This window comes from Leptonotus elevatus, chromosome 1, assembly GCF_054856555.1.
Source record: "Leptonotus elevatus isolate MCC_2025b chromosome 1, RoL_Lele_1.0, whole genome shotgun sequence".
Classification (NCBI taxonomy): Eukaryota; Metazoa; Chordata; class Actinopteri; order Syngnathiformes; family Syngnathidae; genus Leptonotus; species Leptonotus elevatus.
Window position 1 is genome coordinate 55,382,410 of NC_141239.1, and position 72,089 is coordinate 55,454,498.

The following is a 72,089-nucleotide window of genomic DNA, read 5'->3' on the forward strand; positions in this document are numbered from 1 at the left end:
AGGAGACCGGTGCACCCAGAGAAAACCCACACAGGCACAGGGAGAACATGCAAACTCCACCCAGGAAGGCCGAGGCCTAGACTCGATCTCACGCCCTCAGCACTGGGGGGCAGACATGCTAACCAGTCAGCCATCATGCCACAAATGCAATCTATCCCAATTACCAGGGTCTAAATTTATAAACGGTAAAAAAATAAGTATCCACTTACCCTTATGGACTCAGCATTCTCTTTGCTACATTCAGCTACAATCTTTACTAAACTTGACCTCCGCAATGCCTACCACCTGGTTAGGATCAGAGAGACGAAAACTGCTTTTAATACACCACTAGGACATTTCGAATATCTTGTCATGCCATTCGGGTTAACCAATGCTCCCGCTGTCTTTCAGAGCTTGATTAACGATGTCCTTTGCGACATGATTAATCTAATTGTTTTTGTTTATCCCGATGACATCCTGATCTTTTCTAGGAACCTTCAAGAACACATCCAACATGTATGTCTTGTTCTGCAGCGCCTGCTGGAAAACAAACTATACGTAAAAGCCAAAACATTTGAATTCCATGTTTCATCCATTCAGTTTCTGGGGTTCATTGTGGAGAACGGTCAGCTCTGAGCATATCCAGCCAAAATACAGGCTGTGGTCGAATGGCCACCTCCAACATAAAAAAAACCCTTGCAGAGGTTTCTGGGGTTTCCTAACTTCTACCGGCGGTTTATCCATGACTATAGTGGGAAGGCAAAGCCTCTGACAAGGCTAACATCAGCTAAAATACCCTTTGTATGGACCCCCAGAGCACAAACCGCTTTTGTTAAACTTAAGAAGCTCTTCACGAGCGCACCTATTCTCATGCATCCTAATCCTGATTCACAATATTTTTTCAAGGTGGACGCGTCGGATTCAGGAGTGGGGGCAATCTTGTCCCAGCGGTCACCAGTCGAGAGCACCCCTGCTCCTTCTTCTCGTGTTGCCTCAGTCCTGCTGAAAATAATCCGATGTTGGTAATAGGGAGCTGCTGGCGGTGCAGGAGTGGAGGCACTGGCAGGAGGGAACCAGTATTCCGTTCCAGGTTTTCACAGACCACAAAAACCTCTCTTACATCTGTTTTGCACAAAGGCTCAACCCCCGCCAAGCACGCCACAGGATACAGGATTCTCGCGCCAGTTTACTTGGGACTTGCACTTGGGGGGGACGTCTAAGAAGATGGGCCCCAAGTTCATCGGGCCCTTTGAGACTGCCGTGAGACTCAAGCTTCCATCATCGCTTAGGATCCACCCAGTTTTCCACGTCTTTCTGCTCAAGCCAGTCTCCACCTTCCTCCAAGTTTGGTCGATAGTCAGCCAGCTTTCACAGCGAGGTCCATTTTAGACTCCAGGAGGAGAGGCAGGGGTGTTCAGTACATGATAGATTGGGAGGGGTATGGTCCTGAAGAGCAATCACGTTGTCTCCCGCTCCTGGATCCGTCCATCATCCGTGAATTCCTCTCTCGCGGTCCTGATCGTCCAGGTAATCCGCCAGGGGGCGTCCTTTGAGGGGGGATACTGTCATGTTTGTGTGTCAGGCCAGTCTACTGGGTCGTGTTTTTCCTTCTCTCTCACAGCTGCTGGCATTCTTCTGGGTGGGCGGAGTCCCCAGCTGCACACCTGAGAGTCATCTCAATCAACTCAGTATTTAGGTGCAGCAGAAGCTGAAGGACGCCCTTCGGATAATTCACGTTGATGTCACGTTGATGTCGCTCACGCTCCTCGCTCCGACTGTCCTGTGACAACTATTGTCTATTAGTTTTGCCTTTTGTTAGCTCTCACTAGTATTTATGCCTTTTTACATGCAATAACATCATTCAGATAGGACTCTGTCCAGCTGTTTAGTTTAGTTTGGATTTTCTCTTGTACTTTTTTTTTCTAGACTGTTATCGCCTTTGGTGCTCCTTTTCTTCCGTTTTGGTTGTACTTTGTATCGCATTATCTTCACGTACTCAACGTGCTATTTTTGTTATTAAATTATTGCTTACAACTTAACAGCTATGCTCTCAGTCTGCTTTGGGGTCCAGTTAATTCGTTCACACCCTCAACAAAGTTATTATCTTTAATGTGTAAAGCAAAGACGGTGCGACTTGTGAGCATTTTGTGTGGCGGAAAGGACATACAGTAGATGCTGCTGCTCCATCAGGTGCTGGCGACTCTGGATGTCCTTCGTGTCTACTAAACTATAGTTCCAGATATCTATCTACCCTTTAATTGTTTCCAGACTATCTGCAGTGCCGTTTTGACTAGGCAGAATCAAATTATGGATATACTCGTTTCAGATATCCACAATTCGAATTATGACTTGGCAGAATCAAATTGTAGATATCTTAAAGTATAGCTCCAACTATGGTTCCATCATCTACAATGCTATTTCAGATATCCGTGATTGGAATTATGACTAGGCAGAATCAAATTGTGGATATCTTAAACTATGGCCTTAGATGATGTTTCAGGTATCCGAAATTGTGACTCAAGTTGTGGATATCTTTAAACTGTATTGCTACAGATCTACAATGCCGTTTCTGATATCCATAATTCCAATTTTCATGTATTCAGAATTCCAGATATCTACAATACCGTTTCAGATATCCAGAATTCCAGATGTATCCCAAAATCTACAATACTGTTCAGATATCTACAATGCTGTTTCAGATATCTGTAATTGGTGGTTCCAGATATCTACAATGCTGTTTCAGATATTCGTAATTGGATTTATGACTAGGCAGAAAATGGTGTATCTGGAACCAATTTACAGATATCTTAAACTAGTTCTAGATATCAACAATGCTGTTTCAAATATCCGTAATTGGAATTATGATTAGGCAGAATAGAATTGTGTATCTGGAACCAATTTACAGATATCTTAAAGTATAGTTCCAGATATCAACAACAATGCCGTTTCAGATATCCAGATATCTTAAACTTTAGTTCCAGATATCAACAATGCCGTTTCAGATATCCCTAATTGGTTCCACATATCTACAATGCCGTTTCGGATATACTCCATAATTGGAATTATGTCTAGGCAGAATCAAATTGTGTATCTGGAACCAATTACAGAAATCTTAAACTATAGTTTTAGATGTAAACAATGCTGTTTCAGATATCATTATTTTCAGATATCCATAATTCCAGATATCTACAATGCCGTTACAGATATCCGTAATTAATGGTTCCAGATATCTACAATGCTGTTTCAGATATCCGTAATTGGAATTATGATTAGGGAGAATAAAATTGTGTATCTGGAACCAATTTACAGATATCTTAAAGTATAGTTCCAGATATCAACAACAATGCCATTTCGGATATCCAGATATCTTAAACTATAGTTCCAGATATCAATAATGCCGTTTCAGATATCCCTAATTGGTTCCACATATCTACAATGCCGTTTCAGATATCCTCCATAATTGGAATTATGTCTAGGCATAATCAAATTGTGTATCTGGAAACAATTACAGATATCTTAAACTATAGTTCCAGATACAAACAATGCCGTTTCAGATATCATAATTTTTAGATATCCAAATTCCAGATATATACAATGCCGTTACAGATATCCGTAATTGGTGGTTCCAAATATCTACAATGCTGTTTCAGATATTCGTAATTGGTGGTTCCAGATATCTACAATGCTGTGTCAGATATTCGTAATTGGAATTATGATTAAGCAGAATAAAATTGTGTATCTGGAACAAATTTACAGATATCTTAAAGTATAGTTCCAGATATAAACAACAATGCCATTTCAGATATCCAGAATTGGTTCCACATATCTACAATGCCGTTTCAGATATCCTCCATAATTGGAATTATGACTAGGCAGAATCAAATTGTGTATCTGGAACCAATTACAGATATCTTAAACTATAGTTCCAGATATCAACAATACGGTTAAGATATCCATAATTGATTCCAGATATCAACAATGCCATTTCAGATATCCTCCATAATTGGAATTATGACTAGGCTGAATCAAATTGTGGATATCTTAAAACTATAGCTTCAGATATACTGTAATTGATTCCAGATGCCGTTTCAGACATCTGTAATTGGTTCCAGATACCTACAATGCTGTTTCAGATATCCGTAATTGTTTCCAGATATCTAAAATGTCGTTTTATGACTAGGAGAATCAAATTATGGATGTTTTAAGCTTTTAAATCAGCTCCGGTGTAAGGCATTGACTACATATATACAGGTCGTGTTGTGTGAATTCCAACAAAGTCGACTATTTGACAACAGCAGGCGACAGAAGGTAAGGGGCTGCTTTTAATCTTTCTAATCTATGCAAATATTGCGCTCTATGAGCCTCGTCCTCGACTAAATGTTCCACTTCTACCCACAGGCGAACTTAAATAACAGTCGCTAAGTCCCTTAGTCGCTCCGCGTCCCGTCCACTTCAATTCAACAGTCATTCCCTTCTGCCGTCCGTCATGAGGCAGTCACGTGATTATGTGACATCGGTGCAAAAGGACTACAGCATATGTAGGTTGCCAGGTTTGAATGCACTCCACACACACACAAAAGTCCTTTAGCCTACTTCAAAAAAAGACAAATACCACACATTGTGTTCAAATGCAGAATTTGAACATTAAACAGGCAAGACTTGTCAAGTTATGTGTTTCAACTCTCCCAAGTACTAAATTGAAAACTAGAGTCTAACACAAGTCAAATCATGTGGTCCATCTAGAGTTCTCTGTATACTTTCATCTCTACTTAAAGCAGTGCTTTAACATTTTAATATTGTATTGCCACAGTTAGGACTCCAGTTTAGTATTAGTATTTGAGAATAGACAACAGATAGCAAAATGGAGATTGTGGATTAAAGCATTTTCCAGAGTTTGGGCAAACAAGGTAAGATAATTTAAGATAATAAATACCTATTCAAGTTAACATTATTCATTACAGGACTTTTAGAAATGGAGGAAGAGAAATAATTAAAAATCACCTTTTAACCTCAGTTGCTTTCTGCCCTGTAGTCACTTCACCACCCGGACAGTTGCGTGGGTGTCATTTAATCTTCATCTTGTACCAGTCTGTTCCTGCATTCTTCCTGCCCACTTACTTTGGTCTCAGTCCTTTCATTCACTATGTGATCATTAACCGCCATCCTAGTTACACACCCACGTCACTCGTCATGACTTATACATACACCGGTGGTGAGATGAAGTTCTGTTTGCTGTCAGGCTACTCACCACCTTTTGAAGACTTCCTTTTACTGACAAATGTCAACAAAAAAGAAGATACTTAAAAAGGCAAATGATTTGCTTTAAGAAAATGCTGCCTCTTACAGACATTTGCAATGGTGCAGTTCTTTAAAAGTTTAGAATAATTATTAAACTTCCTCATAGTGTGCATAAAGCTTTTTTTTATGTAGATTGATCTGAAAAGTGATCTAATATTGTGATTACATCCATTCCTTCTGTCCCGCTGGACAAAAAGTGTTTGGTTAACCAGAAGGCCTGATGTCTGTCTTAATCACATTGCTATAACAGATCAGCAAATTCATTTGATTAGCAAACACATGGTCAAATCTACATTTAAAATCATGGCTACCCCAATGCAATTGCTAAAAATCAAAGATTTATTAGCATCCTCTCTTACAGTGCATTATACAGTATGACTCATGGACTTTTCATTGATTATTCACAATTCATAATTCACTGGAGCAAGGTTTATCTATCTATCTATCTATCTATCTATCTATCTATCTATCTATCTATCTATCTATCTATCTATCTATCTATCTATCTATCTATCTATCTATCTATCTATCTATCTATAATAATTTTGCTTTACGTGTCGTTGTAATAGACCTACATGCTATATTTTTTTTATAGAAAATGTTTTGCAAGGACGAAGCTAGAGAGCAGCAGGCCTGTTCACAGGTCCTCTTTTATTCTCTCACCCTGTCTTTGCCCTGACAGATTCGTGCTGATATCAGATTGATGGGTCGGTTTGATTGAAGTCTCTTTGTCGTGCTAATGTCACTGCGAGTGATGGATGAGGCGCGTGCGCAAATACAAGCGCGCGCACGTAAGTCCTCCCTGTTCCTCATTCTCTCTTTCACGCTCACACGCACACGCATACAGTGGGTCCCTCGCCTCGTCCAACGGACAACAAACTTGTGGGCCTTTGGTCACCCTAGGCGACGTGACGACAAGTCACGTGACGCGGGCAGAGGTAAGAAAAGAAGTGACACGAAAAACAGACGGGAGACGCAAAAAAAGGAAAGCTTAGTATGAGAAGAAAATAAATTACAGGATGAAAGAAGACGGACTGTAACCTGTATGACCACAAAAAGGTGACTCGATTATTTTCTGCCACGTTGCGTTCTTTTATATCATCACCGAACCTCAACATTCCGCGCGCAGAATTGAATTGGCCTTCATTTTGCATAAACATATAGCCTACTCATAAACGCTCTCATAAACACGCGCATCTCAAGCAGAGAGCATTATTTATGTCTGATTCAAATTGGGGGAAGCAGAGTCTCTGCTTTCATTTCCACTTTTTTATTTTGATTTTTTTTACATCTTGTATTATTTTGTTGTGTTTCTCTGCATTTTTGTCATGATTTTGGTTTAAAACGTTTTTTAATATAATAATTTTTTATTGTCAACAAATACATTTTTAAACAGTAGACCTATCTTCTGTTTTAGTTTTTTCTTCTTCAAATATTTGTTCCTTACTGAGTCTGCATGGACACATCGAATATGAACACATTTATGCAATTTTCAGTTAGTAATCGAAATTACTCTAGATCTAAATCTGGATACCATCAGCATTTGCATCACCATCCTTTGGATCAGCATCAAGGTTTCCAGCTGACCAACGACAGCATCCACTCGGGCCACTCTGCTCCCCAAGCGCCCATCACCGTGTCGAGAGGTTCCAGGCTAAGTTACAATTTGGATGAGCGCTTGCACGTGAGCGCTGACGATGGAGGACCGAATGAGACAACAGGATCGGCCCAGCATCACCAACAACCACCTCATCACGAGCATCAACAGACGCATAGTGGCTACTATCATCACCTTCACGACACCCAAAGTGGATTATTGTCTTCCTATCATAACGGAAGCATTGTCAATAGCGGTGCCTATTTGGAGCAGGCCTGCACCACAAACGCTGACTACATTACAACGACAGGCCCTGCCAACACCATCCATCCTCAATATTTCATGGACGAGCAAGTAACATCAAGCTACTATCATCAATCAACATTTTCTACCTCGGCCCCCACCGTTGGTCCAAGCTATGGATCCCTGGCAGCCCATTGTGGGCCCCAGGGAGCCCTGGTCGGTTCCCATTACCCGCCTCAGGTTAGCTTGGGTCTCGACGCAGCGGGCTACCTGGGACTTCCACACAGTGGAGGATTTGAAGAAGTGCCTGTCTCCCTGGAGCAAGAGAGGGAAGACGAGGAGAATCAGCAAGACGGACAGGGAAAAACATTTGACTGGATGAAGGTGAAGAGGAATCCACCTAAAACAGGTGAGTGCAGGTGCTTGCGCGCACATGTGTGTGTGTGTTTGTGTGTGTGTGTCCCAGCTGAATTGTAGCCTATAATTTTCATTTGTGAGCTCCTCAGTCTGTGTGTCTGCAGGAATCAAAACTCTCCCATTTCATAACTCTTTAGCTGTCCTGTCAACTAAAGGCTAAACAAAAAAAACTATCAAAGTTAAACGAACTCAAACAAATTAGCCTCGTAAAAGTCATAGGCTATGGAATACAAAGCCACGAAAATGTGACCACAATGTGATGTTTGAGTGTCTCACTATATATATAATATATATATATATAATATAATATATTAATAACTAGCAGCCAGTATCGAATAAATAAACCTAACTCCGTGATTTCTCATTATTTTAATTTCATATCAGATAAGATCGGCCTAATTATGTGGTCATTACAGTTTCACACTTAATAGTTACAGCAGGCGCATTCACCGCAACACCCCCCCCCCCCCTCACCCCGAGCACACACACACACACACACGCACGCACAAATCATGCACGAACAAATAAAAAAAACAAGAGTCAAAAGGCGAAGTAAATGGGTTTCTCTGATGTGCGTTGTGTGTGCAACACGAAACCTCCAAATTGCTCACTCATCTATCCTTTAACTTATATAATGACGCACTATGTCTTATTACACAATCTGTCAGTCTATATAAAACCGGTCAACAGTGCATAACCTATCATTTGTTTGTCATTCAGTTAAAATGTCGGACTTCGGCCTGGCTGGTGCAAACAACACTACCATGCGCACCAACTTCACCACACGGCAGCTCACAGAATTGGAGAAAGAGTTTCACTTCAGCAAGTATCTGACGCGGGCACGGCGAGTGGAAATCGCCGCCACGCTCGAGCTTAATGAGACCCAGGTGAAGATTTGGTTCCAGAACAGGCGCATGAAGCAGAAGAAGCGCGAGAAGGAAGGCACGTCCACGCCGGTGCGCCCGTCCTCTTCCGGTTCATTTCACACTGACGGCGGATTCAACAAGGAAGCGCAGGAAGAAACGGACCGTTCCTCTGCATCCACCTCACCAGACGCGTCTCCTGACTCGGAGTAGATCCAGCAAATCCACTGTCGCCCATTCAGCCTGCATGGGTGTGTTTCAAATGATGCCTTGGAGAACAAATACAGTTTGCAACCAAACAGCATATTTTTTTATTTAAATGCACAGTAAACATAATTGAATTAAAACCAAACAAAAGTCAACAATGAAAGACAAATTGACACCTATGATAAATCATATGTATCGTGTATTTATTGTCTGTGGAATTTCTTCTTAAATTAGTTTACCAATAAAGCGGAACCTCAATGCACAATGACAAGGTTAAACAATGTTTTATTGTATTGTTTTTATTTTTTTGGAGGAGGGGGGGGGGGCTGAAACACACAAGTAGGGAACCAATTGCCCTGTCTCAGGTTGTTAGATTTTTTTAAAAGTGTTTTGGTGTCTTGCTCAAGGGTTATCTTGTCAAAAATGTAGTTTGAGACAATTTATTAAAAAGCCATAGCAAACATCTCTGAATGTAATTACTATGATTGATACGTGTATTTTTTTAAACGTGTTTTTCGAAGCTGATATTTCAATAGGCTACGTCAGTTTCTCTTTAGGCCTATATGTGAATAAAATAACACTTGCAAGGCTGTTTTTCACACATTTCATGCGCCATGGCATAAAAATAAATTGAAAGCGCTCAAAAACATTTACTTTTCGCCAAATTATTTGAATTGTGACAGACTGGATGATTTACATGCATGCTTTATTTAACTTGTTATTGATAGATTCAGGGATGTATGGGTTTGCACTGATGAAATAAAACTGCTGGGGGGGGGGGGGGAAGCTGGACGTTTTGATGACCACGTTCCGTGCTTAATCTATTTTCCCTGTCGGGCATTTATCCCATCAGTCACATTTTTGTTGTAATGCATATAGTGAGTGAGGCCTCCCTCCCCGCCCCCCTACAATGATGCTGTATGAATAAAAATAATCAACAATAACAAGATCCTTATCTTGAGGCACATTACATGTGGACTTGAACACATATGGAGATTTTAAATAGCCTATGCGAGCGAACCTGCTGCTTTTGTTTTGCGGCCTTTTAGGGATTCCCTTTGCCATTTTCTATTTCAGGCTACCTCAAATAAATATGTCAAAACTAATTTTGCAATGTTTTTTATTCTTTGTTTAAATTTTATTGATTACAACGTTGGTAGCATTTTACAAAATAAGGTGTACCCGCCTACTGTCCGAAGTGTCTCTCGCCCGAAGTTAGCTGGGCCCCGGCACCTCCACGCGTACCCTTGTGAGAAATAAGCAATTCGGATAATGGATGGATGGAACCTGGGCCAGAGTGCCCAATTTAATCGTAATAATTTTTAAGACCTTGTTTGTAAAAGTTTTAGAAGACAATTAACTCTAAAGTTAATGTGGAGATTCTCTCTCTCTCTCTCTCTCTCTCTCTCTCTCTCTCTCTCTCTCTCTCTCTCTCTCTCTCTCTCTCTCTCTCTCTCTCTCTCTCTCTCTCTCTCTCTCTCTCTCGCTCGCTCGTTGCACGCACACGAATTCGCAATCATAAATACTAAATAAATATTTTTGAAATTCCAAATGTCACAAGTGACTCGATCGGCAGATAGTTGGGCAAGATCGAATTAAATTGTCATTGGCGTTTAGGAAACAAGACCTTAAAGTATACGTTTCAGTAGCTGTGAGGCCTCTTACACTGACTTGGCTGTGGCCTCTGGTTGACCCACTTCATCACACACAGCGCACACTCGCGCGCACACGCGTGTAGACACACACTGAGCTACAGTGAGGAATGTAGGTTAAATTTCCGGGTGGTTCGCTAACCTGTCAACCTTTGGAGAGCCTCTAGGATATTTAAATATGTAAACACCCTCTTTCTCACCATCTTCGTGCACCTTCTATTTTCTACTGGTTTGAAATACCAGTTGTGGAGCCTGGGTGGCAATCTCAGTCATCACGTCATCGCACACACATGCAGGCATAAAAGCCTATGTGAGAATTATGGTTTTTAAATAGTCATTTTGCAATTGTCTTTTAAAAAGTTCAAAAACGCTTTTGTTTTGGTTTTTACACTAGATGTTTCTCCTGTAAACATTCCCTTAAATGTCTGTATTTTTTGTAGTTGTTGCTTTGTGTTTTCTGTTTCTCCTATTGCTAATTATAAATTGATGCATTTAAACCTACTATTTGCAACTCTATAATATTGCTAAAATCAGGTATGTTTTGTCATTTAAAGATACTGAAAAAATATTCACACTTTTATTTCATCAAGATTAGACTATTGCAACTCATAATTGACTTGCCTGAAAAAGAATTATTTGAACAAACTGCAAATATACTTAAAAATTTAGCTGTATGATTTTGCTCACTAGAGCAAGTTTATTACCCCGATGTTGGTATCTGGCTGCTACTCCAATTCCAAATATATTAGTGTGTGTCTTGGCTGTGTAGCCTACAGTCGTGTTATTATTATTATTATTATTTATGTTACAGGCAAAAGCACTACAAAACGTTGAAAAGGAAGCATTTGCGTTGCATTGCAGGAATATCAGAAATGCCCGGATGTTTGGAATTGTCAATACCAACGTAGACTTCCCAGCAACTAAATAATGCATCACATTAGATATTACAGTGCGCTTAAAGACATCTTATTACGTTGTGTGCTGTCAGCACTAAATATCCCTAATGCGCCTGCTGGGGAAAACCACCATGCTTAGGTGCTTTGGGTCACACCGCAGCTGGTCATTTAGAACCTGCTTTCATCCCCTTGACCCCACTCAGTGAAGAAAGATCATACCTGTCTCTTCCTCACGTCCCGATGTCACTCCTCAGTCCAGACTCCCGATAAAGTGCACACAGTCTATATTAAGCACTTGACTAAGCTTAACTGTAGTGTCCCAGCAGTCAACGACACGCTACACATGTTTAAAATAGATTCAATTAAAAAACATAAACTTTTGGTTGAATGGTCCAAATCATAGCTTCCTTCGTTGGTTCCCCTAATTTTAAATACAAGTTTGGTAATCGACGACTAGCCACCCTACCCATAATGCATCCAACGCCTGAGATGCCACTTTGCCACGGAGCCCCGAAGGTGACATGGTGGGGGGGAGGAGGAATTACGTTCCCTTGCAAATAACTGCGTTCTCTTTGCATTCTTTGCTTGCCCTCTCAAAAAAATGTCTTCCCTTGCAAAGATTGCATTCCCTCGCAATATTTGCATCCCCTTGCAAAAAACGTTGCGTTCCCTTGCAAAGATTGCATTCCCTCGCAATAATTGTGAGATAACACAAAGGTATTTTTTTTTTTTTTTTTGCGAGGGGACGCAATAAAAAAAAAAAACAGAGTTGATGTACTTCCAGGTCAACTTCGGTGTGACCAAAAGTGACGAGAATGGAGCCTCTACAGCAGTGGGAAACCTTAATTGAATTTTATTTTGAAAAGGTACTGCCATAGATATCTATGCTATGGTGTTGCCGCCTCTCACCTGCGCATTCAAGGCTACAGTATCCAAACTGACCCAGAAGTACGTAAACGCATAAAAATAAAAAGGCATCCACTCACAAAAACAAACAAACTGCGTTATCTCGCATTTATTGCAAGGGAACATAAATGTTTCTGCGAGGGAGAGATCGCAATCTTTGCATGAGAACGCAACCTTTGCGAGGGGACACAAATGTTGCAAGGGAAAACAATCTTTGCAAGGGAATGCATTTTTTTTTTTTGCAAGAGACCGCAATGTTATTTGCGAGGGAACACAAAAAAAAAATCCCCTATCATATCACCTTAGGGGCTCCGTACTTTGCTTATTGAAACAATACAATAGATTTTTTTATTTTATTTGAACAAATCAAATTTTAATTTCCAAGAAAACAGGCGTCGGGGCACTTTAGCACTTTTGCGTCCTGATTGGTTCAGAGCGACTTGAGTGAGATTCATTGCATGACACATACATGTCTGTAAATTACTGGAAATTCACTTTAAAGGCGAACTTTTCAAAAAATGAAAAAAAAACCTGGAATGTGTGAGAATAACTTGGACTATGCTTGTAGCTGGCTGGCCGGTTGTTTACCAGGTAAAGGATTTATTCACCACTTTCACAGTGGCAACAACTAAACTAGTACTGGTTTTACACATTCACACTGTGGTGGCGGTAACCTACTTAAGCAGCGTGCGCCTACGGCCTCTCCGACTACCACCAAACATTCGCACCTTCCATACACCAGTGTGAGTAGCACTGGAGGCAATGTGTGTGAAGTGCCTTGCCCAAGGACACAACGACACACCCTTAAGTTTTTCTATCTACAGTATCTCTGTGGACCCACGTGTGGTGCATGCAGTGAGGCGGTGACGAGTTGGCCAATCCTGCCACCAGTCCGCCTACTGGCTTGCTAGCCCACTCACTGACACAAAGAAACACAGCAGTTAACCTAGCAACCAACGTTACTTTACACAACAAATATGAAGAAAAATAAATAAATAAATACAAATATTTATTTTCCCAGAAAGTCTGTCAGGATGTTATGCTGCTGAGGTCAGGAGAGCTCGGGGCAAAAGGTTATCAGGTCAGACATTCCTCTCTGTCCACTCAGTATTGACATAGACCAGGAGAGAAGCTAGAGTGGATAAATTTCTCATTAATGCTATTTGCAGTGATTTCTTAGCTTTAAAAATGATTAAATGAATCGTTCCTCCTAGTTGATGACAATTAGAGCAGGCAAAAAATAAAATACAGAATGAATTGGTCATAACAGAAGAAGCAGATTAACATTGAAATCACTAACTCTCTTGACTACAAAATATGGTGGACTCACTTTTACACAGTCACTCAGTGGCCTTGTGGTAGTGTCCACCCTGAGACTCGGAGGTTGTGGGTTCAATCCCTGTCCGAGTCATACCAAAGACTGTAAAAATGGGACCCCTGCTTGATACTCAGCATTACGGGTTGAAATCGCATAGTTTCCTCTCTCAGCGTATGTCAACTCACTGTTCAGGGTTTGTCTCGGTGTTTATTGAACATGCTTTGTGTTAGATCACCAAATGATTCCCAAGCAAGGACCCTGATATGACATTTGATTTCCTCATCCATTCAGTCCGCTGCGGCAAGTTTTTGCGTTAATACGCCTATAGTTTATAGCATAGTCTGCTTTTGTCATGAACACGGCATGTCCTTATGACAAAGACTGACAACTTTACAATATTGCACAGGGAATTAAATATTCGTCGCGGGATTGTTACCAGACATCGCACATAGATATGCTGGCATTTCTGGACAGTTATCTTTTTTAACTGTACCGTTTCACATTCCAAGTCCATCATCTAAATACACAACTTATTCCGTCCTTACATTTGCAACATTACCAGCCGTATATGTGCTCACATCCCAATATATATTGTGTGTTGCGCTCCTAAAAAAGTGGAAGCAGTGGGCGGCGCCGCGCTCTGCTTTCCCGTTGCCATTGTGACTCGACGAATCGGGGCTCCATTGATGTGGTCTTTCTATTGTAGTGGTAACTCCAGGTGAAACTACTCTGCGTTGACAAAACTACCTCAAATCAGCTGTCTTCAAATCATTTGTTCTTGAACACAATTCCAAGAAACCGTTGAGTAGACATGCTGTATTCCCTTACTGACAAGCTCTTTATCTTATTTACATACATAGACACATTTTAACTCTTTGAAGGACATTTTGAAATATATTTGCAATAATGAGGTAGCCTATGTTTCTCTCTATACAAAGAATGTGATTTTATATTTTTCATTATTTTCATAAGCTTTCTTAGCTGACTTTCTACTGGTTTAGGGTGTGTGCGGTGTCTATATTTACTAAATACACTTTTAAATGGCTACGAGTTGGCAATGCGACAATTCTAACTGGCGACATCAGTGTGGTGAAGACTTTTCCGTTACTGTGATACAAAAGATAGGTATAAACACCCTAAAAAGTGTGATTTGAAAAAAAAGAGTACAACTAATGATCTAATTTGGAATGGCTGATTGGGTTGGTCGAGTTAGTGTAAAGAGGACCATTTTAATCTGGCCCGTATTACTTCTTGAGGGCCAGACAATGAGGTCATGACCACAAGATTCCATCTATCAGCAACAGTTTGGCCACCCTTGAGAGGAGTATGTGGAAAAACAGAGCCATTATAAGACCTGTGGGTGTAAGGTTATAAGACCATCTCAATTTTATGTAATACAACCATGATTGAGCTCTTTCTTTTTCACTTGTTAGGTTGAGCAGTAGGGTAGCCAGATTTTGAGGCACTCAATCATTTCAGAAAAAGATGATCATATTAGTCTCTAGGGAGAAATTAAATGAATGGCTTGACATTGAGGACTAGGTTTTTCTTTTATTGTATCTATTTTTATAGTTGTCAGGTCACTTTTAAGGTTACACCTTCTGTCTCAATCACCCTCAGCATTGACAATGTAGACCTGGTGGTATACATTTATATTTCTTATTTGACGTACTACAACAGCTGGGTAACAGGTTAAGCGCCATTGTGTGACGTGGTGCCAACATCTGTACAATACCTGGTATTTCTAAAAATGCTCAGATACTACACACTGATAGCACAAGACCAGCCTGACATACTGTATATTTTCTGGGATGTAGTCATGTCAGCCATGTAGAGAAAATTTAAGGGCACAGATGACAAAACTTTTAAGTGATTGCAAATTATTCCCTGAAAAATGGTTGATTATCTTCACTATATACGTTTTTGAAATGTGGAAGTAGAATACCCAAGCAAGCACAGGGTGAACATGGGAAATCCACACAGGAATTCCAGAGATGAGCTTTGATTCCTGAATGTTAGATGGTGCAGGTAAAGCAATTGTTATTTTCTGTTCTGTTTTTTTGGAATCATTTTGGTTTTAATTCATGTGGTTACCCTCCAGAGCACATTGGTGTAGTTTTACTTCTAAGTCAACTACTTTATTTGACATTCTGCTGTTGTTTCCACACACCTGTGTTCCGTTTGTATTTGTGGTAACACACACACATACACCTGTTTTTCCATTGGTCTCTCAAGGTTATCCATCCATTCGTCAACTGCCTATGCGTGCCTTGAATGGCAATACTGTATATAAATCATATTGGAATTTTTATTATTAAAATAGTTCAGTGACCAATGTCTAACTATTTGCCTGAATAAATATTTCAAACCCTGGCTCAAATCATTGGATTCAGTCCCTCATTGTCAATCCCTGTATGTAAATTGGTGTATAAAATTAACCTTGCTCTACAAGCTGAATTCCCGCGGTATTTGTGAGTTCACAAACTCCCATCTTGCATACATACATACTTGAATACATCTCTCGCACGTTGATTTCCACCGATCCGACCGACCAATCACAGAGCGACATTGTGTTTGGGGCGTGATATGCAACTGTGACGAAACCAGAAAGCGCCGACACCGTGGAAAACAAACTAATCTAACATGGACGAATGGACGCTGTAATTAATTCTGTTCTTGCAGAATTACTCACCGTTTTCTTATTTAATGTTGAACGTGCATTTTTAACTGGTAAAGATGTCCGTGCTTTTTTTTTTTCTCCTAGGATGAGACTGTAGACGATATTCTCATCCGTTGCAATGATTGGTCAAAACAAATGTGAACAAGTTGCCGCATCGTCCAATCAGCTCAAAGTATTATACAGAATGTCCCGCCTTTCCCAAGCAAATCACGTGAAGCAGTCCCAGATTGATATTGTAGAGAACTCTCTTGAGTGAATCACAATTATCAATCTGGCTATTGCCAGGTTAGTATAAAATGGCCTAATAGTCACATTCATTTTAATAGATAAGTGGTGAAATTGCAAAGTTATTACCTCATATTTTTTTCCTCTTAGTTTACACCACACACAGGCACATTAAATACATGGCCAATCTTAAATGTTACTTCAATCGAAGCACAATTGCACAAAAAGAAAGTAATAAATACAATTAAAATTATAAAAAGAATTGGAGAAATGAAATAATCCTATAGAAGAGAATATCTTAACAAACATCTTTTGTGTGTCTTCATTAAGATGTCTTTCCTTCTTTTGTTGCAAAGGTACTGTACGATACAAGCCAGCATGTATATGGCCTGACATCCTGTCCTGACAACATTACTGCCACCCTCCAACTGGATTTGTGTGCATGTGTGAAGTAAAGTTGTGTGTTTGAGGGGGGGGGTTATAGAGATAGGATAGCTCCAGGGGTCAATTTCCTTTGACTTTGTTGACCTTAGCTGGGGTCATATTGGGGTTGGGCCAAAAGACGCTTGACAGTCCTCTTTACCACACCTGACCTAGCCTGTAACCAGAAGTGTGTATGTGTGGATGTTTGGATTGTGCAGTGTGTGTTCGTGTGCACATGCAGGTCAGAGAGTTAGGGGTTGTGGGGAGGACAGGCACAGGTGACGCCACATCTTGTCTGCAGCACGGCATGGAGGGAAATATGAGAATAGAGGAACAGAGCGAGGAGGTCAACTTGTCATCACAGACGTGTGGGTTATCCGAGATGGAAAAAAGAGGAGAGTACAATACATGGGGGTCTGTTAAGGAGGTGACTGGATAGAAAAACAATACATATGTTTGATGAGTGAGAACAGAGAGGTGGACGTGTCTGTTACAAATAGCATAAAAAAACATAAATGTATTAAATATAATCTTAGACCATAAACTAGAACATGTTTAACAGTTCATTTGTATTGAGCTGCAGGTTTAAAAGGCAAAAACCTCTTTAAAAGCATATGGGCGTGCGTGCATGTAAAATCTATGAGCATATTGGTATTTTGTTTTTATTTACTGTATGTGCTTTGTAACCCTATAGAGCATGAACCATGAAATATATGAGAGCAAATTCAGATTCAGATTCAGAAGTATTTATTGGTCCTTTTGAACAAACAACAAATTGAAAATCAACTTCCACATATTACTTTTAATTTGTGTCATAATTGATACATCCAGTCACAATGCTTTAAATTTGTACATTTGTAACTGTCAAAAATATAATAATAATAATAATAATAAACAGACATATCAAACATATATATTATTATTATATATATTATAACATATAGTATTTCCAAAAATCTGAAAGAACATTTCCCACTATTAATAAGTCGCCTATAGGTGTCTCTCATTTGTCAATTGGGGCGATCTTGCAAAGTCGCTGGAAAAGCCATCATCTGGGTGATACTGCCCTCTAATGGATCATCTGTGTGTTTTGGTTTTGTTTATTGGTCATGCTTTCCTTGCATGTCTCCCCTTGTCAATGTCTCGTCAAGTTTTATCATGTCCTCCTGTGCTTGTCATCCTGGTCCCTGGTGTTACCCAATCAGCTCCCCAAGCCACGTGTGTGTCAATCATCTCCCCAACCTCATGTCTAGGTGTCTGTCGTTGTCTCGTTACTTATGTGTATTTAGTTCCCTGCTTTCTTTCAGTCCTTGTCTAGTCATTGTCTGTGTCACACCCAGTTTCCAGCTTCTGTGTGTCCTGGCTGTTTTAGTTTGATACCCGTGAGTTTATTCCCAGCAGTATTTTGTATCTTGATTTGTACGTTGTTAGGTTTTTGTTTTTGTTTAATTAAACAACCACCTTTTTGAACACACCTGCCTCCGCGCTCTTCCTTCCTGCATTTGGGTCCACTATCACCCGCACACCCTGACCGAATGACTCGACCAAGTAAGGACCCAGCGGAAGGCACATGGCACCACGGCAACTTCATGTTCCCGTCCCTGCTCCACGGCAACTTCATGTCCCCGTCACGGCTCCACGGCAGCTTCATGTCCCCATCCAGGCTCCACGGCAGCTTCATGTCCCCGTCCAGGCTCCACGGAAGCCAGTCCCTGGTCCTCGTTGGCCAAAAGTTTGGGTGACCGCTCAGCAGCTGCAGCCCCTGTTCTCCTCGCCTGTGCCGCTGCAGGCCCTGGCCTCCTCGCCTGTGCCGCTGCAGCCCCTGGCCTCCTCGCCTGTGCCGCTGCAGCCCCTGGCGTCCTCTCTGTGCCGCTGCTGCACCAAACTTCCTCACCTCATGCCCATGTTCTTGGTCTAGTGCCGCAACCCTCGCAGCCGCCCTCTGCCCCTCGTCCGGCGCCACAACCCCTGCGGTCGCCGACTTCTGGTCATTGCCGTTACTCCTCCGCATTGAGAGGAACCAGTTGAGGTGGCTCAGGCATCAGGTTTGGATGCCTCCTGGACACCCCCTGGAGAGGTGTTCTACGATCAAAATTCACCGCACACACTCCCGGTTGATTCCAAGCTCCCGACTTCGCTGGCGCACAGACTTGCTTGGGCTGCGGACAACAGAGTCTCTGACTGCAGTAACGTTGTGTGGTGTCCTTGATGATTTCGGTCGTCCATAGTCTGATTGTCTGTTAGTGTCTTTACCATTGAGGTTATGCACAGTTCCATGGGTTCTGAACTTGTTGACCCATCTGTAGATCATTGAGTGGACAGGAAATTCACGATATCCGAACCGTTCTTTGAACTGCAATTGAGCTGCGTGGATAGACTTCAGCCGAAAATATGCCTCAACTATAAATGTTTTCCTCAGTAGTCCATGGCAACTCGAAGGTCAAATTTGGTAGACTCTTAGAACATGAATTCTTCTTGGTAAATATGAAAAATAAAAATAATTAATTATTTCTAGATTTATACAAGTTTAGGTGTAGGCGCCATAGCATATGTCACGTGGTCTGTGTGTGTGTGTGTGGTTACCGTGATGCGTGGGTGTTGGGGTCACATGACAGGTGATGTATGCCGGGAGCTTCAAATAGACGTGCTTCCGGGTAGTACGTGGGATTGAGTCTAGCTGGGTAGCCGTAGTTTTTGTTGACCGCATGACGACACAAACGCATGGCACATGAAATGTTGATCCGCATGGCATTGCTCCACCATTCAAGTTGTGTGTGATCGTGAAAGGCTGATTAAACTAAACAAAGAGCATTCAAGACTCGTGCCTCTTTTGACAAGCCAACATTGCGACAGCAAGTACAGGACCCATCGTCTCTCTCTCAGAAGCGACAAGGAAGCTTGGAGTCGCTACATTAGGTGAGGACCGTTTTTTTTGTGTCACCCTGTACTACCGCCTGGCTGTGCTTACTTGGACGCTCCGAGGACGTCGGGCCGAGGTGGAGGAATGGCGACTATTTAAAAAAACGAATTTAAATGCAAACGATGTCTATTTACCACATCGATCAAAGCTTTGAAGCCACCTTCTTTGAAGTCGGCCAAACTGTCACTGTACTGTGCTGCGTCATTTACCGACCTCCAAAATACAATAAGGATTTAAAAGACTTTGCAAATCTTCTTACCAATTCATGCTGCTTCATGTCCCCGTCGTCGGTTCACCCGAAAAGCTTCGGCCGTGCTGCCCTCCGCGTTTTGGACTTGGTGTCGATCTCCAGCTTTTGAAGGAGCTTCCTTGAGACCACCACACGGAAGGGCCATGCACCCCTGCTGCTCCCACAAGGATCGTGCCATTAAATGCGCGGTCATTGACAAACAAAACATTTATTTTGAGGGAGTTTTTCCATTCCAACAACTTGGATTTCCTCTGCCTGACGGAGACCTGGACTGTCGCTGGTGAGTCCACCGCTATGATTGAATTACAGGGTGACATAAAAAAAACGATCACCTTAAGTTGAATAACTTGAGAAATAATTAATCAATTCTTTTTATTTTTATTTTACTTTTTCTATTTAATTTTTGAATCAATAAAATGAAAAGTCACAACATCCTTCGACTATGCCATACTTTTTATTACAGACATTTTGAACCTTCGAACATATGATGGCAGTGGCGGGATTGCTGGCTGATGAAATCAACGTTCCCGACAGTGAAAGGTTGAGGACGGGGAGCTGGATTCCTGCCATGGAGGAGAGGCGTAGAGCTGTAATGGTAGTGCAGCCACCCATGGTTTTAATTTCACCAAAATACAATGTAGATTCAATGGTATATTTTAAACATAAACTAAAATGTTGACAAAATGTTGTTGAATCAACGTTTGATTAAATATCAGTCTTCAACCGCAACCAAAAATCAATCTTCTTAACCCTAATTCAACATTCATTTAACATATTTTGCTGTCTGGGAAGGCTGAGGCACATTGCTGAAAACGTGAGGATACGCCATCCTTGGGGCACGTCTGCACTAGGAGCCCAGCCCAATAATTAAACATCTTTGAAATGGATAAACATGGTATTAAACCTCCTCTGTGTACGACTACAATTTCAGTTAAAAATGACCAACCAGTGCAACGCTGGTCGTTTTCATGATGTCTTGGAGCCAGAGGCAACCCTAAACTAGAGGCTAAATTATATGCAGAATAAAACCCTGGCTCTAAGCACATGTCCACATGAAAAGTACATCAGTAAGTCGATACAAGGTTCAGCCCCCGTTGTGGTCAGACAACGAACTCATGTCACCCATGTCAATCCTTCATCACAGATGCAAAGTGTCATCCAACACCAAAATGAGACAAAAGTTTCATAGTTGTCTATCATGGAAGATTAGAAAACAAGATTAAAGATACCAGATGAGAGGTATTTTATATATATTTTAGAGATTCTAATGACCACAAGTTAAAAGATACGTATTGGCATTTTTCTACACAATTTAAAGGCCAGTAGTTGAAAATAATTGACCACTTAGTGTGACAATAAGATCATTTTCACTTGTGAAATCAACTGGATGGGTAGTCACAGTAAAAAGCAACTCAAAAAATATTTAATATTGAAATGTCTACCATCAGTTGATCAATGGTCCTACTCGAATAACAAAAAGCACTCAAACATCGATTGATCAAATTTTCTCTAATAAACCCGAGCTTTAAGGCATAGTAATGGTGATAGAACACATGGTTTCCATCGTCTTTGCACAGAGCAACCTCATTACAGATAATGAAATCAGGATGGTACTCTGTACCTTGATATTTTATCCACTTTGCACAAAACACACTGGTCGACTATACCATTCCAAATTGTGCACCAACCACTGTACGCTGATTTAACTCTTTGACTGCCATAAACGTTATAAAACGTTTAGCATAAACCTAGGGAAGGGCGCCGAGGACGTTAAAAGACGTCCCCTATGTTTTTTTTTTTTTTTTTTGAAAACGGGTGCAGGAAAGCCTTGGGCAGCTGTGCTGAAAGTATCAGGCAGATCTGATTAGTAAAAGACTCGTTTTGGCCCCTAGAGGGCAGCGATGACTCTCTTTGCACAAGGTTGGATGGGCCGCCCACCGTGGGCGTCAGTAGAAGACGTGAGGCGGAGCTAGAGTGTTGAGGAGACATGGCTGAATAAGCCACAATGGCTGACCAACCGGTTGCAAGCAGCTCACGCTTGAGCATTTTTTTCAAAGACGGAAAGCATCAATCAATACTAAAAAGCGCATTGATGTCGACGATGATGATGACTCCGAGCTTGACGCCAAAGTTGGAAGCCTTGACGCGACTATTATGATCACGTAGTAAGCCTCACCGGCTAAGCGCGGCTAGCGCGGCTAGCGCTGCTAAGGCCGGAAAACGCGCACAATAGCCGACCGGGTACTTCTACACAATCGGACATTCGATCGGGCGATGGAGAGTTGGCATCGACCAATGCAGATTGATGATGATGATGATGATGACTCCGAGCTTGACGCCAAAGTTGGAAGCCTTGACGCGACTGTTATGATCACGTAGTAAGCCTCACCGGCTAGCGCGGCTACCGCTGCTAACGCCGGAACTTTCACATGCGGACATTTTGTCGGACAATGAAGAGTACCCCGAGTCCAATGCATATTCATCGGAGGAGCGGGTACAGTCTGATCACGGAGAAGACACTGTTTCTGGACTACGATGCCACCATGAATGGAGTGGATGAAATGGATCAAAACATCTCTTACAACCCGGTGTAGCAACTGAAGGACACGAGGAAGCGAGACGTAACGAAACCGTAGCATGATCCTGATATTAGACTTGATGGCAACACACACTGCAGTATATACTTGCTATTCCCCGGAAAAAAACGGCCTGCAAGAAAGTGGAGCACGCGAAGAGGCAATCTGTTGTGCAAATGCTGTTGCGTCTTCTTGCACGCAGGAGAGTGTTACAAAAAGAAAAACTGTCGTTGAAACATCCACATATTTGTAAATAGCACCACAGTTGCACACATTTGTAAATAGTTTGCCAAATTGTTGTCAAATTGTTACACTGTTGAATGTAAATAAACGTATTTTGCTATCAAAAAACACTTTTTCATTCTTGGTGGTAGTGTTTTATAGAAGTAAAGCACTATTTAGGTGTTTGTGGCATCATTCATGGACAAAAAGAAGTGTAAAATTCACTAGAATGCATGAAATAATATCGTTTCACTAAAAGCTTGATTGATGTGAAACAAACTTTTTTTTTTCTGATGAAAGATGAAAGTCCAATCTTTAATTTGGTAGTATGTGTGTTTCCATAGTCCAAACAGAACATTTTCTGTGGACCTTGAAAGATCAGTCAAAATGCTTAAATCGGCTGGCACTGACGGCATCCCTTTTCTGAAAACGTCTGGCAGTCAAAGAGTTAACTCACTGATTGTCACCATTTTCCTTGGACCTAGTGTAAAAAGTAATCTTTCATTGATAAATGTCCTTTGGTCAGAGTCCACAATGGAAATTGCGCACTAAAAGCTTGTGGTGCTGCGGTTTGAGCAGCGTCGACTGAGGCTGGTGAGACCAATATGAGAGTGGCAGTCTCTACCGCACACCACTTGGCTCTCGTTTTGACCGTCCGTTATGGTGGTATTAATAATAATGCATCGGATTTACATAGCGCTTTTCTAGACACTCAAAGACGCTTTACAATGGAGTGGTTACATTATTCATGCGCTCACACATTCACACTGTGGTGGCTGTAAACTACTTAGGTAACCACAGCTGCCCTGGGGCAGGCTGACTGAAGCGTGGCTGCCAAACATTCGCACCTTCAATACACTAGTGTGAGTAGCACTGGAGGCAATCTGTGTGAAGTGTCTTGCCCAAAGACACAATGACACATGTCTTGGGGAGAGCGGGGATCAAACAGCCGACCTTCTGGTTACTGAAAAACCGTTTCCACACCCTGAGCCACGGCCGCACACAATGAAATGAAAAGCGTGATTATCACCAAAATTTATGGATGTGCTGATGATAGTCTGAAAATATTAGAACAAATTTTGCAGTGTTTTATTATTATTATTATTATTATTTATCGTGATGGCTCTATCCGTTTGTCTATAGCAAAAGATTACGTCACTTTATGTCCAAAAAACCACAACCGATTGTCCCCAAAATTTATGAGTACATGTTTGAACGTGATATTCTAGAAATATTACAACAAAACTCGCAATATTCAGTTTGATATTCGAAAGCGTTATTATATTTTATATATATATATATATGTATATATATATATATATATATATATATATATATATATATAATATGAATGTGCGGCAGCGCTTCCGTCTTAAATATTATCAAAAATATTGCGAGTTTCGTTGTAATATTTTTAGCCTATGATTAACATACGTCGGATCATTGTTCTTGATCTTTGTGAACATGACAAAAATAACTATCTTGTAGTTTCTGACTACTATTCAAGATTCCTGGAGATACTGCACCTGTTAACAATGGGTAGGAAAATAAGAACGACACTACCTACATAAGAGAAGAACCTGCAACCCAAATGGCCCAACAGACTGGCTGTCAGACAAAAGGATGCTAGGGAGAAGGCTAAACAAGCTTTTTACTACAATTGTCGCCATGGTGCCCCTACCTGTGCTCCACCGAGGAGACACCGTCGACACTAAATTGAACCACGAGAAGGTTTGGAAGTCGCCTGGGGTGAACCTGGAAGTAGCCGTAACTCCAAGGTCTTACCTCATCGATGTGGGAGGAGGATCAGTGCTGCGTTGGAATAGACTCCATCTTCGAGCTGGTCCAGATCCTCAACATACGGTGAACGCCCAGCTGACCACCGCTGAGTGCGAAGGAAATTATTTCCATTCCGCAAGTGCCACCACTCCGGAGACGGTGCCCGCTAAGACAAGTGAGGTCACACCCAACACCACGACAGGCTCTCACGAGATCCGGACGGGTCAGACTTTATCTGTAGGCAATGGAGTCCTCGTTTTGACCCTGTGGCGTAAAGGAACACCTGTTCATGGCCTTGGGGGGGGGGGGGGGACCTATGTGACGATCTGTGCTCCCCTTGGACAAAAATAACAAGGGCTGAACGCATAACAAAACCCGGAAATAGAAGAAAACATTACATTCCGACGTGCTGTATTACTTCCCTGCATATTTTTGGCGATATTAGATGAAAGATAATTGTAAGTGTCAAGATCAGCTCATTCAACAGAGGTTCTGCGATGCTGTTTCTAATTTTGGAACAGCGTCATCGATTGCGTGCAATAACCCGAAGAAGCTGTTGCGCTCCACGTGCCCTGACCCACAACATGCTGACAGCTGCGTGGCTCAACAGAAAGCCGTTGCATTGTTTTTATCGAAAATTATTTGCTCACTACACCCTTAAAAATGCTGGGTCGAATTTGTAACTCAACTGTTGGGTCAACGCTGTTGGGTCAGCAGTTTGGTCAGTTTAATTAATTATTGGTTTAAAATCATACTAAATAATTAAACTAACTGTTGTGATGCCCTGCCCACAACATGAAAAATAAATACATTGATTTCATAACCCATCTGTTGGTCTAAGCTGTTAGGTCATATTTGATCAACAGCATTGGTTTATAAGTACACTACTTGTTGGGTTGGAAAAGCCCCGCCTCCTCGAAAAAATTCTGTCAATATGACCCTATCTGACGGTAGTAGAAGAAATGAAGATACTACAGGGGCCCTGGGGGGTTGTGCTTGCTCTGTCCTGGCCGGGGTCGACGGCTCCCCTCTTTGGTGGAGCTTTTCATGCATGCCAGATCCACCACACCAGCATCTATCGAAATTCAAACACAGTCTGCTTCTTCCTCTGGTCGTTGAATCGGTGGAGGCTGATGTCTGTGGATCTCAATCTGCTTCATCTATCCTTCCTTCCTTTCCTCAGTCTCTCCTTTGGTCTCTTGAGGTCTCCCTAATTTTTGGAATTTAGATGTTTCTGTGGTTGGTGAAAGACTCTGGTTGGTAACCCGGTGGGTAGTAGGTAATGTCTGGTCAGTGCTGGATTTCACTTTCCTTTCTTCTCTTTGATCCTTCCTCCTTGGGTCTCCTGACAACCTCACAACTCCAGCTGGATTCTGAAGTATTCGGTTTAGGTGAAGGGTATGGGATTTTTAATAGGTTTTAGGTGAACTAATGAGTACACACTCACACGCTCGCACACATGCACACACACATACAAAATAAAAAAATAATTTAAAACAATTAAAAAAAAAAAAAGAGCAATGATGATGACATGTCGAATCGGTAAAATTACCAAATGAACAATACTGAGCTCTCAAAAAAAAAGTAAAATAGAACGTGTGGCCAGCTGCACAGGTTGGCCAGTACATGTTGCAGAATGCCATCCATAGAGCACAGTGGATCAGAGCAAATGTCCCCAAATCTGCGCGAATTTTGGCAGGCGTTCCCATCCTCTTCTCAACTTCTGATATGAAATTGAGAGAGAGAGTCCTTATAACATAAGGGGTACAATTATCTACAAAAAAATTAAAACAAGAACAAATTTTAAGCAAAGGTGTGTTTCTGTAAATGGTGTTAATTTGTGGAATAATTTTGGAACTGACCTGAAAAGATGTCAGTCACTTGCCGAATTAAAAAAATTGTCTAAAAGCAAAGTTTAAAAAAATTACTTTAATCAGACATGAGCTTTTAAATTTGTATATATGCTGTAATCTTTCTCCCTGGTTATTTCCGGCTATCCCCTGTTAGCACCGCTAGCCGCGCTTCAACACAACCACTAATTTGTATATATTACTGGGTAGCTGATAGACCAAGACTTTTGAAGGCGTGAGGCTGCCATATTACCACTCCCAAGAAATGTTTCTCGGCATACGATCCTCTACATTTACAGTATCGAAATTGGAGAACATTTGAGACAGTCCTTAGCAGAAACAGCATGATTAAAAATGTTTTAAATTTATTAAACATAAAAAAGAGGACTTCAGACATTTTACAACTTGCCTTAAATACATGTATAAATTATATGTTAAGTTTACATGAGGAAACTTGTATTTTTTTATTTATTAAAGAATTATACCTGTAATTCAACAAAAGATGCCTCTGCCAAATCTAATATTGGGGTCTAAGGAACTGAGCAATAAAAGAAAAAGGGGGTGTTCAAAGCAGCACATACCGTCCACTTAAAAAATAGTGACCACCCCGCCGGGGGGCCATATAGTAAGAGCTACGAGCTGTATATGTCTAATCTGTACGTATAGTTTTTAAACAGTAGTCTGCTCACAAGATGGGAGGGGTAAGATGGCCGCCCTGTGGCTTCAACGGCTTGCACGGGCGCGTATGGGCCATCCAGTAATATATAAAGATCAGTGAAAACAACGCTCTGCAATGTGGGTTGGCTGTTACTAGGCTACAAGTATTGTTGCATTCATTTCTAAAACCTTGCAAACCGAGATGCCTTCTGCATCTTTTGAATGCAATTCAATTCAGGCGAGCTAGACCAGAGGTTGGGCCACTCGGGAGTTGGTTATGGGCCGCATGCAGCCCGCGGGCCGCTAATTGAATAGTCCTGGCATACGAAAATACTGACACAAGCAACAACCTCCAATGTTCGCCTCAACTTTTCCGCTCCACTCTCGCTACTCACTACTTTCCCGTGAGTTGTGTGATGCATTCACATTCGTAAATAAAACAGCAGAACAGAACCAGAGCTGGGCACTTCCGTCGTTCACTTGAAGGGAGTTTGCTGACATAATGGGCAAGAAAAAGACCGTCTTCTATCCCAAATACTGCACCAATTCTGTTCAGGGTAAAATCCTCAGCACGCCAGGTTTCATGTATTTCCATGTGGGGGTGGGGCGGTGGCGGGTTGCTTCTACTAATGTGGGCTAAAGCGTGCTTTTAGCACACTACATGCAGCTGGCCTAGCAGAGTGAAAGTCACCCAGATGATTACTGTCCAGGTTAGGGACAAATTTAATTTCCAGAGTGAACAATGTCAATGGTGACTTGATTGGTAATTTTAGCCTCTGTAACACGCAACTTGTAGACAGTCCCCAACTTGCTATGAGCCGGCAGGCTGAATGAGTTCTCCTTTATACTCAGCCATCAATGTGTCTCAAGACATCTTAAGTTATGTCTGAAGACATATTTTTGAGATGTCTTGAGATGTCTTCTAAAGTCAAGACATGTCTATAAGATGTGTCTATAGACATGTATTGAGACGTCTTGATAAATCAAGATGTCTTTAAGACATGTCTATAGACTCGAGTCTTAAGATGCCTTAAGATGTCTTGGAAATATGAATGTCTTGAGACGTCTCAAGATTATCTTAAGACGTCTGAAGATGTCTTCTCACGTCTGAAGATGTCCTTTACGGTATCACTATTTTACTGTTCCTCTTTATATTTAACATTTTATTCCAGGTACTTTTGTCAGTTAAGACCGTGTGTCACTGAACAGCGAAGGCTTGCGAGGGTGCGCGCATTGCGAGTGATGGCATTTCGTCGGGTCTCTTTCAAGACTGCAAAACATTGCCAAGAGTGTTATGCCAGAACCTTATCACCCATGTTTATGCTTGCAAACCATTTTTAGTTGCAAATAAAAAAAAATACATGTTCAAAATTTGATGGCGACAAGAAAAACTGAGCATAAAAATGCTTTTGAAAGGTCTGCCGAACATCTTTGCAACGTTTTGCAGTCTTGAATGAAACCTGACGAAAACAAACTCTCGCTACGTGCGTGCACCCTCGCAAGCCTGAGTTGCTGAGTGAAACATGGGCTTAACAGACCAAAGTAATAAAATGTTAAATATATAATCCTCACACTAATGACTAATGTCAAAAAAGAATGAAAAGCCATGTTACACAGTATATACAGAATGCTAATGTTTGTTACCGCTGAACATATTTGATGAGCATACATTAATTTGCATCCTGCTACTTGTAGTTGATAGTTTTCTTGTAATTACAGTATTTTGATTGAGAAATAACCTAGAAATAAATTTAATGATCAACACATTCAAATTTAACATTTATTTAATTGCAACATTTTTAACCGTTTGAAAACGGGTATGAACATAGAGAATCCAACAAGATGTTTTTTCCCTACCTTGTAACTGGACACATTGAAAGCAAGGTGAAACTGGATCTGACCCTAAAAACTTTGATACACATTCACAATAATAAAAATAACAACGACAACAATAATAACAACAACAATAATAAATCTAACGAGAGTCAAAGCAAAACTGCTTTATGTGTGTTTTGTCAAAAATATTAGCTAGCTATGGTGCAAAAAGTTTGATCAAAAGAAAGTGAGAATAATACAAATATTAGATATTTGTAAATATAAAAATGCAACAAATAATTATTCAATACAAATGTGCAGAAAATACAAATTTGTCAAAAATAAATATTTTAGACAAAAAACATATTAGAGAGAACACATGAGAAACTAATATACAATATTATCAACTGCAAAAATATATAATATTACACAAAATAGCTTAAAATACACAGTACAAAATAATACACATATATTGCATATAAGAAACAACTATCACGTGCTGTCAACATCAGTTCAGACGATAGTTTTTTCTCTGAATATTGCTCACACTCTCCACACTTCACTGTAACATAAGAAACAATCACTCAACAACAGTTACGTGTATTGGCTTTTATAAAAAAAAAAAAAAAAAAAGAACAAATACTTACTCTTATACTGATTCTTTAAAATTCACTCTAACTTGAACCTATAAAATATATGTGTGCAGCAGAACACAAGAAAAAAAAGAATGAATCACTTTGTCAACAACAACAATTAAGAATACTGGCTTTTGCTATAACTGTATTGAGAAATATTTACTAGTACTGCATCTTCATACTTCACTGTAACTTTAAAATAACATGTATAACACAACACTAAAAAATAATCACATCAGTTCAGCCTACTGGCACAAGTTAGAGTCATCCAAGTTGACCAGATTTATGCAATGTAAGCAGCACTGCTATTTTGTGAGCACCAAAAAGTTGGACAATTACCCTGAGTACTCAACAGTACTACACAACATCTTACTTAACCTGTGTTGGAAAATCGTTCGTTGTTTTCCCGTGTTCATAATGTTGATTATCAAACTCAGACAATGAGATCGGTGAAATCAGGATTTATTTTTACATAAGCTTATGGACACATGAGATCGGCTGAACTCCGCCATTGTTCTCCCTCATGTGTGACACTCCTCTCTCAAGCACTAATACCCTTTCATGACTTTTCAAACCCCTGCTTCTCAGACAGTCACATGATACATCAATACACGTCACCAAACTTCCCCCTTTTGTTTCAAGATAAGGATTTACGTTGTTTTCAGAGCCACCAGAGATGTCCCTTCCCCCCTCTTAACCAACTGGTTTTGTAAAGACAAAGGAATCTATTTAACACATTCGCTTCAACCCCCCACATCACCTTAAATTCTAATACAGAGACATACTGAGTAAATTAAAGCAGTTATGTCCACTTCTAAATAGTAATATTATAAATCAAACCGTTATAATTAAATTAATTTACTTCAATCCTACTTTTGGACTCGAATGAGTCCAATTATAGAATTAATTCATACTTCACAGAAAAATTCCAGCGGGGATCTTTATCATCGCAAACGGCAAGCGCAACATTAAGCAATGGTTGTGTGGGGGAAGTAGTTATCATTAAAACATCCCTTTAGCAGGAGAGGAGGTAGTTTAGCAGTCATATGGCATTAAAGAACAATTTGATACATTAAAATATTTTTCAGTGGAATAAGCATAGCATATATGAGGCTTAGCACGAAATGTTGTTGTTGTTCAAGAAAGAGTGTCGTGGTGCATCGGCAGACGGAGAAATGTTCTTGCTTTGAAGTCATCTGGAGATTAAATTCGCAAATGTGACTCAATTGTTGTGGAATGAAGCCTTGGACAGGGTCAGCTGATATGATTCAGCAAACTTTGTTTTCTCGGTCTGAGGTGGTGAGATTGATGAGCCTGGGATGGATCCGGCGGCCTTGTAGACCAGATGTGGAATGATGTCTCCCTCCTGTGAACTCCGGATAACCTCTCCCTCACCTCCTGGGATCCAGACCCTCTGGGTGCAAAACATTTTCATTTAGTCACTTATAAACCTACATATTATTTATTTGGAAAAGAGCATCTGGTAGTTTTTGTTAGTTGGGATTAGTAAATGTTATTTGATTAAGATCCGTAGGTCCTGTGCTGTTGGAACAGGAAAAGGTCTATTTGTGTGACATTGAAATAGAGCCCAGCCTTTGACTGAGTTTAATGACATTCGCACATTCATTAATGCAACAGAAAGAGCTTGTAAATATTTATTTTTCAAATGGGTTCCATCGTCTGATCAAATTTTTCTAGGAAACCCATATAATAGTATGTAATGTTTTACTACGATATTTACTGTTCTAGATTTGCATGAATGTGCCTTTAGCCATCCTGAAAGGAATCATTTTACCAGCAAATCATATATAATCTCAACCCAGAACATCACGCCGGCCGGATCGTGAACACAATGGGGAGAGTCTCATATATTCATACTATTCTATCTTTTGCAAACACTGGGCTCCAAACATTACATTTTTCAATTGTTTCTGAGATAAAATATATAATATAATTACCTTCATTTGGCGATATGCTTCATTATTGTCTCCTCTTCAAACTTACTTTTTTCACAGCTTGATTCTCTTCTGTGGATTTCAATTCAGACTGTGGATTATCACATTCAGAATCACTACAGTCAGTTGGGGTATAGACCGATACCCCGCAACCTTTTAATTTTTTTAATCTACTAATTCGTCTACATTAATTAATTTCTTAAACATAAACTATCATGTGTTCACACCATCCTTTTGACAAAGATCCGCTCTGATCTTTTTCAAACAGCAAAGATAAGGTCACCAGACACACATCATGTGGCCCATAAATAAGGATCATCAGATCGGGGCTTGTCAAACAAACCTCAGGCACCACATGTGGCATTTCCTGCCAGCCACCATAAAAACCACATGAAGCCGTAAAAGACAAAAGCCTTTGAGGCAGGCGATTGTGATGTAAAACAGAGCCCTAGCCACGTCCACACAATGTAAATAAGCGTAAGCAGATGTAATTGGAGACACCGCAGTGTGAGGACTTGGGTCAAAGAAGAGAGAAAGGAAAAAAAATAGAGTTAAGACAACCTCATTAATCTATTGCAGGTTACAAATCACACAAAACTTTCAAATATCTGCCTCCTCAACGGGTAAAATAGGCGTGTTATAATCAGAGCCGAAAATTTCACAACACTCCTGCTTTGAGCAAACCATCAATTGTTCCTGAAATGCTAATCATCCCCACCTCTTCTACAGAGTAGTGGGGAACATATAGGTGGGGCGTTACAAAGATCAACATCAGTGGGATTCATGGATCACAGTGATATGGGGGAAAAATCAATAAGTAACCAGCAAAATCACTGTTGGTTGTTTCACTTCCATGGTGCCAATCCAGAAACATCTGTTTGAGGGTAACTCAAAGTAACACGACAGAAATGCTCTACTTTATATTGCAATAGCTATCGCTGTCAGCTAGCTATTAGCCAGAGGGGGTTGGTGGTAGACAACATTTTTGATTCCCTCGCTGCTGCCTCAATTCGAAAACCACGTACGTAACCGCAATAATTGACATTTATTTGTTTGTAGCCCACGGTAAAGCGATAGAAATACTCACTTTTACATTGAACTAGCATACTGTACCTAGTTAGCGAACAGCCACGGTGGTGCTTTGGCAAACTTTTTTCTACACACGGCCGCAACAGTGATGCCAGCAGTACCTTTGCACTTTGTTATCCCGGGGTATTTGAAACAGATACACAGTACGAAGAAATAATTATTGTACTCACCTTTCCATTCACCGTATAGTTGCCGTCTGGATTGTCGAACAGCATGAAAAACAAAAGAAAAAAACGCTGCCTCCTTGACGCGTCTGATAATAATCAAATGTCATCCGACGTCCACCTGTAGAAGCTCACCCCCGCCTTTTTGCTATAGGGCGTAATTCCACCTTTGATGTCCGCCGTGGGATGCAATAATTCCTCACGAGTATCTTTGTTGTCATTAGCAGCCATGTCATATATGAGTATTTTACGCACGCGACACATCATGATGTTCACGTGACTGTCCAAAATGGCAGATACTGTACTTAATGCAAAAATATTCATAAACAGTGCTATAAAAATCATAATCGCTCAACATAAATTGTCAATTTTCTCAGGGAAGAGTTGAAATTAACCATTTCACAGAATAGCTGGTTAGTTTTTCAAAAGCCTTGTATTCCTTTAATGTTGTAAACAGTAGTCTGGATGAATGTGAACATATTGTACAGCATGGAGTTGTATGATGTGGCAAAGACATCTTCTTAGGTCCAACAGCCAGGAGATAGGGTTGTGTGCTGTTAGTGATGCATCAAGATGCTCTTGAATGTTGGTTCCTGTCTGAGAAGAAAAAACACAAACACATGGTGAGGCATTTACACTTAAATGGATGTGCGTTAATATTGATTTAACTTTGCATGCCTCTTTGGAAAGCACTGTAGCCTACTTGGGTTATTCCTGTCGCCATGCAACCCTGTAGAAATGCACTGTACTGCACTGCAGCTAATACACAATGTTTAAAGAACTTACAGCTAGAGTTGAGGAATCATGTGAACTGTGAAGCACCACCACCACCACCTCAACTCACGCACTTGGTAGGCTGCCGGTTAGGAGTTAGCAACAAGCAATGTTGCTTGCTAACAAGATATACTGTATCTCTCAAAGCAGGTCTGCATGGGCATTCCCCATGTAATCTAGGGAATCAAAGCGCTTCCAGTGCCAAGAGCCGAGTGTATGCCTGTCTTTTTACCTGTGACGCTAAATGACTTGCTCTTTAGCTGTGACGTGTATTTCATTCAGCAACTTCAGAAGATAGGTCTTGTAACATCATCAATGTTACTTCTGTTTCGTTTGCAGGAAAGCTTGTGTTACTAATGACAAAGCACATCTGTATAAAATGGAACAAAAATAAATGGAAACAATACAACATTGTGCAAAAGAGTCTCTATAATGCAATTAAGCTGTGATAAATAAATTCGTTGTGACTGGGGTCTAGTTTACAATGAATAAAATGGGTAGGAGTCAATTAGTTTCTTCATGTTTGGATGAATTTTGCTCTTATTTTAAAACTAAAAATACTGCTCCTGTCAGCAACATCCAACATGGAACACTAATGCCACCTCGTGCCAAAAAAAGACATCAATAGAAATTGATCACTCAAATGTTTTACACTCATTTAAACTTGCATAGCAGAGGTGGGTACTTCCGCCTCTCTGTCAGCCCATCGTCGGCCAGTTTTTTGGCAAAGTGTCCGCTTGTGCGTTCTAACACAAAGCATCAAGACAATACATGGACTGCGCACCCACTGACTGAAGCAGGTTTTCGTCCATCGAACTGGGACTTCATCAGTACTTCTCATTCCGTGCATTTTTTTTCAAGGCCTTGCTTCATAAAGTACTCGCTGAAAAAGCGGACAATTCACTGAAAAGGTGGGCATCCATAAACGATGGGCCGACGGAAGTGGCCACCTCTCTGTTGTAGAGTATAACTTTTTAATTTCAAATAACTTCATGAATTACTATGAAATGACTGTAACAATAAACTAAAGGATAAAACCATATTTGTATTAGGTAACCATATTTGTCCAGTTTTTTTATTTAAAGGTACAATGTGTAATAAGTGACAGTAGATGTCGCTATAGCATAAACGCAGCTGAAGCACATGCCTTTAGGAGCACACACACTACGGTGGCTCAAAGAGACCACACTCTACCACTAATTCTTATTTTGCATGCGCAAACAAGCATCTCGGCGAGCAATGGCAACTTGACAGCCGGTGTGAAGCCCAGTGAGCAACGCCGAATGAACGAGCCAGACGGATTTAGCGGGAGCAGCTAACGTGTGGTTAGTGGGAAGTAGTCAGAGCCACAGTCTGGAGTGGCTAACAAGAGTGGCTAGCGGGACAAGCTAGTAAAAAAAAAAAAAAAAGCTAGTAAAAGCTTATGAGAGCACAGCTGAAGGTGACAAGCAACGTCAGCCCGAATCACGGGACTCAGTGACGACCACCTGCAGGCCCCAGCTGTGGAAGATAAGCGGTGGTCAACCCATTGGCTCCAACGTCCAACAATTGATGTCTATGAGTTGCAATGATTGCCCCTGATAAGAAGACACGCAATAAGCATCGTTTAGGATATTTGTCAAACTATAAGTTGCCATACACGAGTACACACAAATGGGTCTGTAGCTACATGGGTTAAACGGAGCCTTGTACTGCTACGTTTGACCTACAGCTACAAAAATTGGGTAGCACGTGCGTGTAGCACCCCGAGACAAACAAAAAAGGCTTTGGTAGCAGTACCCTAAAATGAACAGTAAGTGAGTGTTAGAGTAGACAATTTAAGTATTGTACTCTTTGCGTGTTCAATTAACTGAATGGTGAGATCCTGGTGAAGAAGTCCCTTTGCAAAGGTATCAAAAGCTTTTGATGACAACAATTGAACTCTCTCAAGCAGTATTGTTCAGATTGTGTGTCGTCCACTCCGGCACATCATTATTTATTGAAAAGTGGGTGAATACGAAAAGTCTCCTCCCATCAGCCCACAGTACATTTGTTTACAACTCTGTTCCCATGGGTATAAATACAAGAAAATTCCTCTCTCCTCCCTTCTGCAAGTTCCCATAGCTATAAATCAGATTAGAGAAAAACAATAATCAGCCTGTGCCTCCCCTCTTCCGACAGAGACCGGTACCAGACTTCCTTCAAGATAGCAAATGTAAAAACCCGTTGCCCTTCTTCTGAGAGTGAGACAGATAATACAATTCTATTCATTGAGCCATACTGCTATAACTAAATCCAAAACGGCTAAAATATAAATTGAAACTGAAAAACAATGTTAATAACTTAACATGAGCTATGAGTATATGAATGTCCAATTTTGGCCCATTTTTGCACATTCGCAGGGGTCATACTTTTGCCCCCTTGTCCAACACAGTTAAACCAATTTACTTCAAACTTGGGCTGTATCATTTCAACACCTGGGATAACATCAGGGTAAAAATTCCCAAGTTTTGGACGTACTATGTGACGGGGGCGGGGCATCAAATTTTGAGTTTTAAAATTCCTACTTAATGAAGCATTCCCGTTTTACAAATCATCTAGAGGCACGAAAATTTTGAGGCATATTTAATAGCCCACAATGCACAAAAAACTCTTTTGGTGTCATATTCTAAACCTAACAGGAAGTCCTCCAGAGTGGGGGCATCACATTTTGCGTTCCAGAATTCTTACATAATGAAGCATTCCGGGTTGTACGTTTCAGCTAAAGCTACAGAAATGTGTGGGCATATGTAATAGCCCATGGCGCACAAAAAAGTATGTTGGTGCCATATGCTAAACCTAACAGGAAGTCCGCTATTTTGATTTACTTTGGAATTTGTTGCATTTTTTGTGGGCTGTTTCATAGGGTTCATATTTTAACGAACTCCTCCTACAAATTGTATCCAATCGTCTTCAAACGCGGTGTGCTTCATCTTGAGATGTTAAAGATGAAAAGTTATTGAAAGTGTTTTATTTCGTTTGCAAAGGAACAAAAATACTTCTTAACTAAGCATTCATGGTTGTACGAAGCACCTAGAGGCACGGATTTTTGGAGGCATATGTAACAGCCCACGATGTACAAAAAAGTGTTTGGGTGCCATGTGTTAAACCCAACAAGAAGTCCCCCAGGGGCGGGGCATCACATTTTGAGTTCCAAAATTCCTCTTTTACGATGCATTCCTGGTCGTACATCTCACCTAGCGCCATGATAATTTGGAGGCATATACAACAGCCCACGACGTACAAAAAAGTCTCTTGGAGCCATATGCTAAACCAAACAGGAAGTCCGCTATTTTGATTTACTTTGGGATTTGTAGCCTTTTTTTGTGGCCTTTTATAGGGATCATATTTTAACAAAATGGTTCTGATCGTCTTCAAAAATTCGTCTTGGTTTGGTGTTTCTTTCCCGTGGGCGTTATTTTTTTTGGATTAAATTCTTGTAATCTTTGCCAAAATCGCGCATTTCCTTTGAAGTGTGATAATTTAGTAATTTATGAATATTTTTTTCACTTTTAAACGCTCAAAATGTTCAGTGGCATCAGACCTATCTATACATATATAGTTTTTATTTCATTTTATTTTTTTAATGCCCCCTATGGACAATAATAGCGGTATTATGCTAATAGCAAGACTAACTATGCTGTATATATATATATAAAATAAAAGACTAATTTGAATATTTCATATGACATAGTTAGAGGCTCAAAATAAGGTCATAAGTCATAACAATATAATTTTTTTATGCATGCCCAGTTTTTCACAATGGCATTTTTCTGAATAGCACAAAACTCTTGTAATTTTGCCAAAATCAGGCATTTCCTTTGAAGTGAGATAACTTAGTCATTTATGAATATTTTTTTCACTTTCAACCGCTCAAAATGTTCAGTGGCATCAGACCTATCTACACATATATAAAAAAAGAAATCCTTTTTTTAATGCCCCCTATGGACAACAATAGCAGTATTATGCTAATAGCAAGACTAACTATGCTGTATATATATATATAAAATAAAATAATAATTTGAATATTTCATATGACATAGTTAGAGGCTCAAACAAGTCCATAAGTCATAACAATAAAAAAAAATGTATGCATGCATTTTGTATTCATTTATTAGCCTTTGGCGCCACCTAGTGGATTTTTGTGTTAACACTCTCAACACACAAATTCCTCTATTTTCATGTTTATGACTCGTCAAAGAAGCGATTGCATCAGTAATCACGGAAAATGCATTATAACACATCAGGTTTACAGCATATCAAAAACTGTGATTTATAATGGGAGTCAATGAGCCAAAATCGGGCATTATTACAACAATTTCGTGTGAATCTCTCCCTCCTGTTTGGTAATAATTATAAATTACAGCATGGCGCCAATTTGAACTTGTACATTTTTAAACAATCCTGGTAAAATGTCAGGTCCCTAGTGTATTTTTTTCAAATGCTTTTTCTTTGATGAAAAACAGAAAAACATAAAAAAGCCAGAAAATGGACAAATAACACCGACGGGTTAAGATGTTTAAGATAAAAAGTTATCGAAAGCTTTTTATTTTGTTGCACGCCGTTGCTGTAGCGATGCATTGTTTGCAAAGAAAAATGCTGCTTTTCCTGATAGTCTAAACATGTGCGAAAACTCATTAAACTTTGCACACACGTCAGACCTGTCATGCACATAAATATTTTAGAGATTTCTTGTGCAATTTGCAATAAATGGCTCAATAGTGCCCTCTAGACATTTTTATGTAGTATTTCCGAATGTATGATTCAGCTGGATTTGTGAAAATTGGGAGGCATACCTATCAGCCTAAAACCTACAAAAAAAGTATTCTGTAGCCATATGCTAAACCTAACAGGAAGTCCGCCATTTTGATTTTATTTTGAGAATTGCACATCTTTTTTGGCCTTTTAATGAAACTGCATGCACAAGGAATGTTAAAACATTTACATTTTAGACGGTCCTTGTCCTATGTAACAGTACCTCAACGTGCCAGTGTAGCGGGTCCCGGTTTGGTGCCCGCTGTCAGATATATAGATAATCCTGTAAGTATCAGAAATACACCACGTAAATCAGCGATGCTGGACACTTATTGCTTTTGTCCATGCACTCTGATTATGAGCCACCTTTCTCCGCTGTACAATACATGGTTCCTGTGACACTACAGGTTAGTGCTGAGACCCAGTGTTCATTTCACAAAACAGAAAATCACCTCTTAATGTAAATAGACACATTGCAGTAAAAAAAATTGCAATGAACCAAAAAAGTGACTCTTGATGGAAAAAAAATAAATTACATCTCAACAAAATACTTTTGTGAGTATAACATCAGTACCCCGACGTGCAAATACCCCAACGTGGCCTGGGTTGCGAGGGCCCTTTATAGCTGCTCGCAGCTCTAGTTTTAATTATTATTATTTTTAATTGTTAGACGTGTTACGAGAGAAATTATTGTGAACTGTGTTCTACTGTTGTTATTTGGTGTTGACGGTTGTAATGGAGCCGGATGGACGGATGATGTGGGGTTGAGTAAAGGCCTATGTCTGAAAAACACCACCTGCCACATGGTCTATGGGTAGCTTTCCCCACCTTACCTAGTATAGAATTGAAAGTTGTCGTTGGATTTGGCAAATTGTTGTAGTCCAAATATGGAGTTAATTTTTAAATCTTGAATCAGTTTCTTCAAAAAGTCTAGGGCCCGAGCAGCAGCGGCGGCGGACCCTATTGTTTCTGTAGGAATTCTTATTTTTCTTCTCCGCAAACAATCACATTTTTAAGACACTAAACGTGAATGAAAACTCACCAAATTGTACACACACATCAGGCTGGGCAAAAAAATTGATATTTTAATATTTCATGTTAAGGACAAAAAAAATGGGTCTGTAGCGGTTTAATGGAGCCCTGTCCCGCTACGTTTGACCTACGGATACAAAAATTGGGTGGCATTTTTGCACATTTACAGGGGTCATACTTTTGCCCCCTTGTCCTACACAGTTAAACCGATTGACTTCAAACCTAGGCTATAACATCTCAACACCTGGAACAACATCAGGGGAACAAATCTAAAGTTTTTAACATACTATATGACGAGGCATCAAATTTTGAGTTTTAAAATTCCTACTTAATGAAGTATTCCTGTTTGTGCGAATCACCTAGAGGCACGGAAATTTGGAGGCCTCTGTAACAGCCCACAACGCAGAAAAAGTTTTCGGGTACCGTATGCTAAACCTAACAGGAAGTCCTCCAGAGGTGGGGCATCACATTTTGCCTTTCAAAATTCTTACGTAATAAAACATTCCCGGTTGTACGTTTCACGTAGAGCTACGAAAATTTGGAGGCATATATAACATCCCATGACGTACAAAAAACTTTTTGGGAGCCATATGCTAAACCTAACAGGAAGTTTGCCATTTTGATTTCCATTGGAATTTGTTGCCATGTTTTTGGACTGTTTCATAGGGGGTCTTATTTTAACAAACTCGTCCTACAAAATGTATTCGATCGTCTTCAAACTTGGTGTGTTTCATCTTAAGATGTTGAAGATGAAAAGTTATTAAAAGTTTTTTATTTCGTCTTAAGATGTTGCAAAGAGAAAAAATTCCTTCTTAACGAAGCATGCCCGGTTTTACATTTCACCTAGAGCTACGAAAATTTGGAGGCATATGTAACAGCCCACGATATACAACATATTCTAAAACTAACAGAAAGTCCTCCAGGGGCGGGACATCATATTTTGTGTTCCAAAATTGCTCTTTAACGATGCATTCCTGTTTAACCTATTATCATGAAAATTTGGAGGCATATATAACTGCCCATGACGTACAAAAAGTATTTTAGAGCCATATGCTAAACCAAACAGGAAGTCCGTCATTTTGATTTACTTTGGAATTTGTCCCCATTTCTTGGGGCCTTTTATTGATGTCATATTTCAACGAAGTCCTCCTAAAAAATTATCAGATCGTCTTTAAACTTGTCATATTTTATCTTGAAATGTTGAAGATGAAAAGTTAGAAAGCTTTTTATTTGGTCACACGCCGTTGCCATAGCAATGCATTGTTTGCAAAGAAACATGATGCTGTTTTTGAGAGTCTAAACATGGGAGAAAATTCATAAAACTGCACGCACATCAGACCTGTCATGAACATGATTATTTCAGAGATGTCTCGTGCAATTTCCAATAAATGGCTCGCATCGATTTGTGAAAATTGGGAGGCATACCTATCAGCCTAAAACCTACAAAAAAAGTATTCTGTAGCCATATGCTAAACCTAAAAGGAAGTCCACCATTTTGATTTTATTTAAGGCCATTTTTGGCCTTTTAATGAAACTTTGCACAAACAAGGCTTGGAAAAAACATTACAATTTTATACAGTCCTTGTCCTATGTAACAGTAACCCAATGTACCAGTACCCCAACGTGCAAATCCCCCCATGTGGCCAGGGTTGCGAGGGCCCTTTATAGCTGCTCGCAGCTCTAGTTCTTTTAATTTTATATTTTCTTCCACAGCCATGTTCGGAAAAACGGGTTCTTTGAAAGAACAATAATCATGGTCGGCAACAGGAGAGCATTGCATCGGCTGCTCACAGTCCTGGTCCTGCTCAGGTCTGCTTACTTGTTCCCATACACCAAGCCTTGGTGGTTGCATTTGCAATCATTCTACTGGAACAGTACGGGCACTGCACATTTTTGTAACTGAGCTCTTCATTCGGAGTTTCCCAGGTGAATAAATTGTTCCGGGGTGAAGTCCAGACTGCAGACCATGGTGTGGGATGTGACTTTGCATTTAGTGTGCCGAATACTCACAAGCCATTGCTTTTGGAGTTCAATATCGCTGGGAAATTGATGGTAACTAAGAACACTGTTGTTCTTGGCCAAACGTGCACAGAGGAACACAACAATGTGTGTGATAGTGTTTTTGTTGCTTTTAGAACAAAACCCCAATCTTTTTTAAGAGCAATACCCTCCCTTATAATGGTGTCCAAGCCGGAAAGAAAATGTGACGCCACGGCATTTTGTGCAAAGAGCCCATAACTGTTGTCCAGTCAATTTCCAGGGGCAAACAATGTTCGTGATTACGTCCGCTGGAGAGATAATTGAAAACAAACGTTGGTCGTTTCCATGTTGCCAAAAACAAATGACGGTAAACTTTGGTGCGTCTCACTCTCCACTCACGATACACTGCCCCCGTACGAGATTGTCACTTCTTTTTATACTTCTTGGAAGTCAGTTGCCTGTCATTGACCAACATTCGGTTGGGGCATTCTTAAATGCCAAAGGCGTCAAAACGGATGAACAAGAAGGGACGTGGCCTCATGCGGAGGGAGCAAGGATGCAGGCGCCACAGTATGCTAATCGTGTGTTAATTTTTACATGCTTGGCTTCTAGTGTCCAGCCTCTGCCGTTTACTGGGAGGAATCTCTATCTTGACGATCACAGTTTCTTAGGCTGGTCCATACTGTTCCATGGAGACAGATTCAGAAAATTATAAGAAAGGCAACAAGGAAGTATATATCCATACAATTACATGATACAAATGACAAATGTCACTGATACAAACCAGTTTCATATTTGATGGTTAGCACTCCATGTGAGGGCTCTTTAACTGCATCCTCAAATAGCTTATGTCTTAAACCCAACTCTTTCCCCGAACTGTCAATAACCTTCACACCGTCTGTTACAGCTGGCACATCAAACTTTACAAATGTTACCAAAAAAAAGCCAAATGTGTGATTTGAGCTAAAGCCTCTCTCTTATGTTTGGGTTAGACACGTGTTCAACTAACTGGTCCCCGATCATTTCATTTGTTCTCTCCTCAAATCCGCATTTTGAAGCAAGATCACGCAGTGCGACTACATACTGTGAAATTGTCTCATGAGGTGCTTGTCTTCGCTGTCTGGAGGCATGCTGTTCCACAACAACATTTACATTACTCTGCTGTCGATGCCCTAGAAAAATACTATACACCCAGAGTCAAACTCACCTGTATCCGGTAGAGAGTAGAAAGTCCGTTGTCCCTCGGCTCCAAGGCAGTGGCGTAGTGTGGCTCTCATGAGAGCATCAGGCCAAGCATTTCCTGTTGCATAATTACCACCATATAGTTGTTGAAAATCCACATCCACATCTCGAATGGTATCGATGGCTCTCCCGGACAGGACAAAAACGCTGGTGGCGAAAGCACATTTCCGACCATGTTGAATCAGCAGCAGTGGCGGGGAAAAAGCAACAAAAAAAAAATCCCTAAAGAAATCAGCGGAGTGTCCATCTTCAATCAGTTATTTCAAGACCTCAGAGAAGTGGCAGGTATTGACAAAGGTGTTTTGTACTATTGATTTGCCTAATGCATACTACCAATCTCTTCATGAAGATAGCAGAGACCTTACAGCATTTATCACACATGAGGGTTTGTTCAGACTCTGCAGGGTTCCTTACGGTCTCGCTTCTGCTCCCTCAGACTTCAAGAAAATGATGGCTGACATTCTCAAAGGCCTCCCAGGTGTCCAAAATTATTTGGATGACATTATCGTCTATGGTGACACCCTGATGATCATGACCAGCATCTCAACATGGTACTTCAAAAGCTGAAGGAGGCTGGATTGATGCTCAATGAGAAAAAATGACACTTCAGGAAAACTTCTCTATGCTTTCTTGATCATTTTATCACTGCATACGTCCTTCCTGACCAAGAGCACATTGATGCTGTTTTGAAAGCTCCACCTCCATCTGATGCTGTTGCTCTGAGATCATTCCTGGGCCTAGTCTTCTGGTACTCAAAGTTCTTGCCAAACTTTGCGAAAGTTGTAGCCCCTATGCATGCCTGTGCAAATGACAAAGATACATTTGGACCACTGCAGCACAAAACAGTTTTGAGGAAATCAAGCAACTTCTTGTAACCAGTCCTGCACTTGCTCTCTTTAACCACTCTCTGCGACCTGTGATTTACACAGATGCAAGAGACTATGGCCTTGAAGCGGTCTTTGCACAAGTTCAGCTTGATAGCACAGTGGCTTTTGCGCCGCGTACACTAACTGAAACAGAGAGAAAATATTTAATTGTAGAAAAAAAAAGCACTTGCCTGTGTGTGGGCTACGAAAAAATGGAGAACATATCTGTGGGGGCGCTTCACTATCCGAACAGATCACCAGGCATTGACAACACTGCTCAGCACAAAAGGAATCAGACAAGCCTGCTCTGTTTTGTTTATGATATAATCTATCGTCCTGGTTCCCAAAACTACACGGCAGATTGTCTTTCATGCCTTCCCATGCCTGTGACGTCTGAGTCTATTCCAGATGCAGAACCTGAGATGGTTGCACAGATTTGCGCTACCCTGAGCTCCCTCCCAGTGGCAGATTTTGACTCCGCTGCCGTGCGCTCACAAATCAAAAGTGGTTGGCCTCCCCCCTCTGCTAAATTAGTGAGTGATACTGGCTCCATACTATAATTTTAGGGATGAACTTTCAGTTAAAGACAATTACATCCTCAGAGACTCACGACTCATCGCACCACCAGCGTTTTTGCCCTGTGTGGGAGAGCCATCGATATGGATGCGGATTTTCAACAAGTATATGCTGGCCTTGTTATTTGTGTCCCGACACCACAAAATGCATGTGTAAACCAGAGTTCATGTTGTTCTAAGACTCTCAAATATCCAGTAAATCTGGAACATTTAGAAAAGCATCAACAAACTAATGAGCAAAACTACTCATATTTTAAGCAAATCCATGAATTCAAAGTTACTCAATTTAATTTGAGAAGGTGACATCTATATTTAAAATGTCCTGTTCCAGTTACTATTAGCACTTTAATGAACAATTGACATAATAGCTTTGTAGTTATTGCTGAGATATTAGGATGATTGTACCACTATTTGTGATAACCTTCTTGCATACAGCTCATAAAGCCATGTATCATTCGTTCAGTTGTTTTTCCAAATAAAACGGGAAGTACAAAACCAAAAAAATGACTTTGTTTTCTCAATATTTGTTCCAAAAACCAAAATGAAGAAAACAAAGAATGACTCGTTTTCCAATTTCTAATTTTGTGCACAAATGTAACTTAAGACTGTTGTATGAGGGTTAATAATAATAATACACAGATATTGATGTATGGTATGGAATTTATACGATTTTCCTCATGTAGTCTAAAAAGCATTGTGATCACTCAGTTTATGTCACTTGAGTAAAATGTAATAGGTTTACTCTACTTTTCAGGATTCTTAACATCTACACCTGTCCAAAAGGACACCCTATATCTAACAGACAAAGCCAACGTGGCCATAATTCCCAGATCTCGTGGAGAGTTCAACTGTTTTGAATTCATGGAAAGAGGCCATTATGAAGTGCATGGCGACAGCACCACTGTGGACAAATCAGCTGGTGCAATGCAATCAGGCCAACCTACCCGGTTTTCTTTTTACCACCCACCAAGCCCAGCTTCAAGTGCCACCTGTCCAATGCCGAGGAATACCCCAAACAAAACATTTGTGAGGTAATGAAAAAACATTTTTGCTAAACTGTCACTTTTCACATTTTATGTATTTTCTTGTTCTACTTTATACGGTACGTAGATGTGGGTAACATTTGCTGATATGCAGTACCTCTATCCTGCATATTTTCACCCACAACATTAAGCATTAAACTAAGTTGTAATTATCACTGTATGTATATTAAGATGTAACAATCATTCCAAATATAATCAAAATGACTACAATAAATGGTGAAGTCCAATAACAAAATGACAGAAGTGGTGATTTTCAATAAAAGCTACAGCCAATTAAGTGAAATATTGGGGTACACAACCTAATGATGTGGAGGAAAATTATCTGTGCAGTTTTGATATTCATATAGGTCTATGCCCAATAAAATCAGGATTTACAGTTTTAGTAGGAATGATGACCACCACTTGATATACTAAGACTTGTTCAAAAAATAGCAATAAATTACAGCAAACTTAAATATACTTAACTGTGTATTAATGAAAGTATGTTCAGGAATGTCTTAATTGCTGAAGTTTTAAGTGGCAAGCTGGAGACCAAGAAGATGGTCACAGTAAGCTTCACGGAGTTTGAGGCTTGTGTGGCAAGAGTTACCTTAAGGTAAGGTAAGGTCCTGGGAGAACAGGAGTTAATCATTTTGATTGATAGTCAAGGCAATAAAATTATAGACTCTGAAGGAACCACTGATCATGTTATTTTGTTGTTAACAGTATTACTATGTAAACTCAAAATGAGATGCATACACTCAAATAATCCTCACATCAAAGTACATTTTCCATTTATAGTTGTGTTGGGTTTTTCAAATCAGTTTTAGTGCCCTGTTTGCAATGTTTAACTTACACCTAGGATATAACTAATCCCCCCCAAAAATACAGGTCCTTCACACAAGCCAATGTTTTCAACCTGCTGCAGAAGCCTAATCGGGTGTAAAAACTGCATCTTGGAGTGGAGGAAAAGTAGCAGTCACTGCCTCAAGTGTCGGGCTGTGGATGTAGAGGGCAGCGTTCTTGACACATCCGTCACCATGGGCGGGCCATAGGGGTCCGTGCCCGCCCACCAAGATGATTGTGGCCCCCCATTTGAGGCATGGATCTCTAAAATGGTTCTCGTTTTTTTATTATTATATTCTCTTATGTCCGAGTGTCAGTAACGCAACACAGGTCTCGTAGATGGTGGAGGGGGTACTTTATATTAATGTTGGCTGCTTGTGTTCATTGCTGCTATACTGCTCGCCGCTCGTGAATTATTCTTGTTTTCGGCGTCGGCTATGGCCAACAGTAGCCATTTCTTCAAGACATATAGAAAGGATGACATTCCCAACCGTTTGCTGGTGGATTCTTGCAAGACATCACAATATGAAGAAATAGTGGTGCGATTTTGTTCGATTGATGGCCAGTCTTATCTACAACAGCCATCACAGCCTTACCTTACTAGTATTGTTAGGTAAGTCTACGCTGGTTTATGCGCGACAAATACGTCAATGTTGGCGTACAAGAATCATGTACATTTTGTACAAGTGAAGCTGCAAGTTTCCGAGGACTCTGGCGCACAAGACAAGTGAGGAGGGACATACTACATTTGTGTCGGCAACTACAGAGCCACTTGAAAAAAGAAACAACGGGAGCCACATATCATTTTGGCATCCTAAATAAGGTAGGCTTGTGCATTCCTTTTTTCTTTTTAATTCTGCTGCAGACACCATTCAAACAAGTGGCCCGTTCGAAGCAATATGTCAGCGCATCCGCCATACTGGATGTGGCAATTGTATTCGGCATTAAATGCCGGCAAATAAATAGTAAGATTGAGTTAGAATGGGATAATATAATCAAAGGTAATGGTTCCTTATTAATCCAATGAGTTGTGGCTTGATGATACATCTCCAAGAAGAAACTGAACGAGGCATCTTTACAAATAGCTTCACTTTGCCTCATCCAATATGGCTGTGGCGTCAACATACTCAGGGCGTTGCCGTCTACTGTATGTGTATGATCTGTAAATGCTGTCGGGCGCCATTCAATGGATAGATGCACGGCAGTGCTATGTGAATTCATCCAAATATATGGGGCAAGTTAATGCTGCCTGTAGGGTATTCATATTAATTGGTCCCACCCATGCATTTCATGTGCCCCTCTTAAGCCTGGGCTCTAGTGACGGGTCTGGTTCTTGAAGGTGCTGGTCTCGTCTCTGGCACCACTACATAGGTTGTTCCACTATTAAAGTTTGTTCTGTCTCAAAGTAGCAACAACTGTTTGTTTGTATGGTTCATAAGAGCATTGTATTTTTCTAACATTGTTAAATGCCCAAGCTCTTAAATGTTGAAAAGTAGAGACAAGGCAGGTGTGATGGCCTCTGTTTGAGGAGACTGGATTTCAGTATTCGTTAATATTTATTTAAAATATATTTTATTATATAAAATATATTTTATTTAAAAGCGCGTTTCAAGAAATTAGCAAGCTGTACCTCCTCACTGACCTTTTGAGAATCAGATTCAGAGGGGGCTGTCAGTGCCAGACTGAGTTTTATTGAATGTTAACTTTTATCTTAAAAGCATTTTTTGTAACATTGCACTCCCATGCTACACATTAGTATGGCATTCAATTCAGGGTTACATCATTATACTTGTCATAATTTTGACAATAAAAGAATATGTAGAGATCTAAACAATATTGGTGTTTATTTACAATTAAGCATGCACGATCATTTTGTCACAAACTTGACGTACAAATTTACTCCATTTTATTTATACATATCCCCACCTAATATTTACCTCACATGTCTTTCAGTCACGTTTATCAGATAGACCAAACAGTGCCTCCTGAAAAACACTGTGGTTACTGTTAACAAAACTCAAAAATAAGAAAAATGTCAGGAAACCTCTCTTCAAACAGCTACTCCGCACAACATCGGTGTTGCGTTGATGCAAATGGGTCAGAGCCAAAAGGTAGAGTCCGAAGTCAGGGAGGACCCCAATTCCTGTTCATACATTGTGTGCTGCCTCAGCAGCATCTCAGTTGGAATGCTTGCTCGACCGCTACCAGCAGCAAGCTGGTTTGGTATTCCTCTGCCTAAAATGAGTAAAGAAACATTTTAGTTTTAGACAATATTGTTCAATGTTTTGAGGCTCTGAACATTCAATTACCATCATGACCAACCAGGGATCCTGTGGGCATTCCAGGTTTGAACAACTCTGTCAAGACCAACCCGACTCACTTGTCATGCCATCATTTTATGAAATTGTCATGCATATCAAGTAATTCTTGATCCAGCAGGTGAACCAGAGCCATTTTTAGGGGATAGTTTACCCGATTATTGACCTCTGGCCAAATTCGTTCCAAAGGTTTGATTGAGGTAAGGTAAGATTGAAAATAATTTGACTATAGAGACATGTTCAAGGTGTGTCGATTAGCATCACAGATATCTTCAAATTTATATAATAAGCGGTCATTTGGGAAACATTTCTGGCATATTCTCGACTATCACTAGGTAATGACTGCAATCTCAAACTCCAATCTCCATGATTTATTGTTTTGCTTAAAACACAAAGATAACTTGTTTCCTTTCATGGAGGACTAAGGAAATCAGAAGTATTTACATTTGGTTTTACAATAACACAGAAAACGAGTATTTTACATAAGTTTTTCTAAACAACAATTTTAAAAGCAATGTCTGATTTTCGTTGGTTTATTATTATTATTATTATTAATGTAGGCGCAAGGGAGAACAAGCCAGTGTCTTCTTGTGCCGGTCCCAAGCCCGGATAAATACAGAGGGTTGTGTCAGGAGGCCCATCGGTGCTGTTGACCTACAGGGTGCCGGTGGAAACTGGACCACTGTTCGTCAAAGAAGGAGAAGAGGAAAGTGTGTTCGTAGGAAGAAAGAGAAGAGGAACACCAAGAGTCTAAGACTGAGTAGGAACTTTGAATGTTAGAACTATGCCAGGAAAAGGTAGAGAGCTGGTTGACATGAGGAGGAAGGTGGACATATTGTGTGTTCAGGAGACCAGGTGGAAAGGGAGCAAAGCTAGAAGTTTATGAGCAGGGTTCAATTTATTCTATCATGTCGTAGATAGGAAGAGAAATGGAGTAGGAGTTATCGTGAAGGAGGAGTTTGTTAAGAATGTCCTGGAGGTAAAAAGAGTGTCAGATAGAGTGATGAGCCTGAAGCAAGGAATCGAAGGTGTGATGATCAATGTTGTCAGTGGGTATGCGCCACAGGTATATGTAAACTGGAGGAGAAGAACAACATTTGGTTGGACCTTGATGAAATGATGCAGATCATCCCTGTGAAAGAGTTGTCATTGGTGCAGACTTAAATAGACATGATGAGGAGGTGATGGGCAGGTTTGGTATCCAGGAAAGGAACGCAGAAGAACAGATGGTGGTTGACAAAAATAATGGAAATTGCTGTTGTGAATACTTTCTTCCAGAAGGAACATAGGGTGACCTACAAGAGTGGAGGTAGGAGTACACAGGTAGACTACATCTTGTGTAAACGGTGTAATCTGAAGGAGATCAGCGACTGCAAAGTTGTGGTAGGTGAGAGTGTAGCCAGACAGCATAGGATGGTAGTGTGTAGGATGACTCTGGTGGTGAGGAAGACAAAGACGGCAAAGGGAAGAAAGAGGACAAAATGGTAAAAGCTGAAAAAGGAAGAGTGTTGTATGACTTTCAGGAAGGAGTTGAGGCAGGCTCTGGATAGTCAGGAGGTGCTTCCAGATGACTGGACAACTACAGCAAATGTGATCAGAGAGACAGGACAGTCCTTGGTGTGCCATCTGGAAGGAAAGGAGATAAGGAGACTTGGTGGTGGAATGAGGAGGTGCAGAAGTGGATCCATAGAGCTAAGAAGAAGTGGGACACAGGACTGAAGAAAGTAGACAGGAGAACAGGGAAATGCCACATAAGGTGAAAGTAGAAGTGGTAAAGGCCAAAAAAGGGGCTTACTATGACTGATTGACTGATCTATACAGGTTGGCAAGGCAAAGAGACAGAGATGGGAAGGACATGCAACAGGTTAGGGCAGACATGGGCAAACCCCGGCCCGCGGGCCAAATACGGCCCGTTATGCTTTTCAATCCGGCCCGCCGAACTTATCCAATAAGGCTAGAAAAAAATTCAAAATCATTAATTTAATTTTGTCCCTGCAATGCCTGCGTTTCACCAATAGGTGGCGCTAGGATTTTTATTGTGGGTGGGCCTGAGGAAAAATGGGTGGGCCAGAGAAAATATGCAAAAAAAAAAATTCCCTTCACATCCCTAATAGTGCTTTACCGCGGGTACCAAGGACAGCGATTAAGTTGCCGCTCTTAACACACACATATTATGGCGTTATTTCGCTTCTTTAATTACGAGGGCGCAGAAAATAAAATCGCTGGCGCGGTCTCACGTAAAGTGAAGGACTGCTGTGAGTGACCATCTGACCCCGTCTGTCGAAATGAGCGGACCAAAGAAAAGGAAAGTGGACGGTGAGGGCCGAGTGTTTAATAAAGAGTGGACAACACGATATTTTTTCACTGAAGTCCGATCAACGGCTGTATGTCTGATATGCCAAGAAGCCGTTGCGGTTTTTAAAGAGTACAATATCAGCCGTCACTTTGCCACGAAACATGCAAATTATGCTAGCAAGCAGTCAACACAAGAACGGGAGGCTACTGCACAGAGGTTGGCGGCTAATTTACAGGCTCAGCAGAATTTTTTTCACCGACAAACTTCAATTCAGGAGTCAAGTACCAGGGCAGGTTTTTTGCTGGCGTTCAAATTGGCGAAGGCTAGCAAGCCTTTCTCCGAAGGCGAGTTTTTGAAAGAATGCATGGTAGAGACAGCAAGTCTTTTGTGTCCGGAGACCAAAGGCAAGTTTGAAAAAATCAGTTTATCACGGAGGACAGTGACTCGCCGTGTGGAACTGATTGATGAAGATATAGTGAGCACGTTAAATAAAAAGGCGGGGACCTTTACGTTATATTCACAGGCATTTGATGAAAGTAACGACATAAAAGACACTGCTCAGCTCCTAATTTTCATCCGAGGGATAAACGACAGTTTTGAGATAACTGAGGAGCTTTTGAGCATGGAGTCGCTGAAGGGGAAAACGCGAGGAGAGGACTTGTATGCACATGTGTCCGCTGTCATTGAGAGGATGAAGCTTCCTTGGAGTAAACTTTCTAATGTCACCACGGATGGATCGCCAAATTTAACAGGAAAAAACGTCGGACTGCTGAAAAGGATCCAGGATAAAGTGAAGGAGCAAAACCCTGAGCAGAACGTTTTTTCCTTCACTGCATCATTCACCAGGAGTCTCTGTGTAAGTCTGTGTTGCAGCTTAATCACGTTGTCGATCCAGTTGTAAAACTTAACTTCATACGAGCGAGGGGACTTAATCATCGTCAGTTCGTTACACTGTTGGAGGAAACCGATGCGGGTCACCAGGACCTACTTTACCACTCTCGTGTCCGCTGGTTAAGTTTGGGAAGAGTGTTACGAGTGTGGGAGCTCAAAAAGGAGATTAGCTCGTTTTTGGAGTTAATGGGAAAATCCGAAGAATATTCCGAGTTGAGTGACGTGAACTGGCTTTGTGACTTTGCGTTTGCTGTGGACATATTTTCACACCTGAATGAGCTGAACGTGAAGCTACAGGGGAAAGATAAGTTTGTGCACAACATGTACACAAATGTGAGCTCCTTCAAAACAAAGCTGATTTTATTCTCCAGACAAATGTCAAACAAATCTTTCGCTCATTTCCCCACACTAGCCGTGCAGAAAGGGACCATCCAAAACACGAATAAATACTGTAAATCACTGGACGACTTGCACAGAGAATTCTGCCGTCGCTTCTCTGATTTTAAACAAATTGCCTCATCACTTCAGCTGGTGTCCTGTCCCCTGTCACAAGAGCCTGAAACAGCACCGCCGGAGCTGCAGTTGGAACTGATCGATCTTCAGTCCGACTCTGCTTCAAAGGAGAAGTTCAAGTCTCTTAAACTGAATGACTTTTATGCCTCACTGAACGAAGCCGCGTTTCCAAACCTCCGGAGGACGGCACAGAAGATGCTGGTGTTGTTTGGCTCGACCTACGTGTGTGAGCAGACGTTCAGCATCATGAACATCAATAAAGGCCGTCACAGATCCAAGTTAACTGACCAACACCTCAGATCTATCCTGAGAATTGCCACAACAAAACTAACTCCAGACTTTGATGTACTGGCAAAAAAGGGAGACCAACAACACTGTTCCCACTGAAATTTGTGAGTTTTTCTACTTATGTTCTGTTATGAAAAAAAAGTTTGAAAGTGCGTCTTTTAATTAAGTGTGCCTTTATGCACAGCAGTGGAGCAGAAATGATTGACTGAGTATTTCGTTGAGTAATAATATGTTTTGAATGTTGAAAGTGATCATCTTTTTTCAATAAATCTTGATTTCTTTAACTTTACGCCTTGAATTGAAATCTATTAAAAATAGATGCAATCACCAGGTTTGACAGATCACAGTGTATGTGCTATTATAATCTATTTACATTTCTCCTCCCACTTTGCCAAATAGTGTGTAAATACCGCATCTTGCATATTCATTGAGGCAAACGTACTACCTGGATTAGGGCTATTTTATAATAATAATACATTTCATTTAAAAACAGCACATTTCAGAGCACCCAAGGTCACTTTACAAAGCATAAAAACGCAGCAAAAGTTGAGCTAAAACAATAAAAATGAAGCTATTGGAAAAGCTGTTTTAAATAAGTGGATTTTGCACATTTGAAAAACGCAGTCCTTAGTGCACACTATAAGTAAATCGGGTTGTACATTTATCTGTGTGTGTTTACTGTGCTATGAGGTCCAAATGCTCCTGGTCCGGCCCATCTGTCAAAATTTCAAACCAATTGTGGCCCGCAAGTCAAAAAGTTTGCCCACCCCTGGGTTAGGGTAATAAAGGATAGGAATGGAAGTGTTTTGACAGATGCCAGTAGTGGATGGGAAGAGAGTACTTTGAAAAGTTGATGAGTGAGAACGAATAACAGAAGAGGTGACTGTTGTGGACCAGGAAGTAGCAAAGATTAATAAAGAGGAAGGTCATTGAAGAGGATGAAGAGTGAAAAGGCACTCGGTGTGATATACCTGTGGAGGTATGGAAGTGTCTAGGAGAGGTAGTGGTAGAATTTCTGACTGGGTTGTTCAACAGAATCTTAGATAGTGAGAAGATGCCTGAGGAGTGGAGAAGTGTGCTGGTGCCCATTTTTAAGAACAAGGGAGACGTGGAGAGTTGTGGCAACAACAGAGGAATAAAGCTGATGAGCCACATAATGAAGCTATGGGAAAGAGTATTTGAAGCTAGAGGGCAGAGGTGAACATTTGTGAGCAGCAGTATGGTTTCATATATAATTTAAAAAAAAAGAAAAAAAAAGAAAGAAAAAAAAAAAAAAAGAGTACCACAGAAGCAGTATTTGCTTTGAGGATGTTGATAGAGAAGGTCAGAAGGCGCTGCAAAGTGTCTTTGTAGATCTGGAGAAAGCTTATGACAGGGTGCCCAGAGACGAACTGTGGTTTTGTATGAGGAGGTCTGGAGTGGCGGAGAAGTATGTTCAAGTGGTGCAGGACATGTATGAGGACTGTAAGACAGTGGTGAGGTGTGCTGTAGGTGTGGCGAAGGAGTTCAAAGTGGAGATGAGACTACATCAAGGATCAGCTCTGAGCCCCTTCCAGTTTGCTATGGTAATGGAAAAACAGTCAGCCTAATATTGAGGTAAAAAAAAAAAAAAAGTTTAGTCAACTCTCTATGTGGGTTAGGGAGAGTCAAGTTCTTCTCCATGGCTATCCGTAACAGAGATGGTGGCGAAACATGCCAGCCTTATGTAAGGCGTGGCACGACCTTTGTAATATGTGGTATACTGAGCGTGAATGTGTTAAATATGTCATTGTAATATTAGGTTCCCCAGTAGAGGGTGAACTCGCTTTATGTTACCATGTAGAACAGAAGTGAATAAGAGAACTAATTGTACCGCAGCAGGTGTTTGCGTGCTTAAGTAAATTTTTGGAACTACAACTTGAGATGTTGTGTTAAGTTATTCGGCCACTACGCAACATCTTTTTGGCGACAAGGACAAGTGAGATTGGAGAAGAAAGGATGAGGCTTGACGGACGAAGAGACATTGGAAAGGGGGGAGAGTATTGTGGAAAGTATGAGAAAAGTTGGCGACCATTGGCACTCTGGCGGCGATTGATGCTAAAAGTCAAAGCTGGGAAGAATACTGTGAAATAATGGATCAAGTTTTTTAGGCTAATGAGATTGAGGACGGGGATAAGCAGAGAGCTATCCTCCTCAGTGTGGTCGGCGCATCTACACACAGTTTAATCCTGAACCTCCTCAGCCCAAGTAAACCAAAAGAGAAGACTTATACAAAGCTGATGATGTTGCTGAAGATCCACATCAACCCAAAGCCTAGTGAAATCCTCCAAAGGCACAAGTCTCACACAGGAATAACAAAAATGTAAGGACTGGCCAGGTCATACATGTGGTGGTCAGGAATGGATCAAAATGTTGGGAGAACTGTTCAGGCACGTCCGGAATGTCAGGCACATCAAAAAGCAACTGCACCTTTACATTCATGAGAATGTTCTAAATCACCTTGGTCAAGGATTCATGTGGACTACGCAGGACCATTCTTAGGAGAAATGTTTCTTGTAATTGTGGATGCACATTCAAAGTAGCTGGATGTTTACCCAACAAAACATGCATCTCCCAAGTCACTATTGAAAAATTCTGACAAAGTTTCAGTATTTTCGGAATACCGAAAATGCTAGTATCTGACAATGGAACTTGCTTCACAACTCAAATGAAGTACTGTATGTCGTTTTGAACGGAGGATCCTCACCTGATGAACAACTTTTAAAAGTAGTTCATCCACAAATCCACATTTTACTTGGAATGGAAGAAGTCCACTTCAACATTGGTGAATGGAGCCGTGTCTGGCACAAATGTCTCGAGGAGGGTTAGCCATTTGTTGTTGACCTATTGACTCAGATTTTTCTCATAGATGATTACATGACAATTTCCTTGTCATCCAACTATCCATGCATTTGGACGGACGCCGCCATTGTTATACACGTCGCAACACATTTAGTGGGTAGTGACGTAGAATGGTGGCTGGCTCTCTGCAGAGCAACGTGAAACACCTATAGAGAAAGCAAAAGCCTCCTAGCATTCCTAAAGAAACAACATGCGCCGCCATGTTCTCGTCATTCACCAGACGCATTCAAGGGTTTTGATTGTCGCTTTAGGAACGCTTTGAGGCTTACCTTGCTTTTTCTTAGGCGTTTCACATTGCTCCGCAGAGAGCCGCTGCCATTCTACGTCACTACGCACTGAATACGTTGCGACGTAAATAACAATGGCGGCGCATGTCCAAATAAAGTTTCTACAAAATGTATCAAACTGGAAATTATTTGTGAAAAATGTATCTCATAGTTATGTTAGTAACAACCAAATAAATATAGAGCAAACCTCAGGGTTCCTTTCAAGACCCCTATCAACCATCTAAATAATTGAAAATTCGGTCTCTTGAGGTGAACGGTATGGGATTTTTTCTAATAGGTTTTTGGTGAGCTAACAAATACACGCACGCACATACAAAAAAAAAATATATATATATATATATATATATAAAAATAAAAAAACAATTTTTTAAAAAAAAGCGCAATGATGATGACATTACCGAATGAACAATACTGAGCTCTTTAACTCTGACTGCCAGACGTTTTCAGAAAAGGGATGCTGTGAGTGCCAGCTAGTGATGTGTCGGTCGCGAACGAACCGGCTCTGAGAGCCGGATCTTTGAGGTGAACGACGGGAGCCGCTTTTTTTTTCTCCTCTCTCTCTTTTTTTTCTCTCTAAAGCCACATTTGATTAGTGAGTATGTGTGTGTGTGACGTCTCTGTGTCTGAGGGGGGAGGGGCACATGACAGCACGCTGCAAGCAGTCACACACACTCAACGCGAACGGGAGGGAGGAGACGAGCGCTTGTATAAACGGAAAGGTAAAAAAAACGAGTGACAAGAGAAAATGCAGCAATATATGGACACATTTCAATACAACAACTGACAAAACTAAGGCAGGGTGTAAAGTCTGCAAGACTAAAATTTCATATCGGGGAGGCTCTACAAACAATTTACATCGGCACATGAGAAGTTCTCATGTTCTCATTGAGAACTACTCATCCTTTAGTTCAATTGGAGGAAAAAAGGCAAATAAATGAACCTGATAATGAAGGTGCTACTGCAACTGTTGCTGCTGCGGCTGCAGTGTCTTCAGCATCATCCAGTGCACCACCACAATGGAAAATTACAACCCAGAGCTCTCTGGGCCAATTTTTGTAAAAGTCAATGACTCCAGCAAGACAAAAGGCAATTGATGAAGAACTGGCTAAAATGATTGCATGTGATTTCCAACCATTTTCAGTTGTAGAGGACAAAGATTCAGAAGGTTTATTCATTCACTCAATCCAATGTATGCACTTCCAAGTAGGAAAACACTCTCCCCAAAAATCATCCCAGGCCTGTATGACGGAGAACGTGCTTCACTGCAAGAGAGGGTTAAAAAAGCCACAGCAGTTTGTCTAACAACGGACAGCTGGACTTCCAGAACCACCACATCCTACTTGTCAGTTACATGTCACTTTTTTTCGCAATTTTTTCACATTAGTAATTCATATTGCGCATAGTTTTAAGTTGTTGTTGGTAATATATTTATTTAAGCGACAAAAAATCGAAAGAGCCATTTGGGAGCCGAAAGAGTCTCTTTTTAGTGAGCCGAACCAAAAGAACCGGTTCCCTAAAAAGAGCCGGAATTCCCATCACTAGTGCCAGCCGATTTAAGCATTTTGACTGATCTTTCAAGGTCCACAGAAAATTTTCTGTTTGGACTATGGAAACACACATACTACCAAATAAAAGATTGAACTTTCATCTTTCATCAGAAAAAAAAAAAGTTTGTTTCTACCTTATTCCGTTCTTTAGTAATCAACAATAGAAAATGGTTAGTTTCATCCAAATGCGCTTGTTTTGGACCAAAATACAGAGAAATCAAGCTTTTAGTGAAACGATATTATTTCATGCACTCTAGTGAATTTTGCACTTTTTGTCCATGAATGATGCCACAAACACCTAAATAGTGCTTTACTTCTATAAAACACTACCACCAAGAATGAAAAAGTGTTTTTTGATAGCAAAATACGTTTATTTACATTCAACAGTGTAACAATTTGACAAACTATTTACAAATGTGTGCAACTGTGGTACTATTTACAATTATGTGGATGTTTCAACGACAGTTTTTCTTTTTGTGTAACACTCCCCTGCGTGCAAGGAGACGCAACAGGATTTGCACAACAGATTAGTTTCACTGCGATTGCCTCTTCGCGTGCAGAAGCTACACTTTCTTGCCGGCCGTTTTTTCCGGGGAATAGAAAGTATATACTGCAGTGTGTGTTGCCATCAAGTCTACTTTCAGGATCATGCTACGGTTACGTTACGGTGGTGTTACGTCTGGCTTCCTCATGTCCTTCGGTTCCTATACCGGGTGGTAAGAGATGTTCTGATCCATCTTATCCACTCCATTCATGGTGGCATCGTAGTCCAGAACCAGTGTCTTCTCCGTGATCAGACTGTACCCGCTCCTCCGATGAATATGCATCCATCGCCAGATCGAATGTCCGCTTGAGCAGCTCCGCGTTTTCCGGCGTTAGCAGCGCTAGCCGGTGAGGCTTACTACGTGATCATAACGGTCGCGTCAAGGCTTCCAACTTTGGCGTCAAGCTCTGAGTCATCATCATCGTCGACATCAATGCGCTTTTTAGTATTGATCGATGCTTTCCGTCTTTGAAAAAAATGCTCAAGCGTGAGCTGCTTGCAACCGGTCGCCATTGTTGCTTCATCAGCCATTGTTGCATCATCAGCCATTGTCCCCTCAACACTAGCTCCGCCTCACGTCTTCTACTGACGCCCACGGTGGGCGGCCCACCCAATCTTGTCCAAAGAGAGTCATCGCTGCCATCTAGGGGCCAAAACGAGTCATTATACTAACTAGATCTGCTTGATACTTTCAGCACAGCTGCCCAAGACTTTCCTCCACCAGTTTCCCAAAAAAAAAACAAAAAAAAAAAAACATAGTGAACGTCTTTTAACTCTTTGACTGCCAGACGTTTTCAGAAAAGGGATGCCGCCAGTGCCAGCCGATTTAAGCATTTTGACTGATTTTCAAGGTCCACAGAAAATGTTCTGTTTGGACTATGGAAACACACGTACTATCAAATGAAAGATTGGACTTTCATCTTTCATCAGAAAAAAAGAGTTTGTTTCTACCTTATTCCGTTCTTTAGTAATCAACAATAGAAAATGGTTAGTTTGACCCAATTTCGCCTGTGTTGGACCAAAATACGGAGAAATCAAGCTTTTAGTGAAACGATATTATTTCATGCATTCTAGTGAATTTGACACTTCTTTTTGTCCATGAATGATGCCACAAACACCTAAATAGTGCTTTACTTCTATAAAACACTACCACCAAGAATGAAAAAGTGTTTTTTGATAGCAAAATACGTTTATTTACATTCAACAGTGTAACAATTTGACAACAATTTGGCAAACTATTTACAAATGTGTGCAACTGTGGTGCTATTTACAAATATGTGGATGTTTCAACGACAGTTTTTCTTTTTGTAACACTCTCCTGCGTGCAAAGAGACGCAACAGCATTTGCACAACAGATTGCCTCTTCGCGTGCGCCACTTTCTTTCTCACTTTGCAGGCCGTTTTTTTCCGGGGAATAGCAAGTATATACTGCAGTGTGTCATCAAGTCTAATATCAGGATCATGCTACGGTTACGTTACGGTGGTGTTACGTCTCGCTTCCTCGCGTCCTTCAGTTGCTATACCGGGTGGTAGATGTTCTGATCCATTTTATCCACTCCATTCATGGTGGCATCGTAGTCCAGAAACAGTGTCTTCTCCGTGATCAGACTGTACCCGCTCCTCCGATGGATATGCATTGGACTCGGGGTACTCTTCATTGTCCGATCGAATGTCCGCTTGTGCAGCTCCGCGTTTTCCGGCCTTAGCAGCGCTAGCCGCGCTAAGCCGGTGAGGCTTACTACGTGTTCATAACAGTCACGCCAAAGCTTCCAACTTTGGCGTAGAGCTCGGAGTCCTCCTCATCATCATCATCAATCTGCATTGGTCGATGCCAACTCTCCATCGCCCGATCGAATGTCCGATTGTGTAGAAGTACCCGGCCGGCTATTGTGCGCGTTTTCCGGCCTTAGCAGCGCTAGCCGCGCTAGCCGCGCTTACCGGTGAGGCTTACTACGTGTTCATAACAGTCACGCCAAAGCTTCCAACTTTGGCGTAGAGCTCGTTGTCATCATCATCGTTGACATCAATGCGCTTTTTAGTATTGATTGATGCTTTCCGTCTTTGAAAAAAATGCTCAAGCTGAGCTGCTTGTAACCGGTTGCTTGGTCAAGCCATTGTGGCTTGGATCAGCCATTGTCTCCTCAACACTCTAGCTCCACCTCACGTCTTCTACTGACGCCCACGGTGGGCGGCCCATCCAACCTTGTGCAAAGAGAGTCATCGCTGCCCTCTAGGGGCCAAAACGAGTCTTTGACTAATCAGATCTGCCTGATACTTTCAGCACAGCTGCCCAAGGCTTTCCTGCACCCGTTTTTGAAAAAAAAAAAAAAAAACATAGGGGACGTCTTTTAACGTCCTCGGCGCCCTTCCCTAGGTTTATGCTAAACGTTTTATAACGTTTATGGCAGTCAAAGAGTTAACGTCCTCGGCGCCCCTCCGTAGGTTTTTACTAAACGTTATATAACGTTTATGGCGGTCAAAGAGTTAAAAAAGAAAAGAAAAAAAGAAAAAAGAAAATTACAAACTGACCGAAACCCAAATACATCAATCATCCAGGCTGTGTCCCTCTGCTAGAGACATGTGGTACTGCACCCATCCCACTCATTTCTGGAGGACACACTCTGTTTTGACCACAACTTATGAACCCAATGGCGTAGACATTCAGAACTAGTGTGGTGTTCCTCCTCTCACCGTTGTGACAGCTGTCATGCAACATGCTGTGAGGGGTCGTATTTTGTGGCAACGAATGGTAATTTTAATCTGGAGTGCTTGTTGCTTTTCACAGCTAATGGTGAGTACATGTTTCATTCAGTTGCCAATTGTAATACATAATTTAAAATGTGGATTTCGCGATCTTAGAATTGATTTAAGAGGCAATAACTGTACCACCTGAGCTAAGCTGGGCCAAGTCATTTTGTCATCAGTGTTCTCCTATCTACGCTAGCCTCCATAGGAGTCAATGGGGTGGTATTTTATGGCTTATAGCAGCATTAATTTGTCAGAAGTCAGAAATTATTTACAATGAACACAATTACAGTATTAGATTTAATTGGCAGAGTTGAGGATCCGATTTTAAGGTAAAATTGTCAAGCAAGAACAAAAATTATTTCAGACCAATTTGGCCCTCCTCATTGGTTAACAAAGGAAACACTTGATTTCTGTAAAGCTACAGCATTAAACCAGCCTTGGCAGCAGGAACAAATGCACCCAGAGGCAGGTGAACCCATGGTGATGCTCATCCTCAGGGCTATGTGGCCTTGGCTTCATTCATCACTTGGCTGACACATTCCTGCTGACTGCCTAAGGCTCAAACTCGCACAGCAGGCTGTTGTGCTCCAACAATGTGCCATGTGGTCACACTGACAACCCTGTTCACCTCAAATACATATACTATAGTTCATTATTTTATCTATTAATTGTAGGTAAGAGAAACATGTATTCGTACAAAGTTATATCAGAACAACACTAAAATTATTATCGATTTCCTGTACTGGTGTACAACAATGGAATAACTTTTGGGATTTTGGAGTAACCAACACAGAGACATTGGCTGGTTAAAAAAAAAAAAAAAAAAAAAAAGTATAAATAATTTATATTTAACGGATACACTGATGAAAATCGATTTGCATTCAAGGTCAAAATAAGGGTGAAAACCCTGAACTGTAAACAAGGCTTGGTGTTCCTAAAAAAACACACAACATAAAAACAATACATACACAGCTGAACCTGATATCTTTGCTCAACGACTTGGGAGCTGTTAGGTCTTTGAAAAACAACTACCAGTCTGACCATCCTGATTGCTGAAATAAGTACTGATTCTAGCCTGTAAAACAACATGGAACTAGTAAACTGGTCTTTAAGTGCTCTGGACAAGATCTTTTCACTAATGAGAACTGGACCTGGTCAACGCTCATGTCCGGGTGGAACTTTCATGTCTGGATTTGCAGAAAATAGCTGAGGAAGATGGCGGCTGCTGTGTCTAGCCTCACTCGAAGTTGAAGACCATCACGCTGGTGGCTGGGAAGCTTCTGCTAGGGATCGGAACCTTCTGGCTGCATCAAATCCTCAGAAAAATGCAGGATGGGCAAAAAAAGGCGATGCAAATGGCCACTGTGGCTCTGAGCACCATCACTGGAGTGCAAGTCGACATGTCACAGATAAAGAACGACCTATCTGCATCCAATATTGCCACGAACAGAATGGTAATGAATTTGTCTACAAAGCTGAACAACCTGGAGATGATTGCTCGTCGGAACGCAGCGATGAACAGAAATCAAGACAAGGAAGAAACTGACTGAAGGGTGAGGCTGGATGCGGCTGCCATTTATTCTTAGCTAACAAAACAAACAAACAAACAAACAAAGAACACATTCAACAATTTTTGGCTATCCGCCCAGAAATGTTCTTTAAAAAAAAAAAAAAGTAGAAAGTTCCACAAACATGCAAAAGTTTAACGCAGATTTAAGTTTTTAGTAATTCTATGATAGTGTATTACTAGAACGTCTCAGTGTACATAGGTGTTCGCCAACACTAATCATATAGACTCATATTTACATGTATATGTTTCTTTTCGTAGTAGCCTTTTTTCTAGATCATGTAGGTTGACTAACAGAAGTGTGGTCCCATAATGATTCTGAGGGGAACTATTCTTTTGACGCCATATTGACTGAACATAAATGTATTTACCTGGGGGTATCCTTGGCACTGGGTAAATAAATTAGTGTATAATCAGGGTTGGGAGGGTTACTTTTAAAATGTAATCCGTTACAGTTACCTGCTAAAAAATGTAGTAATAACATAATCCATGTACCATAATATTAAAGTAATGTAACTGGATTACTTTTAGATTACTCCAATTATGAGTATCATCATAAAGACAAAATAAAAATAAATATCACCACAACATATACAATGTGCCCCTGCTATTTGCAGGTGATAGGGACAGTGATTGGCAGCCTACAAATAGCAAAAATCCTTGTGTAATTAAAACGCATGTAGGAGATTGATTGATTGCCATATGCTGTTTTCGAACTGCCACTGAAAGCAACCACACCTCAGTTTGATAGATACATAGATAGATAGATCCAATGAAGATGATGATGCGTGACAACTGCAAAATGAACTTTTATCCCAGTCACAAGTTTAGCCGTGTATATGTTGCGCATGATGTTTAAATAGTGAATTGGTCGGAGGAAGATTTGTTTGGAAAGTATAACTCACATTATGATTGACGGTGCTTGGCTTGGCGGTGATTGGCTTGGCAGTAGCTGGGGTGGCGTGGCTGAGGCAGACTTGGCTGAGGCAGACTTGAGATCAGTCTGCCACCATGGGGAGTGAGGAGCAACAGGGATACTAGAAACCAAGGATACAGAGACTGAAAGAACATGATGAGAAGAAACGGGATTAGGTGAGGAACCAGGTGAAGTGGGGACTAAATCTTGACGTGGCGGTAACGTCGTGCTATGAGGTCCACAAGATGGGGACCAGTGATGAACATGGCGGACACAGAGGTGACGGGGAGTGACGTGACATGGAGTTAATAATCCGCAAAAGAAAACCGTGACAAAAACATGTAATGGTCAAGAGTGCTGGTGAAAAAAATCCAAATCAGTGTCTAAATTGGAACTGGAATCAGTATGTGCATTAGCCAAAAAAGAGCCTTCTTCATTATCATCTGTTAAGTTTGAGTCTGTGTCTATGAAACAATAGGGTGACAAAATGGTGTCATAAGGAAAGGGACTTAAGTGAACTAAGGAGATCGGGTGAATGGGGAACAGGGGACAAGGTGGAACCAGCCAGAGAGAAGAAAAAAAAAAAGAACCTACATGGAGGGAATTTGGGTGGCAGGCTGACGGCGCTTTCGAGCTGACCGGCGGCGACGGAAGCTTCCCGCTGGGTCTGATCGTGGTCGATTCATTCTGTCAGGATGGGGGAGTTTGAGGACCCAAATGCGGGAAGGCAGAGGTTCAGTCAAAAGAGGGATTTAATTAAACCAAAAACAAAGAGGTTAACAATGCACTGTCCAGAAAACCCCCCAACAAACTCCAAGAAGGCAAACAATGCAAAACATGGGTGGAAACAACAGGGCAAAAACTGGCAGCATAATGGGAGGATAACAACAATGAATAGACACAGACAGAGGGGAGAGACTGAGGAGACTAAATACACACACACACACTAACGACACAACAAGACACACCTGAGGCAAGACACAAGTGGCTGAGGGCACTGATTGGTTGACATGAGGAAGGGCAGGATTACACTTAACAAGACCAAGGGAGACACACAAGGAAAAACAGAACCCAAACAAGATAATAATAGGGAGTGGAGCTAAAAACAGGCAGCCAAATGCTTACTTTAAAGATGTATTATTTCTGGCCGTGGCCAAATGTAAAATCATATAATTGATTAAATACTGTGGTTTTAATCAAACCTCTCAAGTTTCGTGAAAATTGGTCATGGGGTGGTTTTGGCAAAGGGCAGTTAACATTAACTTCTGCTGCTCTTTGCTGTCACTTGTTGCGCTCTGTTATGGGAATACTACTACAGTGGTACCTTGAGACACAAGTGAACCTTTCTTCACAATCGCAGCATTGCAAATAGTGAACAATTCCTCAAAACAGAGTCATTCCCATTAGTTGTCACCGCAAATTAGCATAAAACAAAGACAGTTATACTTTGTGTATTTAAAACAACTGGATTTCAGCCTTTAAGCATCCATTTTCTGCTGCTTATCCGAGGTCGGGTCGTGGGGTAGCAGTTTTAGCAGGGGATCCCAGAATTCACTCTCCCCAGCCACCTTGTGTAGCGCACCAGTAACCAAATAATTAAATAACCAATAATCACCTTATTAAAAAAAAAATTATTTAATCAAATTTAATGTACAAAAATAATCACATCCCCCAATTCATGTACATATAGCTACTACAGTTCTACTACTACCTATGTACTATTATTAAAAACTCGTGCAATATTGTCCAGCAAATCTACTCAGGCTTCAAGCTTTCAAAGTGCCTATAGTTTGTGTGTCTAAATGAAAGGAGGAGAGTCTCTGTCCCTGAGGTCTATTGGTGTGCTGTCTCATCAATAACTTCATATTGACAGTTTAAGAAAGACACACAGAGACAGCCCACCCCCACAGTGTGACGCCTTTCAAAGCCTATATGAGAGAGGTTTCAGGTTGAGGAAATGAGTCTTGTTTCTTTAGCTCTGTGCCTGAGCAGGTGGTCAGTCCAGGCCTATCTGCCTTACCCTCTGTTAGGCACTCACATACACAGTAGCAGCTTTCGAGGCAGATGTTGGTTAAAAAAAGAAGAACAAAGTGAACATTTGCTGTGTATTCATGAAGTGAAAAAAATGTGTGTGTGCTTTTATGCAGACTATCAAAGACATAACTGAATCCAGAGTGACGCTGACCAATTGAGGAATTTCCCCCAAAACATCTTTATAATAGCCTTTATATTTGACCAGTTATGACTCAAACATTTTGTAATTAGCAGATTAACACCTATATACTTGTGGATGTGATGTCGTCACTGGCGTGCACAGGCAGATCCCTAGTGGTGCTGACACCCTTGCCCCTCTGCCCTCTCTCAAAAAAGTGCCCTTTGGAAAGATTTTTTTAAATAAACGGTTTACTGAGGACAGGTCAATCTTTTAGAAAAGCTACACGATTAAACACGTAAGGGGGAAAAAGGCCCTGATACGCGCCACCTGCGCGCACACTCCCCGACCGAGCTGCTTCTCTCCCTCTGTCTCTCTTTGTCACGTAAACGCAGACAGCCACGGTCGCAGTGAGACACACACGCGCATCTCCTCCTCTGTCCACCACAGCCAGATAACTGTGTTATGAATCTAGTGAAATTGTATTGTTTGTTTGCCCTCTATTCCTATAATCATATTGAAGCTTGTCTCATAAGCACAAACAACTGAGCATAATTTAGCCAAATGGCCACCTAATTAGCTAGTTTAACGCTATACGCTAAATCGCTAAGAGTTTTTCTTAAATAAACAACTTTTGCTCAATAATGAATGACAATATTATCATTCTTTTTGTTCAAGTCCATTATTTTCAATGCCAGCATTTAATAAGGTTATTTTAACATTTTATACAAAAAAAATCTGACCATGCCTGCAGGGTTCCTAAACTTTTGAGCAGCACCGTATATGATTGTATTTTCTAGTTTGCCTTCTCAGTTTAGGGATGGCTTATCTATATAGTAACTGCCTTATTTTACACCTCTTTCAATCCAGCAATCCACCCTGTCCAGAATTTGGATATCTTTGTTCTCGAAGGAATGTTATTTCCTCTTGAGATTCTGGACTTTAAGAAGCCGTCCGCAGGTGCTTGCACAATGTGCCTGTGCCATGTGGTTTCTTTGTCTGTCCAATGTAGGGGTGAATGCACTCCTCACTCCACTAAACTGCTTAAATAATATTACTTGAGTTTTCTTCTGGATTTTGTCATTGGAGTAAACAAGCTTTGGTGTTAGATTGTTAGCAGGTTTGAACGTGTTGGCATGTTTTATGTTTTATGTGAGTTTGTTCTTGCTGTCTTCCGTTGTTGTTGTTGGTGATTTTCTCTGCTCTGTCCTTCTGATAACCCCTATCTTGTGTTCCAGTGAGTGATGGGAGTCAAAGAGGTCTTTGTGGGTAGGTTTTCTGTAGACCTTAATATTTTGCATATTTTGGTTTCTGTTTCATGAAATTCCCAATTGTTTTACTGGCTCTGACCATTGTCAGTGCTCTTGTTGATTTTCCATCATATTACTCCTGGAGGAGAACATACAGGTATGTGAACACTGGTCATTCATTGTACCCTTGTGCATCAAAGAAGCCAGTGGTTTTCCTGGTTTGGTTTGGTTTCCATGTCTCTATTCAATACAATGCACAACATATTTACTTGCACCCCAGTTTATATAGTATAAACTGTGTGAGTTGTGTTTTTTAAAAGGTTCAAAGGTCAGTCACCAATATAGTCAAGGATTGACGGATGCATGAATGGATGGATAGTTGAAGCGTTATGTCAGTCAGCCTTCATATAAAAGGAACATAATCACAGACAGTCTCAGTGTTTCCAAATCAGATGCAGTGCATATTGCCCCCTAGTGGTATTGCTGAAAAAGTACTGTTAGAGGTGTGAATGCAGCATGAGCATCATAGAACCCCTCTCATTCGTTCATATTCTCTCTTTAATAAACGCACGCCCACACACATGCTGTATGCTTGCACAAAAACACTTCAACCAGGAATATGCATGATTTGTTTGAAATTATTTTCTTTCACAAATGTCAATAATACCTCTAAAAAAATCACCAATATGAACCATTAGCCACTATTTAAAAGAGAACAGAAATATAGAATTAGTCACAATTGACCAAAAGCGGCTTCACCCAACCTTACTGCAATCTACAGCTACAGGCCTGTTGCCATAACAACGCTTTGTCCAAGGGAGGACTAGTGTCAGGGTGCAAAGCGTGTGACGATAAGCAACACGTGTCCATGTGTCGTTTACAGTTTTCTCTCACTAGGCTAAATGACTCCACCCCACAAAAATAAACCAAAATAAAATACTAAATTTTGCCATAAATTGATATTCAGCCAAGCTTACATAATAATACAACAATCATTCCACTGCAGATTAATAAGCTCTATAGAGAGATTCAAGATTCAAAGTGTTTATTATTATATAAACAGTAGTAAAAGAGTAGGGGAAAATGAATGAGATCTTTGCTTTGATGTTCACACGGATGCAAACGTGATGTAAGATATATATATATATATATATATATATATATACATATATATGTATATATATATATGTATATATATATATATATATATATATATATATATATATATATATATATATATATATATATATATATACATATATATATATATATATTAGGGGTGTGAATTGCCTAGTAGCTTGCGATTCGATCTGTATCACGATTCATAGGTCACGATTCAATACTTTATGAAAAGTACTATATGATATATGACGCATCCGGCTCACAGTTCAGAAGCTGAGGGTTTAAATCTGGGTGGTGTCCAGTCCAGGGTCTAACCTGCCTCATTACATTGTTTTTTTTTTTTTTTTTTTTTCTTTTTTAGAGCTCAGTATTGTTCATTCGGAAATGTCATCATCATTGCTCTTTTTTTTTTTTTTTTTTTTTTTTTTTTTTTTTTTAGAGCTCAGTATTGTTCATTCGGAAATGTCATCATCATTGCTCTTTTTTTTTTTTTTTTTTTTTTTTTAAATATATATATATATATATATACACATATATACATACATATATACATATATACATACATACATACATACCTTTTTTTTTTTTTTTTTTGTGTGTGGGTGAGTATGTGTGTGTGCGTGCGTGCGTGCGTGTGTTTGTTAGCTCACCAGAAAACCTATTAGAAAAAAAAAATCTTATACCGTTCACCTAAATCGAACACCAGGAGACCCGAGGGGACCGAAGAAAACCAAGGAAGGTGAAATCCAGCACCGACCAGACACCCCCCACCAGAACTCCTCCCCAGCCCAAGAAACATCCAGACCCCAACAAATCCAAAAAACATAAAGTCAGGGAGGCCTCAAGAGACCAACGGAGAGACCGAGAAAAGGAAGGAAGGACAGACGAAGCCGCGTGAGATCCGAGACACCAGCCTCCACCGATTCAATAACCTGAGGAGGAAACAGATTGTGTCTGAGTTTCGGTAGATGCTGGTGTGGTGGATCTGGCATGCATGAAAATCTCCACCAAAGAGGGGAGCCGTCGACCCCCGCCGGAACAGAGCAAGCGCAACACCTCAGGGCCCCCCAGGCCGCGGCAGCGCCAAAGGACGACCCCCGGGCCCCACCAGGGCCACCGGCCGGAGAGCAAACCCAGGAGCAGGAGCGCCCCCCGCCCCAACACGGCCCGCGCCCCCGGCCCAACGCAGCAGGACGGGGCACTGCAGGCCCACCAGGCACCCCACCGGCCCCCAACCCCCGCCCCCCCCCACCCCCCGCCCCCCATCCACCCCCCGCCACCCACCCCAACCCAGCCCCAGCCGCCCCCATGCCCCCAATCCCCCAGACACCCCCCACCCCCAGCACCCCCCCACCCCGCAACCCCCACCACCGCCCCCCCCCAACAAAGCCGCCCCCCCCCCCCGACCCCACCCCGACCAACCGGCAGCCCCCCAACCCCCGACCCCCAGCCCCCGGGGACCACCCGCACCCAGGCACCGGCGCCGAAGAGGGGCCGGACAGCGGAGCGGAGAGGGCAGCCGCGCCCACCCCACCCCCCGCCGTGTGGAAGGACGGAACACCGGTGGCAGAAGGGGGAGATGGGGGCACCGGAGGGCGGCCGACACCCCCGAACCCCAGGCCCAGCGGGGGAAGGCCCCGGTCGTCACCCCAGCGTTCTTTGTGAAAATTAACCCCTGTTACTGAGTCCGCCAGCTCGCGGACTGGCGAACTCTACCCCTAAACCGTGAATGTGACCCCACCCAGTGTATATACAAGTGTGTGTGTGTGGTGCATTAAAATTAGGAGCAGGTGAACCGGAGCCGATGGAAATGATATTCCCACGCTCCGATCCACCCGCCACCCAAGCATGTTGCTGAGTGTATGTGGTGCATTAAAAAAAATAGATAGGGCGGGGGGGGGGGGGGGCGGGTGGCGACACGGACAGGGGACCGCAGCACTGCTCTATACTGCGGCCCCCAACCGATGGCACCCCCACAAGCCCCCAAGCCCCCCCCCCACCCACAAGTTGTGTGGTGTATTAAAATTGGAGGGGAGTTGTAGGGTGAAGACGGTGTTTCCACCCTACCCCACCCCCCAAAGTGTGTTATGTGCCCTATATGTCTATAAAAGTGTATTGTGCAAACCTAGTGTAGTGAGTTAAGAGGTGTGACCAGCGGGGCCCCCCCAACCGGGCGGGGGCAGGAGGCGCACCGGCCCACCAAGCCCCCACCCACCCCACCAGGACCCCGGCGGGCATATGGGACCCGTCCGGCGGGGCGATAGGGCTCGCCCCCCGGATACTGGGTCCCGCCCGAGGTGTCAGGACGCCCACCGGAGCGGGGCGGGCACGACACCAAACCCCAGCCACCCCCGCCGGCCCCCATAGCACCGAGACCCGGGCCATGGATGGAGCCCCCGGCCCAGGGGAGGGGAAGGAAGGCGTACCGGGGAAGGGGAAGGGAGGAGGGAAGGGGACGACAAGAAGGGCAGGGGGCAGCGGCAGGGACGCAAGGAAAGGGGGAGAGGAGGAGGAAGGGCGACGAGGGAGAGGGGACAGGGAGGCGGAGGACGGGCGGGGAGAGGCGAGGAGGGAGAGGCAGCAAGGGGGAGGAAGGGGGAGGGGAGAGGGAACCACCGGGCACCCCGGCGGCCCACAGGCCCCGAACCGCGTCGCCGGGCCCAGAGCGACGGACCGCGCCGGAACGGCGCCGCCCCCGACACCAGGGAAAGCCCCGCAACGCAGCACCCCCCAAGAGACCCAGGGAACGGCCAAGACGCAGCCGCCACCCAGCAGCCAACAGAGGGGCAGACCCGCCCACTCCCCGCCAGGGGGGACAGCACCCACAGAATTAACCCACTGGCATGCCGTGAATCCGAATATCAACCCCTGGTGCCCATCGGAGGTGAATCCGCTCGATCCCGCTGGCAGCAGCCGGGTTCCTGACTATGGAAACACAACCATTAGTTACAAATTGCCTAATACAGAAACATCAATGCCAGTTATAACGCTGCTGTGGCTCTCGCTAACAGGCAGAATTAAAATCCAAGTTTAGGTTAAAAAATTCTATATACGTAGACCATGTTTCTTTAAATTTTGACATTTGGTTTTTATTTGAGGCAGATATTTTTTCCATTAAAATATGATTTATGAGGAGGTTAGACCATTGGTCGATATTCAAAGTTTGTTTATTTTTCCAGTTAACAAGAATTGTTTTTTTTGCGATAGTAAGGGCTACAAGTATAGATTGAAATTGTTTATGTGGTAAGTCAATTGTTGTTAAGTCACCTAGCAAACACAAGTTTGGAGAGAACGGTATCCTACAGTCCAAGACAGCGGAAAGTTTTTCTAAGACTTTAGTCCAGAAACACATAACCGGAGTACATAACCATAAAGCATGAAAATAAGTGTCTGTAGTGTTTTGTAAACACTGGAGACAAATGTCGGAGTCTGAGAGTCCCATTTTCTTCATCATATATTGAGTAATGTATGTTCTGTGAATAATTTTATATTGGATAAGTTGTAAATTTGTGTGTTTTGTCATTTTAAAAACATTTTCACAAACTTGAATCCAAAAGACAGATTCCGGAGCTATAGACAAGTCTGTTTCCCATTTTGAGATGGGTAAAGACGTTTTATCAGTATATGAAAGTAACTTATATATTTTTGAGAGTTTTTTTGTTGTTGTTGGAGAAAGCTTGGTAATATCTTTAGCTAAAACAGGCGGTTGGAGCGTACCCTGGAGTGTTGGAATTTGTTTCTTTATCATACTTTTAACTTGCAAATAATGTAAAAAGTTTCCGTTTTTTATTTTATATTTTTGGAGCAAGGATGTATATGATATAAACATATTATCTGAGAAGAGATGGTGGAGATGTGTAATTCCTTTCTGCTCCCACACATTCAAATAAAACGATTGGTTGTTAATTTGAAAGTCGGGGTTATGCCATAGGGGAGAAAGCCCGCTGGGCTCCACTTTGGCTTTTGTCATTTCTAGTGCCTTCCACCAGGCAGTCAGGGTGGCGGAAATCATTGGATTTTTAAAGCAGTTATGGCGCTTAATCGATGTTGTAATAAAGAGTAAATCTAGGAGTCTGAGGTTATTACAATCCTTCTGTTCTAGTTCCAGCCAACAGTTAGTATCTCTATTGGGTTGTGCCCATAAAATAATATATTGTAGCTGGTTGGCTATATAATAGTGCATAAAATTTGGTGCCTCTAGACCTCCTTTGGATTTATTTTTCTGAAGAGTAGATAGACTAATCTTTGCTTTTTTTTTTTTCCAGTAAAATTTTGTAACGGCTGAGTCCAACAACTGGAACCAGTTAGCCGTAGGTTTAAATGGAATCATTGAGAAAAAATAGTTTATTTTGGGTAAAACTTTCATTTTAATAGTGGCTATTCGTCCTATTAGAGAAATAGGAAGATTATTCCAGCGCTCCAAGTCACTATAAATGCTATCCAGAAGTGGAGTGAAATTTAAATGAACTAAATCAGTTAATTTAGGTGAGATTTTTATGCCTAAGTATTTTAAATTACCTATAGGAAATGAGTAGTATGGGTCCTGGCTTGCAGGGTTCCATGAATTTTCTGTAATAGGTAGAAGTGTTGATTTTGTCCAGTTAATAGAATAGTCTGATAACTGTGAGAATTTAGTTATTAAGTTAAATACTTCCCCTAATGAAATAGCAGGCTTTTCTAAATAAAGTAAAATATCATCGGCATATAGATTAATTTTATGTTCTGTTACCCCAGAGTGAATTCCTTGAATCATTCTTTCCTGGCGTATGGCTAATGCAAGCGGTTCAATAAATATTGCAAATAATAAAGGCGACAGTGGGCATCCCTGTCTTGTGCCTCTCTGTAGAGTAAAACTCTTAGATATAATCCCATTAGTAGTAACAGTAGCTTTAGGAGAATCATATAATACTGACACCCAGTGAATAAATGACTTCCCAAAGCCAAATTTATTTAAAACAGCAAAGAGGAAGGACCAGTTAACTTTATCAAAAGCTTTTTCTGCATCCAATGATATAATAACTGCCTTTTTATCATGCCGCTGTGA

At 41.3% G+C, this 72,089-nt stretch overlaps 1 protein-coding gene and 1 pseudogene across 1 annotated transcript; both read left to right on the plus strand.

Annotated features, from left to right (window-relative positions):
* The first annotated feature begins 6,733 nt into the window (after positions 1-6,733).
* hoxb1a (homeobox B1a) lies at positions 6,734-8,682 on the plus strand. Its single transcript, XM_086070567.1, has 2 exons — positions 6,734-7,526; positions 8,255-8,682. Exons 1-2 carry the CDS (start codon positions 6,734-6,736, stop codon positions 8,608-8,610), a joined length of 1,149 nt encoding a protein of 382 aa, XP_085926693.1. The 3' UTR covers positions 8,611-8,682.
* Positions 8,683-24,340: 15,658 nt separating this feature from the next.
* On the plus strand, positions 24,341-52,131 carry LOC147184701 (general transcription factor II-I repeat domain-containing protein 2A-like; annotated as a pseudogene).
* Positions 52,132-72,089: the final 19,958 nt, after the last annotated feature.

What these genes read in the sequence shown, in the direction of transcription:
- hoxb1a (XM_086070567.1), top strand. Translation starts at nt 6,734, where the DNA reads ATGGACACATCGAATATGAACACATTTATGCAATTTTCAGTTAGTAAT. An exon ending in GAGGAATCCACCTAAAACAG is followed by an intron (nt 7,527 to 8,254) that starts GTGAGTGCAGGT and finishes TTTGTCATTCAG; the next exon opens with TTAAAATGTCGGACTTCGGC.